The following is a 72,089-nucleotide window of genomic DNA, read 5'->3' on the forward strand; positions in this document are numbered from 1 at the left end:
GTAAATCTATAATTCTTTAAATGACAATATAATATTTTACCAATGTTTTCTAATTTTAATTATTTAATTTGTGGTGCTGACTTGACTGCCGGTTATTGGAGGGAAACGATTTCCTCAACATCAATGCCATAGTAAAACGCTGTTTTTGGATATAAATATGAACTTGATAGAACTAAAAATGCATGCATTGTCTAACATAATGTCCTAGGAGTGTCATCTGATGGAGATTGTAAAAGGTTAGTGCATCATTTTAGCTGGTTTTATGGTTTTGGTGACCCTGTCTTTGAATTGACAAAACATTACACACAGCTATTGTCAATGTACTCTCCTAACATAATCTAACTTTATGCTTTCGCCGTAAAACCTTTTTGAAATCGGACAACGTGGTTAGATTAAGGAGATGTTTATCTTTCAAAGGGTGTAAGATAGTTGTATGTTTGAAAAATTTGAATTTTGACATTTATTTGGTTTCAAATTTGCCGCTCTTGAAATGCACCTGCTGTTGATAGGGTGCACCACGGGTGGCACGCTAGCGTCCCACATAGCCCCAAGAAGTTAAGAAAGGCGTTGATGTTTATGGTTAGGTACACATTGGTGCAACGACAGTGCTTTTTTCACAAATGCGCTTTTGTTAAATCACCCGTTTGGCGAAGTAGGCTGTGATTCAATGATAAATTAACAGGCACCGCATCGATTATATGCGATGCAGGACAAGCTAGATAAACTAGTAATATCATCAACCATGTGTAGGTAACTAGTGATTATGTTAAGATTGATTGTTTTTTATAAGATACGTTTAATGCTAGCTAGCACCTTACCTTGGCTCCTTGCTGCGCTCGCGTAACAGGTAGTCAGCCTGCCACGCAGTCTCCTCATGGAGTGCAATGTAATCGGCCATGATCGGTGTCCAAAAATGCAGATTACCGGTTGTTGTGAAAACTTGAAATCGACCGTAATTAATCGGCCCTACCGATTAATCGGTCGACCTCTAGTAAGCATACGGTGATCAAAACATCTAGTTTTCGGAGTACAAACCTTATTAAAATAAGTCTGGAAGCAGTAAAACTATTTTTATCTGTTTTGCACATTATTTTAGCTACTGTTGTTATTTTGGATCAATGCCAATAAAGACATTTTCAATTAAAAAAATCATTGAGATCTATAATTCACATTTGTGATTCAAGTGTTCTATTTAATTCTGTAGTATATAAATAACATCTGTTCTTTCTCTCCTTCCCTCCAGACTCCCTGCAGTTCTCTCTTTCTCTCTCTGAAGAGGAGGTTCCCCCTGAGCAGCAGCACTGTGAGCAGGATTGGAGCCCCAGTCTGGGGCAGGAGGACCCAGAGCCCATACAGGTTAAAGAGGAACAGGAGGAAGTCAGGACCAGTCAGGAGGAAGAGCAGCTTGAAGGGCTCTTTGATACCAAAGACTCCATATTCACTCCTTCCTGTGTGAAAAGTGAATGTGATCAGGAGGACCCACTTTGGTCCTTGACTCTTCCCCAAACCCAGACTGTGGAGAACAGAGAGAGTGACTCTAAACCAGTGGATCTCAAACCTTTTGTCACTGTGACCCACATTAAGGGTCTCTACATTCCCTGTGACCCTCCAGATAATCAAAACAATGCCTCCAGCCACAGTTCAGCTGTAAGCAGCTGACACAGTAGGACTTGACAGCAGCCCACCATTGGATCCCAGTCCACTATTGGATCCCAGTCCACTATTGGATCCCAGTCCACTATTGGATCCCAGTCCAACATTGGATCCCAGTCCAACATTGGATCCCAGTCCACTGTTGGGGGAACACTGTTCCAAACCCAGCACCACAGCTAGAAGAACTCACCACTGCCGTGACTGTGGAGAAACATTTGCTCTGAAAGCTGACCTGCAGAGACATGTGACTCTCTTCAGTAAGATACCCAGTGAATGTAGTTCCTGCCAAAAACGCTACAACTCCACCTGTAAACTGAAGGCCCAAGTCCGACTCTGTCACGGTGGGAAACCCTGCACTGTTTGTGGAAAGACCTTCAAACACAAAGGAGCTCTGTCCAGGCACATGAGGATTCACACAGGAGAGAAACCATACCTCTGTGGTGACTGTGGGAAAAGCTATAATCACAAGAAGCACCTAACCAGGCATAAACTGACTCACACAGGAGAGAAGCCATTCATCTGTGGTGACTGTGGGAAAAGCTTCATTCGCAAGGAGACCTTAACTACACACAAACTGACTCACACAGGAGAGAAACCATTTAGCTGTGATGACTGTGGGAAAAGCTTCATTCGGAAGGAGCACTTAACCATGCATAAACTGACTCACACAAGAGAGAAACCATTTAGCTGTGGTGACTGTGGGAAAAGCTTCATTCGGAAGGTGAGCCTAACTGAACATAAACTGACTCACACAGGAGAGAAACCATTTACCTGTGGTGACTGTGGGAACAGCTTCATTCGGAAGGAGCACTTAACCATGCATAAACTGACTCACACAAGAGAGAAACCATTTAGCTGTGGTGACTGCGGGAAAAGCTTCAATCGGAAGGAGCCTTTAACCATGCATGAACTGACTCACACTGGAGAGAAACCATTCAGCTGTGGTGACTGTGGGAGGAGCTTTACTCTGAAAGGGGACCTGAGGAGACATATACTGATTCACACAGGAGAGAAACCATTTAGCTGTGGTGACTGCGGGAAAAGCTTCAATCGAAAGGGGCACCTAACCATGCATAATCTGACTCACACAGGAGAGAAACCATTCACCTGTGGAGACTGTGAGAAGAGCTTTATTCAGAAGAGGGACCTAAGTAGACATATACTGATTCACACAGGAGAGAAATAATTTAGCTGTGGTGACTGTGGGAAAAGCTTCAATCGGAAACAACATGGCTGCTCAGTCTGATCAAACTATTAATTCAGAAGACTAATCTGCTGACACGTGAAAAACATCCACAAAGAAAGTAAATGAGGACACAGAGAGGGGACTAAGAGAGTATTGAGATACACCTGTGGACCAACTCTAACTGGTCCTCCTGATCCTGCTCAGTCCAATGTCACAGTAATGATATAATGGGGCTGTTGTCTGAACCTGACAGGTAATGTTGCTACTCTTTGTGTATGAAATGGACAATCTGCAGTTCAGACAACCACCACTTTTTAGGTGAACAACTGAGGGATGGGGTTGGAGAGTTGTGAACATTCAATGTCGTAGTCAGATATGGATACCAGATGTCCAGATGTAATGTAGGATTCCCAATAGGTGGCCCGTTGGGTGATTTTATTTGGCCCCCAAGTTCTGATTAAAACAAGATTTAATAAAAAAAAAAATGTTTATTCATTGTTAGACATTTTTTAAATTAATTAAGGGAATCTGTTCTATGAAATAACACATAGAATCATGTAGTAGCCAAAAGTGTTAAATCAAAATATATTTCATATTTTAGATTTTTCAAAGTAGCCACCCAGATGTATCCGATTTCAAGAAATTGTAGAAAACATCTCCCTTATATAATCAATGTGAGCATTACATAACCAGGGGAGTAGTGATTGGATAAGGGGGATGTTTTGTAACCAGGGGGGTAGTGATTGGATAAGGGAGATGTTTTGTAACCAGGGGGGTAGTGATTGGATAAGGGGATGTAACCAGGGGAGTAGTGATTGGATAAGGGGATGTAACCAGGGGAGTAGTGATTGGATAAGGGGATGTAACCAGGGGAGTAGTGATTGGATAAGGGGATGTAACCAGGGGAGTAGTGATTGGATAAGGGGATGTAACCAGGGGAGTAGTGATTGGATAAGGGGATGTAACCAGGGGAGTAGTGATTGGATAAGGGGATGTAACCAGGGGAGTAGTGATTGGATAAGGGGATGTAACCAGGGGAGTAGTGATTGGATTAGGGGGATGTTTTGTAACTAGTGATTGGATAAGGGGGTATTCCTGTATTGTGTGAATCAGATTTAACTGGTTTAGGGAGGAGTTTACAAGTGAGGCTGGACTGTATATACAGTGCCTTGCGAAAGTATTCGGCCCCCTTGAACTTTGACCTTTTGCCACATTTCAGGCTTCAAACATAAAGATATAAAACTGTAATTTTTTGTGAAGAATCAACAACAAGTGGGACACAATTATGAAGTGGAACGAAATTTATTGGATGTTTCAAACTTCTTTAACAAATAAAAAACTGAAAAATTGGCCGTGCAAATTTATTCAGCCCCTTTACTTTCAGTGCAGCAAACTCTCTCCAGAAGTTCAGTGAGGATCTCTGAATGATCCAATGTTGACCTAAATGACTAATGATGATAAATAGAATCCACCTGTGTGTAATCAAGTCTCCGTATAAATGCACCTGCTCTGTGATAGTCTCAGAGGTCCGTTTAAAGCGCAGAGAGCATCATGAAGAACAAGGAACACACCAGGCAGGTCCGAGATACTGTTGTGGAGAAGTTTAAAGCCGGATTTGGATACAAAAACATTTCCCAAGCTTTAAACATCCCAAGGAGCACTGTGCAAGCGATAATATTGAAATGGAAGGAGTATCAGACCACTGCAAATCTACGAAGACCCGGCCGTCCCTCTAAACTTTCAGCTCATACAAGGAGAAGACTGATCAGAGATGCAGCCAAGAGGCCCATGATCACTCTGGATGAACTGCAGAGATCTACAGCTGAGGTGGGAGACTCTGTCCATAGGACAACAATCAGTCGTATACTCCACAAATCTGGCCTTTATGGAAGAGTGGCAAGAAGAAAGCCATTTCTTAAAGATATCCATAAAAACTGTCGTTTAAAGTTTGCCACTAGCCACCTGGGAGATACACCAAACATGTGGAAGAAGGTGCTCTGGTCAGATGAAACCAAAATCTAACTTTTTGGCAGCAATGCAAAACGTTATGTTTGGCGTAAAAGCAACACAGCTCATCACCCTGAACACCCTATCCCCACTGTCAAACATGGTGGTGGCAGCATCATGGTTTGGGCCTGCTTTTCTTCAGCAGGGGCAGGGAAGATGGTTAAAATTGATGGGAAGATGGATGGAGCCAAATACAGGACCATTCTGGAAGAAAACCTGATGGAGTCTGCAAAAGACCTGAGACTGGGACGGAGATTTGTCTTCCAACAAGACAATGATCCAAAACATAAAGCAAAATCTACAATGGAATGGTTCACAAATAAACATATCCAGGTGTTAGAATGGCCAAGTCAAAGTCCAGACCTGAATCCAATCGAGAATCTGTGGAAAGAATTGAAAACTGCTGTTCACAAACGCTCTCCATCCAACCTCACTGAGCTCGAGCTGTTTTGCAAGGAGGAATGGGCAAAAATTTCAGTCTCTCGATGTGCAAAACTGATAGAGACATACCCCAAGCGACTTACAGCTGTAATCGCAGCAAAAGGTGGCGCTACAAAGTATTAACTTAAGGGGGCTGAATAATTTTGCGCGCCCAATTTCAGTTTTTTTATTTGTTAAAAAAGTTTGAAATATCCAATAAATTTCGTTCCACTTCATGATTGTGTCCCACTTGTTGTTGATTCTTCACAAAAAATTACAGTTTTATATCTTTATGTTTGAAGCCTGAAATGTGGCAAAAGGTCGAAAAGTTCAAGGGGGCCGAATACTATCGCAAGGCACTGTAAGTCATTGTTGGCAAGTTATTTTTCTTTGTCTGCAGACGGCCTGTTTTTAGAACCTCTGTCTCTCTGGAGCCTTCTTGCTAAATATTCTACTGCTGTATTTTGTTGTTGGGGTCGGAGCCCGTTAGCTTTTTCTGTATTCTAAGACATCAGTTAGAGGTAAGCTTCCGCTTTTTGTCCACACGTGCAGGGTCACAAAAAGTCATAAAATAATTAGTATTTTTCATTAAATGGATTTTAATCCAAACTAAAGTTTTGTTGCTAAGGATTCCACAACGCGGTTAGCCTTTACGGCTGGGACTGAGAGTTTGTGGTCCCTTTTTTGTTGTTGCGTGGATTCCGGGAGTGCTAGCTGGCTGTACTAGACACCTGTCGTCGTCGTGGGAAAAACTCATTGTTATCTTTTCGTAAAACAACTGTTTGCAGTATAGAGCCAATCTGGATACCAAGCAGATCCTGAGGGAAATCGACGAGTACCAACAGCTTTACGCTATGGAGGAACAACATACTCCTTCATGGAAAGATCCGACCACCTCACAAAATAACTTTAACCCGACAAAAAAAAAGAATAACAGATTCATCTACAGACACGGACGATTTACTTACCATTGAGGTAGAGGCTAGTGCTCTGGCTGGAATTCATGCATCAATGGAAAAGTTGTGTGAGGAGGTAGCAGGGCTGAGGGGGAGTTTGGCGCTCCAAAGAGAAAACAAGACACTCACAGCCGAGGTAAAAATACACGATTCCAACATGGTTTGTCTACTCAGGGAAAACAAGGTGATGAAGGAGACGCTACTAGACATATAAAGTCGTAGCATGCGTGAAAATCATTTTTTTTCTACCAATAATCCAGAAAGCGAGACCAGTGAAAATCATTTTTTTTTCTCGTATTTTTGAGGAATTCCAATAATCCAGAGGGCGCGATCAGAGAATTCATGAAATCCGCATTGAAACTTCCTATAGAGACTGTAAACAAGGTGGCTTTCCATCGAGTACACAGACTTGGAGCGACAAGACCAAGGGTCCCCGACCGATCATCGTAAAATTTGAACACTACCAACAAAAGGAGCTGATCAAAAGGAAGGGAGCTGAACGGGACCAAATTCCAAAGGAGATAAAGGAACGTCGTAAGAGACTGTATCCGGTACAAAGACAACAAAGGATGGATGGTAGGCGTGCCTTTATCATTGTGGACAAACTCTTTATAGATGGACAGCTATTCCGAGACAGCTCCATAACACTGTGACTGTACTAAATTCTACAGGGACTTCAGGTTACGGGGGAAAAAAGTATGGGAACTGTTTAAAATATCAGAACATTATGAAGTGGATATGAACCCACACGTACTCAATTACATGCTCGCTTACACATACGGACTTATACACACACACACCTGATCTCGCTCTCTTCTCCCCCCTCTCTATTGTCAAACTGTTTTATAATTGAATGTGTTTATCTATCTTTTTTATGTATTTGTCTACAAGTTTATATATGTTTACAACAAACAAGGGGAAGATATCAGAATAGGGACATTGGGGAATAATAACATATTGTACGGAATACATTTGTACTGTAGTGAAGCCGTCTCTAGAGTAATGCAAGGTGTCTTTCATGATCAGGTGAAACGTCAATTGCTATGGAAATGCTGGGGTGTGTTTTTCAATGATGTTAAAGATAATTATGATGCAACTATGATGGTGATATGATATGGTTTACAATTATGAATATTAAGGCTATACGCACTACATGTTACACACATAGACACTCAAACTGTCACGTCCTGACCAGTAAAGGGGTTATTTGTTATTATAGTTAGGTCAGGACGTGGCAGGGGGTATTTGTTTTATATGGTTCGGGTTGTGTGTGTTTGTAGAGGGGTGTTTGATTTATGTATTCCGGGGTTTTTGTCATTGTTCTATGTTGTGTTTTCTATGATCTATCTATGTTGTGTATTTCTTTGTTGGCCTGGTATGGCTCTTAATCAGGAACAGCTGTAGATCGTTGTTGCTGATTGTGAGTCATACTTAGGTAGCCATGTTTTCACCTGTCCCTTTGTGGGAGGTTGTTCTTTGTACTGCTGTGTGAGCCTACAAGACTGTTCGTTCGTTTATTTTTTTGTTTATTCGTCGTGTTCACAATAAAAGTTAAGATGACTCAACCCGCTGCGCCTTGGTCCAATTACTACGACGATCATGACACAAACATGCAAATTGGCAGAGTTATTATTTATTTGGACATCACACATTATAGTCTTACTCTTATACAGACATCGTACACACTCATTATATCACATCCAATATCATACACATCAACCTACTCAGATTTGTTACACACATAATTTGTCTCAATTTTCTAACATCTGTGGCATTGGCTCACAGGCGAACAGGCAAGGGAATAAAACAAATACTGCTATAACCTATTTCTTGAATTCTAAATATCAGACATTTGAAAGCTCTAGTTTTGACCTTCATAATACCTCTGATGGCAGTAACTTTACAAGCACTAATTATGGTCAGTTTAGACTGAGAATAGTATCTAGTTATGGTAAGAGGTGAAATAAGTATAGCCAGTTATAATTGTAACGGTTTAGCAGATTATAAAAAAAAATATCAGTCTTTACATGGCTAACAGAAAAGGAATATAACAGACTGTTTACAGGAAACTCACTCTACATCCTTAGATGAAGTTGCATGGAAAAAGGAATGGGGTGGTGAAATCATTTTCTGTCATGGACAAAGGAAGTCAAAGGGTGTGATGATATTAATTAACAAAAATGTAGATCTGAATGTGCAAATAATCAGGAATGATTTGCAAGGAAGGTGGATCCTTTTGAATATGAAAGTGGACGAAAAAGAGATTTGGCTCATTAATCTATATGGTCTAAATCAGGATGATCCACACTTCTTCGAAAACATTTATACCAATTTATTGAACTTACAGGCAACAAATGATCTAATCATTATGGTAGGAGACTATAACACAGTGTTAAGTACCGCAATGGACCGTAAAGGTAATCACTCTACAAACTATCATCACCGTGCCCTTCAGGAAATCACAAATATTATGGACACATTAGAAATAGTGGATATTTGGAGAGTAAAAAACCCCAACCTAGTGAGATATACATGGAGGAGACTTAATCAAGCGAGTCGTCTTGACTACTTTCTTGTCTCTTTCTCTCTTACATCAAAGGTAAAAAAAGTTTTAATAGGTGACAGAATGTGATCAGATCATCATCTAATTGGCATTCACATAAACTCTTATAGATTTTCCACGTGGACGGGGATATTGGAAATTTTATCAGTTTACTGGAGGACAACTTATTTTTAACTAAGACAAAAGAATTTATAACTGAATTTTTCCACTATAATATCGGTTCAGCAAATCCCCTTATTGTTAGGGATACCTTTTAAATGTACCTTTAGGAGTCATTCAATTCAATATTCATCAATAATAGAAAAGCAGTTTCTGGCTAAAGAAACAAGACTAACGAGGGAAATCCATGAACTAACAGTACAGGTAGATAGCAATAAAAACAATACTACAGAGATACAAAATAAGTTAGAGGAAAAACAAAAAGAACTTGAGGAACTTATTCAAGAACGATCTAATGTAATCTATTACAAAAATAAAGCAAACTGGATGGAATATGGAGAAAAATGCACAAAATTCTTCCTAAATCTCCAATGCAGGAACGTTAACAAAAAGAATTAGCAGAATCTCGTTACTGAAGACGGAGTCATCTATGATTCTCTGATGTTTTAAAAGAGGAAGCTAATTATTTTAGGCAGATGTTCTCTTTTCCGTCTCATCCGCTCCCACTGAATGAAGATTACGGTAAGGAGTTCTTTCCAAATAATAAAACAAATGTACAAAAAGATCAGCGCAAAGACCAAATTACAGAGGAAGAACTTCAGTCTAAATCCTTTCAGTCTGGAAAAACCCCAGGGCTTGATGGCATACCGGTAGAGGTATATTAAGTATTTTTTGATATACTAAAAGCTCCATTGTTAGATTGTTTTAACTACTCCTATAGAAATGTTAGTCTGTCAGGTACTCAGTCGGAAGGTCTGATTTCTCTATTATTAAAACAAGACCCAGGTCTATCTAAAAAACTGGAGGCCCCTTACACGTCAATGTTGTGATGCAGAAATACTAGCAAAATGCATAGCACTCAGAATTCAAAGGGTTTTACCAGGTATTGTTCATCCTGATCAGACAGGTTTTTTACATGGACGATACATTGGAGATAATATACAACAACTACTAGAAATAATAGAACATCATGAAACATATAAGAAGCCAGGAATAGTATTTAAAGCGGATTTTGAAAAGGCATTTGATAAAGTAAGACTGGATTTTATTTATAAATGCCTGGATTTTTTCAATTTCGGTAAATCTCTTATAAAATGGGTAAAAATAATGTATAGCAACCCCAGGTGTAAAATAGTAAATAACGGCTACTTCTCATAGAGTTTTGATTTGTCAAGAGGAGTTAAACAAGGGTGTCCGCTGTCACCATATCTATTTGTTATGGCCATCGAAATGCTAGCTATTAAAATCAGATCCAATAACAACATTAGAGAATTAGAAATCCAAGGCTTAAAAACAAAGGTGTCCATGTATGCCGATGACTCAAGTTTTATGTTAAGTCCGCAAGCTAGATCCTTGCAATGTCTCATTAAAGATCTAGATAACTTATCTGTACTCTCTGGACGAAAACCTAATTATGATAAGTGTACAATATTATGTATTGGATCCTTAAAAAAAATCCAAATTTTACATTACCTTGCAGCTTACCTATAAAATGGGCTGATGGTGAAGTAGACATACTCGGTATTCATATCACAAAATATATAAATAAGCTCTCCACAATGAATTTCAATAGAAAACTTGTACAAATAGACAAGATTCTGCAACCATGGAGAGGTAAATACCTGTCTATTTATGGAAAAATTGCCCTGATTAACTCCTTAGTCATATCTCAGTTTACTCACTTACTTATGGCGCTGCCTACTCCTGATGATTCGTTTTTCAAATCATATGAATAAATAAAACGAGCCCATCTGTTACGAATCCCTTTGGCCCTGCAGTCTAGGGGGGATGGCAACGAGACCGTAACATAAATCATGCAAATTATAATAGTGATAAGAAACAGTGAGAACCAATAACCACAGACAACTACAATCTACCGTCAAACTCTAATGGTTTATTTATAAACACACGGTAATGGGGTGTGAGAAAAGGGGCTGAGCTGGACCCAAGCAAAGAAACAATAATCCAAAAACACCCCTAAGCTAGACTAGCCTACCTCAATAACAGCTAGCTAACTAACCAAAACTACAGTGGGTGGTCCGCCCAGTTCTAACTAGGGTACTTAGACAAAGTATTCCTACGGGTAATGTATGCCCATGGGCGACATGTCTTGGTACCCCCTTTTCTCACCAACAAACAAACAGTCAACACTTTAACAAAAACAATACTCACAGGTGGGATGGACAAAGTGACATGTAGTTGCAAACCAAAAGAGAGATCAATACAGAAAGAGAGCTGGGAACATAGAGCGAGATTGAGAGAGAACGAGCACAAAGATTGATCACAGAGCGAGAATGAGCTAGCGAGATAATGAGCTGGGGAGAAAACAACTGACTGGGTTTTTAAACCAAGGGAAAGGGGCTGTGATAGGTTGAGGGAAAAGGAACAGGTGTCTTCTGATTGGGGACTGATTGATGACTGATTGGGGAGTGATGATTGTCACCTGTGAGGGGAGAAGGAGAGAAAAGAAATACACAGGATACACACTTGTATCCGTAACACTCCCACCCTTAAAAGAGCAACCCCAGGGGGGATTGCGACCAAAAGTATGTACATAGTATATACAAAAGTATGTACAATGAATACTCACAAGATCAAAGTCAATCTTCCGAAACATACAAAAATTATTACACACGAGACAAAGCATCTGCTAACATATTTTCAGAACCCTTTTTGTGATGGATCTCCAAATTATAGTTCTGTACAATAAGAGCCCAACGCATAAGGCGCTGGTTCTGGTTGTACATACGGTGGAGAAACGCTAAGGGGTTATGGTCCGTATATACAATCACAGGTAGGGCACTAGAACCTATGTACACCTCAAAATATTGCAGAGCTAACAACAACGCTAGAGCTTCTTGCTCGATGGTGGCATAGTTTGTCTGACACTTGTTAAATTTACGTGAAAAATAACACACCGGATGATCCACTCCACTTGTCCTGCTGCAGTAGAACAGCACCAGCACCTCTGGCACTAGCATCTACCTCAAGTTTAAACGGTTGTTCAAAATTCGGAGCAGCAAGTACAGGGGTATTACATAAGAGTGCTTTAGCAGTTTCAAAAGCTACCTTACAATCAGGGGACCACACAAACGATCTTGCCATACTGAGCAAATCGGTCAATGGAGCAACTACCGCAGAGAAGTTTTTACAGAAGCTACGGTAGTAGCCAACCATCCCTAAAAAGCGGCGTAGCTCTCGTCTGGTGGTAGGTGCAGGGAATGCAGTGATAGCCAAGACCTTATCATCAACAGGGCGCACCTGTCCATGGCCTACCTCTTTGCCGAGATAGGTAACAGTGGCCTTCCCAAACTCGCACTTTGCTAAGTTCAGGGTTAGAGAAGCAGCTGCCAAACGTTCACATACTACCCTTAGAGAGCTAACATGATCTGACCACTCAGATGAATAAATCACTAGATCATCTAGGTAGGCACTACAATTGGGAACACCAGCTAATACGGTGTTAACCAGTCTTTGAAAAGTGGCTGGTGCATTCCGCATCCCAAAAGCCATGACAGAGTATTGTAGGAAGTTGTCTGGGGTTACAAAGGCAGAAATCTCAGAAGCACGTGAGGTTAACGGAACCTGCCAGTAACCTTTTAAGAGGTCCAACTTAGTTACATAAGTAGCAGCACCAACAGTGTCGATACAGTCGTCCAGTCTGGGCAACGGGAAAGAATCTGGCAATGTGACAGAATTTACCTTTCGATAATCCGTACATAACCTGGACGTACCATCAGGTTTAGGAACCATAATGCAAGGAGAACTCCAAGGGCTTGAACTTGGCGTAGCCAGGTAATTTTCCAACAAATATTTCACTTCATCCCTCATTATCTTCCTCTTAGAAGCATTGACACGATATGGGTGTTGCTTGATAGGGGCAGCATTTCCAACAATAATGTCATGTTCCAACACATTTGTGCGAGTAGGAACGTCATTAAAGATACATGGAAAACTGTGGAGTAGCCTCACAATATCGTCGGCCTGTCCTTCCGTTAAATGAACCAGACCTGACTGGAGAGACATCAGCATTTCTGAGTTGGGCAATCTAACGCACTGCTGCTGAGTATTGCGCAACTCTAATCCATCTCCATCAACATCATCAATATGACAGTCCACTATCATAGCAGTAGAAGCAGCAGAAACTTCCGCTGTGGTTGAACCATCTACCTGGGTGATGGGTCGGGTGTGGTATGCTTTCAACATGTTAATGTGGCACACACGAGATTGGCGTTTTCTATCAGGAGTTTGAAGCACATAATCAGTTTCAAGCTTCTTCTCAATCAAATAAGGACCAGAGAAACGAGCTGATAGTGAAGATCCTGGAACAGGCAATAGCACCAGTACTTGGTCACCTGGCTGTAGTGGACGATAAACAGCCTGTTTATCATAACGTCCTTTCATACTTGTCTGTGAGGAAGACAGAGCTTCCTTAGCGAGAGCACAGGCTTGGTGTAGGCGCTCACGAAAGCGACTAACGTAGTCCAACACATTCTCTTCTCCCGTACACAACTCTTGGGACAAAAACTGTTCTTTAAGGACTTGCATTGGTCCTCTCACTGTGTGACCAAACACTAGTTCAGCCGGGCTGAACCCTAGGGACTCCTGTACAGTTTCACGAGCAGCAAACAAAACTAGAGGAACTTCCTCATCCCAATCTTTCTCAGAATCCAAACAATATTTACGTAGCATAGACTTCAGTGTCTGATGCCATCGTTCAAGTGCACCCTGAGACTCTGGGTGATATGCGCTTGACACACGGTGCGTAACTGACAATGATTTTATCACCTGCTTGAAGAGCTTTGACAGGAAATGTGTACCTTGATCAGTTTGTACCACCTTAGGTAACCCGAATGTCGTGAAGAACTTAACCTCTATGGGCTAGGTGGGACGCTAGCGTGCCACCCGTGGTGCACTCCATCAACAGCAGGTGCATTTCAAGAGCGGCAAATTTGAATCCAAATAAATGTCAAAATTCAAATTTTTCAAACATACAACTATTTTACACCCTTTGAAAGATAAACATCTCCTTAATCTAACCACGTTTTACGATTTCAAAAAGGTTTTACGGCGAAAGCATAAATTTAGAGTATGTTAGGACAGTACATTTACAAGAGTTGTGTGTAATGTTTTGTCAAGTCAAAGACAGGGTCACCAAAACCATAAAACCAGCTAAAATGATGCACTAACCTTTTACAATCTCCATCAGATGACACTCCTAGGACATTATGTTAGACAATGCATGCATTTTTAGTTCTATCAAGTTCATATTTATATCCAAAAACAGCGTTTTACTATGGCATTGATGTTGAGGAAATCGTTTCCCTCCAATAACCGGCAGTCAAGTCAGCGTCACAAATTAAATAATTAAAATTAGAAAACATTGGTAAAATATTATATTGTCATTTAAAGAATTATAGATTTACATCTCTTGAACGCAATCAACTTGCCAGATTTAAAAATAACCTTACTGGGAAATCACACTTTGCAATAATCTGAGCACTGCGCCCAGAAAAATACGCGTTGCGATACAGACTAGACGTCATGTTGGGGAGATCTAAAATCGAAAATACTATGTAAATAATCCATTACCTTTGATTCTCTTCATCAGATGTCACTTCCAGGTATCACAGGTCCATAACGAATGTAGTTTTGTTCAAAAAAGCTCATCATTTATGTCCAAAAATCTCCGTCTTGTTAGCACATGATCTAAGCCAGCCGGACTTCTCGTCATGAACGAGGGGAAAAAATATATTTACGTTCGTTCAAACATGTCAAACGTTGTATAGCATAAATCATTAGGGCCTTTTTTAACCAGAACATGAATAATATTCAAGGTGGACGAATGCATACTCTTTTATAACGTATTGGAACGAGGGTACCCAACATGAACTCGCGCGCCAGGTGTCTAATGGGACATCATCGTTCCATGGCTCTTGTTCAGTCAGATCTCCCTCCAGAAGACTCAAAACACTTTGTAAAGGCTGGTGACATCTAGTGGAAGCAATAGGAAGTGCCAAAATATTCCTCAGCCCCTGTGTTTTTCAATGGGATAGGTTTAAAGGTAATACAACACATCAGGTATCCACTTCCTGTCAGAAAATGTCTCAGGGTTTTGCCTGCCAAATGAGTTCTGTTATACTCACAGACACCATTCAAACAGTTTTAGAAACTTTAGAGTGTTTTCTATCCATATATAATAAGTATATGCATATTCTAGTTACTGGGTAGGATTAGTAACCAGATTAAATCGGGTACATTTTTTTTATCCAGACGTGCAAATGCTGCCCCCTAGCCCTAACAGGTTAATTAAGGCTTTACTCACCACCGGAGCTGTAATCCTTCTCAGAGGAATGGCTTCGGGGTATCTTGTTGCCATACACATTATCGTTAACAGAAACTGGTTACCCGATTTTGTCTTCGGTAACGGTCCAACACAATCAACCACCACATGTTCAAATGGTTCACCTATGACAGGTATAGGACAAAGAGGAGCGGGAGGAATAACCTGATTTGGTTTTCCTGTCACCTGACATGTGTGACATGTCCGACAGAACTGAGCCACATCTTGTTTTAAACCTGGCCAAAAGAAATGTCGAAGGATCCGATCATAAGTCTTTGTGATTCCTAAATGACCAGACCACTGGTGATCATGAGCAAGGGATAACACATTGTCGAAAGGCTGTAGGAATCACTATTTGGTAAACAGCATTCCAATCTCTGTCTGCGTCAACATGGGATGTCAATTTACGCATAAGGAGATTACCATCAAGGAAGTAAGCCACGTTCTTCTTCTTTGCCTCTTCCAATGAGACAACGCTAGAAAAACATTTAGCAAGCTTGTTGTCAACCTTCTGGTTAGCAATCAGCTGCTCACGAGTGACTGGTAACTGTATTGCCTCAGCAATAAGTTCAACATACTCCGATTCTTCCCTTGTCTGTTTGTCAGAGGTGATCAGCTTCTCAGAGGTAGTACACAACCCATCATCTTGATCATCTTCTTTGAACAGAACAGTGCTCGACAAATCTATCACGTCACCCACTTGTCTTGCCTGAGCACGAGTGACAGCACAAGCGGGGAACACCTGGGGATAACTCTGTGCCAACTCATTGGAGAGAGAGTGGTCACTTTTATCCAACACTTCCAATACGGGTACTACCTTTCCTCCAGCAATATCGTTACCCATTATAAAGGTCACACCTTTTACTGGCAACATAGGACGTACCCCCACTCTGAATATTCCACTGATTAACTCAGAGTGTACATTCACAAAGTGCAACGGCACTGGGACAAAACCCATTTCAATACCCTGAACTAACACACTAGAACCACAGTATGTATTGTCGGATAAGGGCAACACATCAGACAATATAAACGACTGCGCCGCCCCAGTATCTCTAAGGATTTTAACAGGACGCTGAGATGCTTCGTCATTCGCTATGGACACAAACCCCTCAAAAATGAAAGGTTCGTAACTGCGGTCGGGTACTGAGACTTTCAAACTACATTTACCCTGAGGCACTGGTTTCGTTTCAGACCTCACAACAGTACGAATTAGCCCAACACCTGTTGGCGGCTTGGCACGAATAGGCATCCCTTGTTTGCGTTTTAGTAGGAAGCAATCATTAATCATATGTCCCACTTTATGACAATAGAAACAGGGACGCTCATTTTTCTGGCGTGCTTGATATACTGCTGGCCGACTAGGACTAAAAGTAGGCAACTCAGTAGCTCTACTCTCAGTATGAGCCGAAAACACACTCTTGTGCGTCAACACAAACTCGTCTGCCAACACAGACGCTTCTGACAGGGAGGATACTTTCTGTTCATTTAGGTATACTACAATGCGTTCGGGTAAACAATTTTTAAACTCTTCCAACAAAATTAACTCCCGGAGAGAGTTGAAATCAGTTACCTTACTAGCAGCATGCCATTTATCAAACAGATTTCCCTTGTCTCTAGCAAACTCCACATAAGTCTTACTAGGAGACTTTCTATGAGACCTAAATTTCTGTCGGTATGCCTCAGGAACAAGCTCATAAGCGCGAAGAACGGTAGCTTTGACCACTTCATAGTTCAAACTATCTTCCAGAGGTAGCGCTGACAAAACCTCTTGGGCTTTACCAGTTAATTTACATTGTAGTAATAAACACCATACTTCTTCAGGCCCTTTCAATGCTACTGCTATGCGTTCAAACACACAAAAATAGGAGTCAACCTCTGACTCTCTAAACAAAGGTACTAAGGCAATCTGCCTACTAATGTCAAACGTGTTGGAAGCTACAGCTGGTGAGGACGACTCACTAACAGGCACAGTAGGAACGAAGGCTAGCCTCGCTGTCTCTGCTTCCAGTTCCATTTGGCGCATTTTGAAATCCATCTGCCGCTGTTCTCTTTCTTTTTCAGCCTCTATTTTACAGATTTCCATCTGCCGCTGTTCTCTTTCAGCCTCTATTTTACAGATTTCCAACTGCCGCTGTTCTCTTTCAGCCTCTATTTTACAGATTTCCAACTGCCGCTGTTCTCTTTCAGCCTCTATTTTACACATTTCCAACTGCCGCTGTTCTCTTTCAGCCTCTATTTTACACATTTCCAACTGCCGCTGTTCTCTTTCAGCCTCTATTTTACAGATTTCCAACTGCCGCTGTTCTCTTTCAGCCTCTATTTTACACATTTCCAACTCTAACTGCCGCTGTTCTCTTTCTTTTTCTGCCTCAAGTTTACACATTTCTAACTGGAGATTTTCTCGCCTAACTCACTTACTTATGGCGCTGCCTACTCCTGATGATTCGTTTTTCAAATCATATGAATAAATAAAACGAGCCCATCTATATAATGAATATGCATTGGGTGGGTTGAGATTATTAAATATAAAAGCACTAAACCGCTCTCTAAAATCTTCACTCATTCAAAAGTTTTACTTGAACCCTAAATGGCTCTCAAGTAGATAATAAGAAAAGCTCATCCATTGTTTAAAAATTGCCTTTTTGCCTTTGTGCAGATTGCATGTCTCATTTTCGATTAATTGAAAATTATACTTTTTTCAAAGTATCTCTTTTTTTTCAAACAAGCATTGCAGAGCTGGCTACAATTTCAATTTCATCCCCCTGAAAAGATAGAACAAATATTATGGCTGAACTCAAATGTGCTGGTTGATAAAATACCTGTATTTATGGGAAAGATGTTTGAAAAGCGTATTTTGTTCTTAAATGATATTGTAATGGTAGAGTTATGTCCTTCATGGAGTTATCAGAATTGTATGGGAAGGTCTGCTCAATCCAAGAGTACAACCAATTGATTACAGCATTGCCCCAAAAATGGAGGAGGCGGGTGGCAGCGGGAGGAGGTAGGGAACTGGTCTGTCTGCCCAATATAAAGGATCAAAACTGGCGGAGGAATAAATATAGCATAAATAGGAAAGTATACCAGTTTCATTTGAGGACCAGGATGTTGACAACTGTACCATACAGATTGCAAAATATTTGGAAAGAGATTTTTGATGTACCGATTCCATGGTACAGGGTGTATGAGTTCATATACACTGCTCAAAAAAATAAAGGGAACACTAAAATAACACATCCTAGATATGAATGAATGAAATAATCTTATTAAATACTTTTTTCTTTACATAGTTGAATGTGCTGACAACAAAATCACACAAAAATAATCAATGGAAATCCAATTTATCAACCCATGGAGGTCTGGATTTGGAGTCACACTCAAAATTAAAGTGGAAAACCACACTACAGGCTGATCCAACTTTGATGTAATGTCCTTAAAACAAGTCAAAATGAGGCTCAGTAGTGTGTGTGGCCTCCACGTGCCTGTATGACCTCCCTACAACGCCTGGGCATGCTCCTGATGAGGTGGCGGATGGTCTCCTGAGGGATCTCCTCCCAGACCTGGTCTAAAGCATCCGCCAACTCCTGGACAGTCTGTGGTGCAACGTGGCGTTGGTGGATGGATGGAGACATGATGTCCCAGATGTGCTCAATTGGATTCAGGTCTGGGGAATGGGCGGGCCAGTCCATAGCATCAATGCCTTCCTCTTGCAGGAACTGCTGACACACTCCAGCCACATGAGGTCTAGCATTGTCTTGCATTAGGAGGAACCCAGGGCCAACCGCACCAGCATATGGTCTCACAAGGGGTCTGAGGATCTCATCTCGGTACCTAATGGCAGTCAGGCTACCTCTGGCGAGCACATGGAGGGCTGTACGGCCCCCCAAAGAAATGCCACCCCACACCATGACTGACCCACCGCCAAACCGGTCATGCTGGAGGATGTTTCAGGCAGCAGAACGTTCTCTACGGCGTCTCCAGACTCTGTCACGTCTGTCACATGTGCTCAGTGTGAACCTGCTTTAATCTGTGAAGAGCACAGGGTGCCAGTGGCGAATTTGCCAATCTTGGTATTCTCTGGCAAATGCCAAACGTCCTGCACGGTGTTGGGCTGTAAGCACAACCCCCACATGTGGACGTCGGGCCCTCATACCACCCTCATGGAGTCTGTTTCTGACCGTTTGAGCAGACACATGCACATTTGTGGCCTGCTGGAGGTCATTTTGCAGGGCTCTGGCAGTGCTCCTCCTGCTCCTCCTTGCACAAAGGCGGAGGTAGCGGTCCTGCTGCTGGGTTGTTGCCCTCCTACGGCCTCCTCCACGTCTCCTGATGTACTGGCCTGTCTCCTGGTAGCGCCTCCATGCTCTGGACACTACGCTGACAGACACAGCAAACCTTCTTGCCACAGCTCGCATTGATGTGCCATCCTGGATGAGCTGCACTACCTGAGCCACTTGTGTGGGTTGTAGACTCCGTCTCATGCTACCACTGGAGTGAAAGCACCGCCAGCATTCAAAAGTGACCAAAACATCAGCCAGGAAGCATACAAACTGAGAAGTGGTCTGTGGTCACCACCTGCAGAACCACTCCTTTATTGGGGGTGTCTTGCTAATTGCCTATAATTTCCACCTGTTGTCTATTCCATTTGCACAACAGCATGTGAAATTTATTGTCAATCAGTGTTGCTTCCTAAGTGGACAGTTTGATTTCACAGAAGTGTGATTGACTTGGAGTTACATTGTGTTGTTTAAGTGTTCCCTTTATTTTTTTGAGCAGTGTATAAAACAATGCAAGATTCAAGACTTCATGCTTTTCAGCTAAAATTATTATATAGAATTCTTGCCACCAACAAATTGTTGAATATTTGGGGCATAAAATCATCAAAGCTCTGCAGATTTTGTTGTGAGGATACAGAATCAATAGACCATTTATTTTGGTATTGCCCTCAGGTAGCCTGTTTCTGGTCTCAGGTTCAGGAATGGCTGAAAATGCAGAACATTGATCTAAAATTGAAAATCGATTGGAGTTGCTGTGTGAGAGATAGAATGATGGTCAAAAGATAAAGGAGAAAAAAAAGTTTCAAAAAAAGTCAAAATAAAACATTAAAAGTACACTTGAATGACACAAAGAGGCAGTGTTTTTACAACTAATGCCAGTTTGCCTGAGGCTGATGCCGTGCAGGTGTTTGTACACATGCATATACACACACTCTCATTCAAATAAACACATACAAGAACACACATATACATGTAATAGTGCCAGACATGGACACAAACATATAGTTGGCATTGCTGTTATAATTTCAGTCTTCCTTGATGTCCTTTGTTTTAAATGTATTTTTTTTTTTTTTTAAGTGCATTGCTGTTTGCTGTTTTCTTCTGTCTTTTCCTTTTTTCTCTTTAGTTCATTCTCTTGGGTGTTGGTGCAGTGGGGGTTTCTTGGGGAATGGAATTAATTCAATTTTTTTTTTAAATAATCTTCGGGGGGGTAGGACTGTGGGAGGGGTCTCGAATGGGTGAGGGACAGCTATTGGGGAACTGTGGGAGGGGATCTTGGAGGGTTCGGGTTTCACAAGATTGTGATCATGAAAAAGTTAACTATGACATATGTTTTATATCACTATCATGCACACGCACCCTCACACATAAGGATGGCTCTGTTGCAGAAAGACTGATAGTGTCTTGATGCTGTAGTGTTTGTCCTTCATGTTCTCATACTTTAATGTTACCCCTTCCTTGTGTTTTTTGTAATAAAAAAATAAAATAAAATAAGCTGTCACATCAGTCATTTACATTCAAGTCATTTAGCAGACACTCTTATTCAGAGCAACTACAGTTACTGCATTCATCTTAAGATTCATCTTCAGTTAGCTAGATGGGATAACCACATATCACAGGCATAGAAAGTATATTTTTCCTCAATAACAAGCACCTAAAGTAGATGGCCCTAGCTAGCAAAAAGACAGTACTACACCACAACAGTAAAGACAACAAAAAATGATACGTATGACTCCTGGAGATATGAGGAGTCCTCTAGCTATAGAAGGAAGTCCCAAGCCGTTGCAGCTTTCAGGAGTCACCTGTGTTACAATTAGAGGTCGACCGATTAATCTGAATGGCCGATTAATTAGGGCCGATTTCAAGTTTTCATAACAATCGGTAATCGGTATTTCTTATTTTTTTTACACCTTTATTTAACTAGACAAGTCAGATTAAGAACACATTCTCATTTACAATGACGGCCTAAAAACGGGGGTTAACTGCCTTGTTCAGGGGGGATTCGTTTTTCCAACCTTCGGTTACCAGTCCAACGCTCTAACCACCTGCCTTACATTGCACTCCACAAGGATTAACAGGCTGACGACCTGTTACGCGAGGGCAGCAAGAAGCAAAGGTAAGTTGCTAGCTAGCATTAGACTTATAAAAAACTATCAATCTTAACATAATCACTAGTTAACTACACATGCGTGGCAGGCTGACTACCTGTTATGCGAGCGCAGCAAGGAGCCAAGGTAAGGTGCTAGCTAGCATTAAACGTATCTTATAAAAAAACAATCTTAACATAATCACTAGTTAACTACACATGGTTGATTATATTACTAGTGTATCTAACGTGTCCTGCGTTGCATATAATCGATCCGGTGCCTGTTCATTTTCATTGAATCACAGCCTACTTCGACAAACGGGTGTTGATTTAACAAACGCATTTGCGAAAAAAAGTACTGTCGTTGCACCAATGTACCTAACCATAAACATCAATGCCTAACAGGAATATTTAGACTTAGCCACCCGTTAGATAAAATACGGAACGGTTCCGTAGGTCACTGAAAGAAAAAAACTTTGGTTTTCGAGATAATAGTTTCCGGATTCGACCATATTAATGACCTAAGGCTCGTATTTCTGTGTGTTTATTATATTATAATTAAGTCTATGATTTGATAGAGCAGTCTGACTGAGCGGTGGTAGGCAGCAGCAGGCTCGTAAGCATTCATTCAAACAGCCCTTCGCTGTGCTTCAAGCATTGCGCTGTTTATGACTTCAACCTGGGTGGGTATAATTTGTGGAACGTTCCAACAGGAATCTATTCCAAAAACTTCGTAAATAACAAGGTTTCCAAAAAACAACGCATACAAAGTTGTATAGCGGCAGAATAAGATACAGGGTAGGGAGTGGTCTATTTCATTGCGTTTTTCACTCATCACGTTTATTCCGAAAAATGTCTGTCCTCACATGTCTGTTTGCCTATGGACAAACATTAAGAATAAGCTACGTGGTGAGTTGATACCTATTCAGCAGCTAGTTAGCTAGGTTTGTATGCGTTGCTACTTTGTATGCGTTGTTGGTTGGCAACCTTCTACTTTACGTTTTTTGGAACAGATTCCTGTTGGAACATTCCACCCCTTCAAGCCTATCAACTCCCAAGATTAGGCTGGTGTAACCGATGTGAAATGGCTAGCTAGTTAGCCGGGTGCACGCTAATAGCGTTTCAAACGTCACTCGCTCTGAGACTTGGAGTAGTTGTTTCCCTTGCTCTGCATGGGTAACGCTGCTTCGAGGGTGGCTGTTGTCGATGTGTTCCTGGTTTGAGCCCAGGTAGGAGCGAGGAGAGGGACGGAAGCTATACTGTTACACTGGCAATACTAAAGTGCTTATAAGAACATCCAATATTCAAAGGTATATGAAATACAAATCGTATAGAGAGAAATAGTCCTATAATTCCTATAATAACTACAACCTAAAACTTCTTACCTGGGAATATTGAAGACTCATGTTAAAAGGAACCACTAGCTTTCATATGTTCCCATGTTCTGAGCAAGGAACTTAAACGTTAGCTTTCTTACATGGCACATTTTGCACTTTTACTTTCTTCTCCAACACTTTGTTTTGCATTATTTAAACCAAATTGAACATGTTTCATTATTTATTTGAGGCTAAATTGATTTTATTGATGTATTATATTAAGTTAAAACAAGTGTTCATTCAGTATTGTTGTAATTTTCATTATTACAAAAAAAATAATCGGCCGATTAATCGGTATCGGCTTTTTTGGTCATCCAATAATCGGTATCGGCGTTGAAAAATCATAATCGGTCGACCTCTAGTTAAAATGAGTTGTCTTTCATTTCAGTTCATACAATAAGTTATATAATATAATATAAAGTTTTCCCCACATGTAGTTATCTATTTCTATTATCACTACTAGTCTTGGGTGGCAGGTAGCCTTGTGGTTAGAGCATTGGGCCAGTAACCGCAAGGTTGCTGGATCGAATCCCTGAGCTGACAAGGTTATAATCTGTCGTTCTACCCCTGAACAAGGCAGTTAACCCACTGTTCCCCAGGATGCCGTCATTGTACATAAGAATTTGTTCTTAATGTAACTGCACTGTTATCAGACAACCAATAGTTTAATAATCCCAAATGGGGCAGGCAAATAGACAGGTCAAGACCCAGATGCAGACCACGTCGGACAACCAATAGTTTAATAATCCCAAATGGGGCAGGCAAATAGACAGGTCAAGGCAGGCAGGGGTCAATAGTCCAGAGAAGTGGGGCAAAGGTACAGGACGGCAGGCAATGGTCGGTAGGGCAAAGGTACAGGACGGCAGGCAAAGGTCGGTAGGACAAAGGTACACGATGGCAGGCAGACAGGACAGGCAAGGGTCAAAACCAGGAGGGTGAGAAAACAAGAAACTGGGGAAAAGCAGGAGCTGAGACAAAATGCTGGTTGGCTTGAACAAACAAGACCAACTGGCACAGACAGAAAAGACAGGCATAAATACACAGGGGATAATGGGGAAGATGGGTGACACCTGGAGGGTGATGTAGACAATCACAAAGGCAGGTGAAACAGATCAGGGTGTGACAACTGTCCAATTTACAGTAGCTATTACAGTGAAAGAATTATTGTTTGAGGAGAGTGCCCAGTTATGAACTTGAAAATGTATTCATAAACCGATTAGGATGTCTTGATACAGAAGTTTGAACACAAACGCAATGGTTCATTGGATCAGTCTAAACCTTTGCACATACACTGCTGTCATCTAGTGGCCAAAATCTAAATTGCGCCTGGGCTGGAATAATACATTGTGGCCTTGCTTTAACAAAGTTAAACATTTCCACTGTAATGTCCAAAACGTCTTTCAAGCTGTCAGGCATTCCCTTGGCAGCAAGAGCCTCTCGGTGGATGCTGCAGTGAACCCAAGTGGCGTCGGGAGCAACTGCTTGCACGCACGTTACCTCTCCACTATGTCTCCCTGTCATGGCTTTTGCACCATCAGTACAGATACCAACACATCTTGACCACCAAAGTCCATTTGATGTCACAAAGCTGTCCAGTACTTTAAAAATATCCTCTCCTGTTGTCCTGGTTTCCAGTGATTTGCAGAATAGGATGTCTTCCTTAACTGACCCCCCCATAAACATAACAGACATATACCAGGAGCTATGCCAGGCCCGCCACGTCTGTTGACCCATCATCCAGCTGTAACGCATATAATTCACTGGCTTGTATGCGAAGCAGCAATTGTTTCAAAACATCTCCTGCCATGTCACTGATGCGTCGTGAAACAGTGTTGTTTGATGAAGACATTGTCTGTATAGTTTTGTGGGCCTTTTCCCCCAGCATTGTCCCAGCCATATCCGCGGCAGCAGGAAGAATTAAGTCCTCCACAATAGCATGGGGCTTGTCTGTCCTAGCCACTCACCATACAAGACGCTTCTAGCCCCTTCTTATTACATTTACATTTTAGTCATTTAGCAGACGCTCTTATCCAGAGCGACTCACAGTAGTGAATGCACACATTTCATACATTTTTTTTTTCTCCGTACTGGTCCCCCGTGGGAATCGAACCCACAACCCTGGCATTGCAAACACCATGCTCTACCAACTGAGCCAAACGGGACCTTATTAATGGTATCTGTTGCTTTTATACATGTCTTACTACTCGAAAGTCATCTTTATTCTCGCTCAAAAAACTCCTGCAGCTTATTTTTCAAATTGTCATGTTTCATTTCTAAATATCTGCACAAGAGTGAAGGTTTCCGAGTAACGGTTAATGTGATTGGATGTTCATTATTTCACTAGGCTACCTGTAGTTGACATTGTGTTGTTCTTTCACTGAACACTAGATGGTTTAATTTTATTTTTGGCAGTGAAACGACTCTACTCAGGTGAGAAAAAAAACTCGCCCAAATGTATAGCCCCATTGAAAATATAAATTGTACTGTTTGAAAATGTGAAGGGAATAAGGGAATACCCCCTAATCCAATCACTACTCCCCTAGTTACAAAACATCCCCTTATCCAATCACTACTCCCCTAGTTACAAAACATCCCACTAATGCAATCACTACTCCACTAGTTACAAAACATCTCCCTTATCCAATCACTACTCCCCTGGTTACAAAACATCCCCTTATCCAATCACTACTCCCCTAGTTACAAAACATCCCCTTCTACAATCACTACTCCCCTGGTTACAAAATATCCCCCTTATCCAATCACTACTCCCCTAGTTACAAAACATCCCCCTTATCCAATCACTACTCCCCTGGTTACAAAACATTCCCCTTATCCAATCACTACTCCCCTAATTATGTAATGCTCACATTGATTATATAAGGGGGATGTTTTGTACAATTTCTTGAGATCGGATACATCTGGGTGGCTACTTTGAAGAAACTAAAATATTACATATTTTGATTTGTTTAACACTTTTGGTTACTACATGACTCCATATGTGTTATTTCATAGTTTGTTTTCACTATTATTCTATAATGTAGAAAATAGTTAAAATAAAGAAAAACCCTTGAATGAGCAGGTGTATCCAAACTTTTGACTGATACTGTAAATCTATTTACATGTGCGAATACTTGGGAACATATTCCCTAAATACATTTTTAAAATGTCCAACAATGAATAAGAAATAAATACTAATATTCTATATATTATCTTGTTTTAATCAGAAAACTTGGGGCCAAATAAAATCAACCAACAGGCCACCTATTGGGAATCCTACATTACATCTGGACATCTTGTATCCATATCTGACTACGACATTGAATGTTCACAACTCTCCAACCCCATCCCTCAGTTGTTCACCTAAAAAGTGGTGGTTGTCTGAACTGCAGATTGTCCATTTCATACACAAAGAGTAGCAACATTACCTGTCAGGTTCAGACAACAGCCCCATTATATCATTACTGTGACATTGGACTGAGCAGGATCAGGAGGACCAGTTAGAGTTGGTCCACAGGTGTATCTCAATACTCTCTTAGTCCCCTCTCTGTGTCCTCATTTACTTTCTTTGTGGATGTTTTTCACGTGTCAGCAGATTAGTCTTCTGAATTAATATTTTATCACAGACTGAGCAGCCATGTTGTTTCCGATTGAAGCTTTTCCCACAATCACCACAGCTACATGATTTCTCTCTGGTGTGAGTCAGTTTGTGCGTAGTTAAGGTCTGCTTGCGATTGAAGCTTTTCCCGCAGTCACCACAGGTAAATGGTTTCTCTCCTGTGTGAATCAGCATATGTCTCCTTAGGTCCCCCTTCAGAATAAAGCTCTTCCCGCAGTCACCGCAGCTAAATGGTTTCTCTCCTGTGTGTGTCAGTATATGCCTCATTAGAACCCCCTTCTGAATGAATCTTTTTCCACAGTCACCACAGCTAAATGGTGTCTCTCTGGTGTGAGTCAGTTTGTGCGTAGTTAAGGTCTGCTTGCGATTGAAACTTCTCCCACAGTCACCACAGCTAAATGGTTTCTCTCGTGTGTGAGTCAGTATATGTCTCCTTAGGTCCCACTTCTGACTAAAGCTCTTCCCGCAGTCACCACAGCTAAATGATTTCTCTCCTGTGTGAGTCAGTATATGTCTATTTAGTGCCCTGTTCTGAATAAAGCTCTTCCCACAATCACCACAGCTAAATGGTTTCTCTCCTGTGTGAGTCAGTTGATGTTCAGTTAGGTGCCCCTTCCGATTGAAGCTTTTCCCACAGTCACCACAGACAAATGGTTTCTCTCCTGTGTGAGTCAATTTATGTTCAGTTAGGCTCACCTTCCGAATGAAGCTTTTCCCACAGTCACCACAGATAAATGGTTTCTCTCCTGTGCGAGTCAGTTTATGTTCAGTTAGGCTCACCTTCCGATTGAAACTTTTCCCACAGTCATCACAGCTATATGGTTTCTCTCTGCTGTGAGTCAGTTTGTGCGTAGTTAAGGTCTCCTTGCGATTGAAGCTTTTCCCACAGTCACCACAGGTGAATGGCTTCTCTCCTGTGTGAGTCAGTTTATGCCTGGTTAGGAAATCCGTGCGATTGAAGCTTTTCCCACAGTCACCACAGATAAATGGTTTCTCTCCTGTGTGAATCCTCATGTGATTGGACAGATCTCCTTTGAGTTTGAAGGTCTTGCCACAAACAGGGCAGGTGCAGGGTTTCCCACCGTGACAGAGTCGGACATGGGCCTTCAGTTTACAGGTGGAGTTGTAGCGTTGTTTGCAGAAGCAGCATTCACTGGGTCTCTTCTTGGTGAGAGTCACATGTCTCTGCAGGTCAGCTTTCAGAGCAAACGTTTCACCACAGTCACGGCAGTGGTGAGTTCTTCTAGCTGTGGTGCTGGGTTTGGAACAGTGTTTCTCCAATAGTGGACTGGGATCCAATGGTGGGCTGGGATCCAATGGTGGGCTGCTGTCAAGTCCTACTGGGTTGCTGCTTATGGCTGAGGCATTGTTCTGATTATCTGGAGGGTCACAGGGAATGTCCAGACCCCTTATGTGGGTCACAGTGCCAAAAGGTTTAGGATCCACTGGTTCAGATTCACGCTCTCTGTTCTCCACAGTCTGGTTTTGGGGAAGAGTCAAGGACTGAAGTGGGTCCTCCTGATCACATTCACTTTTCACACAGGAAGTAGTGAATATGGAGTCTTTGGTATCAAAGAGCCCTTGAAGCTGCTCTTCCTCCTGACTGGTCCTGACTTCCTCCTGTTCCACTTTAATCTGTGTGGTTTCTGGGTCCTCCTGCCCCAGACTGGGGCTCCACTCCCGCTCACAGTGCTGCTGCTCAGGGGGAACCTCCTCTTCAGAGACAGAGAACTTCAGGGAGTCTGGAGGGAAGGAGAGGAATAGCAGATGTTATTTATATACCACAGAATTAAATACAACACTTGAATCACAAATGTGAATTATAGATCTCAATGATTTTTTAATTGAAAATGTCTTTATTGGCATTGATCCAAAATAGCAACAGTAGCTAAAATAATGTGCAATACAGACAAAAATAGTTTTACTGCTTCCAAACTTGATATTTTAATAAAGCTTGTACACGTCCTAATAATTTGAGAGATTTCTCAGAAAACTAGATGTTTTGATCACCGTATGCTTACTTCTATTATGACCTCACGGCGTTTAAGATGAGCAGAGTCAGGGGTCTACAGGACTGAAGCCGTACTCTGCCTACTGCCATCATCAATATAATATTGAATTACTAGTGTGAACGTAAACGTACTCACAGTCTCTAATGAAATGCATTGGAGTCAGAAAGGCTGTGCTATATAAGCTATTTCAATCATCTTTTCCTGACAGATAACTTTTTAATTATGCCCGGTGAATCTTAGCTATATTATAAACTGTTCTTTAATAATGGATGCATTGGAGATCCCTGTTACCGGAAACAGTTTATTAACTAAGTAGAACCGTAGCTAGCTAGGTATTAGATCTACGTACAAACCTATTCTACATAGTTTTATCTCTGGTGTCCTCCCCAGCAGTCTCCGTAGCAGATCATTCTCTTCCTGGTACTCTACTACAGTTTCCTCAACCGCACCAAGAATCTCCACAGCAGCAGATGCCGTTAAACATCCATTTAACAACACACGAAACGACTGTAGTTTAGACGTTTTCAGTGGACTGAGAGTTGGGTTTTCAGCTAGTATGGCTTCTTGATGTTGGTCCATCTGATCACATTCACTTTTCACACAGGAAGGAGTGAATATGGAGTCTTTGGTATCAACGAGCCCTTGAAGCTGCTCTTCCTGCTGACTGGTCCTGACTTCCTCCTCTTCCTCTTTAATCTGTGTGGTCTCTGGGTCCTCCTGTCCCAGACTGGGACTCCACTCCTGCTGCTCAGGGGGAACCTCCTCTTCAGAGACAGAGAGCTGCAGGGAGTCTGGAGGGAAGGAGAGGAATAGCAGAGGTTTACACTCCCCTATGTATTTATTTAGACAGTGAAACTAACATTTACAAATGTGTCTCTATATTCCAGAATTTGGGATTTGAGATCAAATGTTTATATGAGGTGACAGTACAGAATGTCACCTTTTATTTGAGGGAATTTTCATTATATCTGTTTTACCATTTAGAAATGAAAGAACTTTATGTATCTAGTCCCCCAATGTGAAGAAGTCATAAGCGTTTGGATAAATTAACTTAGTGTATTACAGTAGTCAGAAGTGTAGTATTTGATCCCATATTCCTTGCACACATGAAGCTCATTATTCATGATTTATTCGTGATTATCCATAATCATAGTATCATCCACATGAATGTATAAGTGTTCAGAAACATATTATATTCTTATTTACATTTTTTTTAAATGACTCCAAAAGTACAATATGTTACACTTGAAATGTGTGTAATTTAGCAGACGCTCTTATCTGCAGCAATTACAGGATACATCAGGGTTAAGTGCTTTGCTCAAGTGCACATGGACAGACTTTTAACCTCATGTGGAAATAGTGAAGGGGTCTGAATACTTTCCGAATGCACTGTACATACGTACCTGTTCTACATAGTTGAACCTCTGATGTGATCTCCAGCAGTCTCCGTAGCCGATCATTCTCCTCCTGGTATTTCACTACCGTTTTCTCAACTTCCCCGAAAATCTCCACAGCAGCCGAAGTTAAGCGCTCATTTAAAAACACATGAAACGACTGTTGTTTCGACATTTTAAGTTGACTGGTAGCTAGTTAGCTATTCAGCTGCTAGCTTCTTCCACGAGGAAAGAACGATGTTCACAAGAAAGAAAAGTCCACTCGCAAGCTCACTTCCGCCTGTATCAGCGGGTGGCAAGACAATACCACAGCGCCTCTATGTGGATGGAGAGTTAACTACAAGGTACAGACTATTTTTATTTCATTTAATCAGGCAAGTCAGTTAAGAACTAATTCTTATTTACAGTGACGGCATCCTGGGGAACAGTGGATTAATTGGCTTGTTCAGAATGACAGATTTTTATCTTGTCAGCTCTGGGATTTGATCCAGCAACCTTTTGATTACTGGCCCAACATTCTAACCACGAGGCTACTTGCCACCCAAGACTAGCAGTGATAATAGAAATAGATAACTACATGTGGGGAAAACGTTATAATATATTATATAACTTATTGTATGAACTGAATTGAAAGACAACTCATTGTAACACAGGCAACTCCTGAAAGCTGCAACGGCTTGGGACTTCATTCTATAGCTGGAGGACTCCTGATATCTCCAGGAGTGAGAAGTATCATTTTTTTGTTGTCTTTACTGTTGTGGTATAGTACTGTCTTTTTGCTAACTAGGGCCTGTCTTCCCAGCAGCCTACTTGGTGTGTGAGAGCTGCTGACTGCTCATTATTTGCAGATAGTTGCTGACACATCATCCAGGATCAAGGGGCAGGGAAATGTGTGACTAGTTTTGGTAATCAGTGCCTGTATTGGAGAGGAAGTGGTTTCACCTCTCCAAGGCAATCAGTAATTAGTACAGGAAGGTGTGCTCTCCACCTCTGTGAGGCAATTATCAATTAGTGTTAGTACTTCAGTCTCCCCTGGTTTCTCAGCAGCAGCTGTAAGCAGCAGCGGTCGTGTCAGTGGTGGTTTTGCGGCCTTGTGAATGTTGACCTTTTTAAACGTCTTACTCACATTGGCTGCGGAGAGCGTTATCACACAGTCATCCGGAACAGCTGATGCTCTCATGCATGTTTCAGTGTTACTTGCCTCGAAGAGAGCATAGAAGTCATTTAGCTCGTCAAAGAGGCTCGTGTCAGTGGGCAGCTCTCGGCTGTGCTTCCCTTTGTACTCTGTAATAGTTTGTATGCCGGTGTAGTACGATTCGATCTTAGTCCTGTATTGACGCTTTGCCTGTGATGGTTCCTATGTTGATTTGCTCTCCCTAAATATTTGTCATCTGATGTATTCGATTCAGTCTCTGAATTGTTTAATCTTTTTTTTTTTTTTTTCTGAATTAGCCTAGTGTGCATGTGCGCCCAGCTATATCCTGTCAAGGTTGTTTTCCCCGGTTTTTCCCTGGCTAAACTAGCTGGCTAGCTGAACTATGCTTATTTTCATCCTCATTGCCAAACTGCATAAATACTGCACCCTCAACTTCAAAAATAATTTGCTAGTTATACAATAAGACATTCGCTGTAAAGAAACTTGAAAATTATTTGTTTTGTTGAATAGTCATGACTGGTGCGAGCAATGTCATAAAAGACAACGGTGGCAAAGGATATCATTGCCACTTAGTGTGGGTCCAAGTTCAGTTTTGAGATCCAGGTGTCATTGGTGTAGGGTTACATGGACGTTTCTGACAGGTCTTGGAACTGTTACAACGGGCAGCCTCTCCCTGCTTGGCTCGTTGGGATATGTATTGATTTTGCCGACACAGCCAGATATGTACACAGTCTTATACCCTTAACCTTTTTAAACTGACTCTCATATTTGTTTTTTGAATCAGACTTTATTAATATAATGACTAATCCAGGAATGTCACGAGTTCATTAAAACGATAAAATAGCAACTCTACAGAGCACCAATGGCTACAATGAATGGCTAAATAACTTCCGGACAGGAAAGGTCAGCTGAGAGCTCACCACCACCACCACTCTATTGTTGACAATCACAGATAGAACAATGAGCCAGATGTTTCACCAGATGTATAAACCTGCAGCATCCGGTTGGCGTTTCCACACACCACCAAATATTAGGATGAGATGAAGGCCAGTGAGAGAAGATGGAGCGAGATGGGGTTTTTTGCTGACTTTCTGCTAATTTTCTTGTTGATGAAACATTTGATCTTCCCACTATGATTTTATATATATATATATATATATGAAATGACTGTGGTGACAGATAGTTGAGACAGATATTTCACTGGATGTATAAATGTGAGACATCCGGTTGGCGTTTCCTCTCACTACCATATATGGTAGTGAGAGGAAGCCCAGTGGACGGCAGTGGGAGAAGATTCAGCTAGATGGATTTTGGCCGACATTCTGCTAATTTTCTCATAAAGGAAACATTTGATCTCCATACAGTTTTCTGTTTCCCAAAACTAGAATTTTATAATAAAGACTTCACTACGTTTGGTAGACTTTGACTTACCCAATTGTTTGTAGAGATTACTTTGTTTAGGACGAGTGCAATAGATAGTGGCCGTTTTCCTAATTAACGTTTTGCTTATTCAGTAAGGCACAAATGGTCTTCATCCTCTTCTTGGCGGTAGCTAGCTTGTCCCAAGTAGATATCTAGCTGGCTAGCTAATTCACACAACAACAAAAAACGACTTAGCTTAAATAGCTAGACATCGATTTCTTTGCAAGTTTTCCCACTACTAGTACTCCTTCTGTGAATCACATTTTTTTCCCCTCACGATAAGAAACATGTCATCAATAAAATGCCTTGTTTATTGTAAAAAAAAAAAAAAAAAAGGAGAGGAAAATCCTTGTTCCTGTTTCCAACAGACGTTGAACATTATTGTAATAAATAATGATAATATGCATTTGGAGTAATTATTGCATGGTGAGGCACACGTTTTTGGCTGTGTAATCAGTAGTGTGCTGTATCCATGACTACCCATCGAATCAATCACCAAAGCAATGATCACTGATAGATAAAACATGGTAGCTACCAGTAATTTACATTTACGTCATTTAGCAGACGCTCTTATCCAGAGCGACTTAGAAATTGGTGCCATTCACCTTATGATATCCAGTGGAACAACCACTTTACAATAGTACATCTATATCTTTTTTTGGGGGGGGGTAATGAAACCATCTGTGATGTTAGTTTACCAATGTGCCCATCTGTGGTGTTAGTTTACCAATGTGCCCACTATAGCTGGGTTTAACACAGTGTAACCCCAAATATGGTAGTGAGAGGAAACGGCAAGCGGATGTTTCACATTTATACATCCAGTGAAATATCTCTCTCATCTATCTGTGATGTTAGTTTACCAATGGGCCCATCTGTGATGTTAGTTTACCAATGGGCCCATCTGTGATGTTAGTTTACCAATGGGCCCATCTGTGATGTTAAGTTTACCAATGGGCCCATCTGTGATGTTAGTTTACCAATGGGCCCATCTGTGATGTTAGTTTACCAATGTGCCCATCTGTGATGTTAAGTTTACCAATGGGCCCATCTGTGATGTTAGTTTACCAATGGGCCCATCTGTGATGTTAGTTTACCAATGGGCCCATCTGTGATGTTAGTTTACCAATGGCCCCATCTGTGATGTTAGTTTACCAATGGGCCCATCTGTGATGTTAGTTTACCAATGGGCCCATCTGTGATGTTAGTTTACCAATGGGCCCATCTGTGATGTTAGTTTACCAATGTGCCCATCTGTGATGTTAGTTTACCAATGTGCCCATCTGTGATGTTAGTTTACCAATGGGCCCATCTGTGATGTTAAGTTTACCAATGGGCCCATCTGTGATGTTAGTTTACCAATGTGCCCATCTGTGATGTTAGTTTACCAATGGGCCCATCTGTGATGTTAGTTTACCAATGTGCCCATCTGTGATGTTAAGTTTACCAATGGGCCCATCTGTGATGTTAGTTTACCAATGTGCCCATCTGTGATGTTAGTTTACCAATGTGCCCATCTGTGATGTTAGTTTACCAATGTGCCCATCTGTGATGTTAGTTTACCAATGTGCCCATCTGTGATGTTAAGTTTACCAATGGGCCCATCTGTGATGTTAGTTTACCAATGGGCCCATCTGTGATGTTAGTTTACCAATGGGCCCATCTGTGATGTTAGTTTACCAATGTGCCCATCTGTGATGTTAAGTTTACCAATGGGCCCATCTGTGATGTTAGTTTACCAATGTGCCCATCTGTGATGTTAGTTTACCAATGGGCCCATCTGTGATGTTAGTTTACCAATGGGCCCATCTGTGATGTTAGTTTACCAATGGGCCCATCTGTGATGTTAGTTTACCAATGTGCCCATCTGTGATGTTAGTTTACCAATGTGCCCATCTGTGATGTTAGTTTACCAATGGGCCCATCTGTGATGTTAAGTTTACCAATGGGCCCATCTGTGATGTTAGTTTACCAATGTGCCCATCTGTGATGTTAGTTTACCAATGGGCCCATCTGTGATGTTAGTTTACCAATGTGCCCATCTGTGATGTTAAGTTTACCAATGGGCCCATCTGTGATGTTAGTTTACCAATGTGCCCATCTGTGATGTTAGTTTACCAATGGGCCCATCTGTGATGTTAGTTTACCAATGGGCCCATCTGTGATGTTAGTTTACCAATGGGCCCATCTGTGATGTTAGTTTACCAATGTGCCCATCTGTGATATTAGTTTACCAATGTGACCCGTAACATATCTCATGCAAATCATAACAGTGAAAATGAACAGTGAGAACTAAAAGAAATCCACAGACAACCTAAACCTAACGTCAAACACTTTAGGTTTATTTCAAACACACGGTAATGGGGTGTGGGAAAAAGGGTCTGAGCTGGACCCAAGGAAAGAAATAATAAATATCCAAAAACCCCTAAGCTAGTCTAGCCTGCTTTAAGAACAGCTAGCTAACTAACCAATAAAATACAGTGGGTGGTCTGCCCAGTTCTAACTAGGGTACTTAGACAACGTTTTCCTACGAGTAATGTATGCGCAAGGGCGACTTGGCTTGGTATCCCCTTTTCCCACCAACAAACAGTCATACACCACAGCAATACATACACACAAGATAACGGACAAAGTGAAATGTAGGCGCAAAAACAAAAGAGAGATAGCTCCAGAGACAACTGATTGGGTTTCTTTTAAACCAAGGGAAAAGGGATGTGATTGGGTAAGAGAAAAGGAGCAGGTGTGTCTTCAGATTGGCGACTGATGACTGCCACCTGTGACTCGGGCAGAAGGAGAGAAAACAAATACACACAGGATACCTGTATCCGTAACACATCTCCTCAACAGGAAAATGGAACAAAAAAGAAAGACACACACCATGTGTAGCACTAGAGCGGAGCTTCAAAAGACCAATCAGGTTTAAGAGGGCAGCAACTGAAAATGTTTCATAGGACAAAGTGTGGGTCTTTATCTAATGTTTCAAAGGACAGGATAACGTGTGGGTCTTTATTGTAATGTTTCATAGGACAGGATAAAGTGTGGGTCTTTATTCTGATGTTTCATAGGACAGGATAGAGTGTGGGTCTTTATTGTAATGTTTCATAGGACAGGATAAAGTGTGGGTCTTTATTCTGATGTTTCATAGGACAGGATAAAGTGTGGGTCTTTATTGCAATGTTTCATAGGACAGGATAAAGTGTGGGTCTTTATTCTGATGTTTCATAGGACAGGACAAAGTGTGGGTCTTTATTGCAATGTTTCATAGGACAGGATAAAGTGTGGATCTTTATTGTGATGTTTCATAGGATAAAGTGTGGGTCTTTATTCTGATGTTTCATAGGACAGGATAAAGTGTGGGTCTCTATTGTGATGTTTCATAGGATAAAGTGTGGGTCTATATTGTGATGTTTCATAGGACAGGATAAAGTGTGGGTCTTTATTGTGATGTTTCATAGGACAGGATTGAGTGTGGGTCTTTATTGTAATGTTTCATAGGACAGGATAAAGTGTGGGTCTTTATTGTAATGTTTCATAGGACAGGATAGAGTGTGGGTCTTTATTGTAATGTTTCATAGGACAGGATAAAGTGTGGGTCTTTATTGTGATGTTTCATAGGACAGGATAAAGTGTGGGTCTTTATTGTAATGTTTCATAGGACAGGATAAAGTGTGGGTCTTTATTGTAATGTTTCATAGGACAGGATAGAGTGTGGGTCTTTATTGTAATGTTTCATAGGACAGGATAAAGTGTGGGTCTTTATTCTGATGTTTCATAGGACAGGATAAAGTGTGGGTCTATATTGTGATGTTTCATAGGATAAAGTGTGGGTCTATATTGTGATGTTTCATAGGACAGGATAAAGTCTGGGTCTTTATTGTAATGTTTCATAGGACAGGATAAAGTCTGAGTCTTTATTGTAATGTTTCATAGGACAGGATAAAGTGTGGGTCTTTATTCTGATGTTTCATAGGACAGGATAAAGTGTGGGTCTTTATTGTAATGTCTCATAGGACAGGATAAAGTGTGGGTCTTTATTCTATGTTCTCCGTTATTTGGGGTGTTGCTAACCAGGCAATGGTTGTTAAGGTGGTGTCTCACAGAGAGGAGTGTCAGTTTTGATTGAAGAGAAGGAGAGTGACGTAGACCCCAGAAGTCTGCAGACTACAGGGATGAGTCCATATACACTACTAACTATAGCAGGACACGATCAATAAGAATGTAAGGTCCTCATTTGGGTACTGGTCACAGGAGTAGCAAGAAAGGCTGCTTTTCTTATGACTTCTGTGGAGTCTACGTCACACTCCTCTTACACATACAGAGATAAAAAACAACATGGCTGCTGTTTAAATTAACTGTAGAGTACTATTAAAAAACAATCAGGGTGAATAACAGGGATAGAGGACAATCGTTTATGGTTATCTACAAACTACAATATACTACCACAGATGTTATAGCAACCACTATACTACTAAATTAACTATAAAACAGGAGACATAGCCCAACATCCAGCTGAATTCAATAAAATGTGAGATTAATCCTTACACACTAATTACTCAGGAGGAAGATGTGGCTGAGAAACATCAAGCGTAGGGACATCAGTCTGCAGAAGGGGTTACGCTGTGTGCGAGGAGCATTTTATTCTGATCATTGACCATCTTTGTCAATGAAAATACATTTCAGTCATGATACTTTTCTGGTAAAAATGTCTTTCAACAGGGTTCACGGAAGACATTGTCCTCCGAGGGAGTAACTACCAGAATAAATTGCATGAATCCACCCCCTCAAATCTGCAACAGATGCACGGCGTGGTAGAAAAAGACAACCACAAAGTTCGTAGCGATTAAAGATGCATCGTTATTGTTTTATATCAACAGGTTTAAAGTCTTGAATTGGCTATTTTTTGAAGGAGAAGCCAGGGAAGCAGATGTAGGAGTTTTAGGTGAGAAAGACAGAACAAGAGAGTGAAGGAGAGGAGTACTTTAAAGAGTGCTCCTCTCCTTCCTTCTAGACCCAGCTCCAGCAGAGGAAGCAGCAGATGCTGAATTTAGTTCAAGGGGTCTGCAGGAGGTGGTCTGTCAGGTGACAGAGGTGGCAGGAGGCTTCGTCATGAGCATACAGGAGGAGGCTCAGGTGACAGGAGGCTTCCTCACAAGCATACAGGAGGAGGCTCAGGTGACAGGAGGCTTCCTCACAAGCATACAGGAGGAGGCTCAGGTGACAAAGGAAGCAGCATGTAGCACAGGTGTCATGCAGGAGGAGGCCAGCATCCAATTGAAAGAGGTATAATAATAATAATAATAATAATAATAATCCACCCACAGTGATTAATTGCACACACATTGAAACAAATATATCACAAAATTAATCTCATAAAGATGTTACTTTAATAAGAGAATACAGCTCCTGGAAAAGATGCTGTCAAAATCACAAAAAACAACAGGCAAATGCAAAGTAGGCATGACGCAAGACTAAAAGCCACCAAAACCAAGTACGTTGTCATCTTATAGATTGGAATATCAAAAATGGAGGACATAATTGACAAAAAACCTTAGCAGTCTTTGGGCAAAAACTGGCATTGTGTAAGGACTAAAAGTTCTTACTTAGATCTAGTGCCTTTGATTGCATCCTGAAAGGCCATGTCGAGCATGCCTAGCCCCTCATAGAAAAAAATAAATGGTGAAGATAAAGAACCAAAAACCATAGCACAGTGAAAACTGAAGTATTTCACCGGCTAGTCCTTTTCTTTTGGTGCCTAGACACCCTGTCTCACTATCCTGGTGAAGAGAACAAAAACAATCCAGGTGAATGGAGTGTGGCCCGGAATGGATGACGGCGCCCGTCTTCCATTCCCTTTATCCCAGGGATCAACTAATTGTTTTTCTTGAGAGGATGGTTGGGGGGGGGGGCCGGAACATAATTACAAATAATTTGTAGACTGTAAATTGACTTGGAAGAAGCCCAAACAAATATAATTTTTAAATAAAATAATCATTCAAACCTTGCTTACATTTGTTGTATACGATCAGGTGTCTCTATTATTCATGAGAATACATGAATAGATTCTTAAATAAAAGTCACTTGAAGCTGATTTCCTGGTGTTTTTTCAGTCTTTTATGTACAACAATAAAAAATATATTTTAAATTGCCTCAAAACTTTGGAGCCCAAATAAAACCACCCATGTGCCAAATTCCGCCCGGTAGTTGGAGGAACGGCCTTGTCCTCACTGTCACTTAGAAAGGAATTCCGATGTCCGCCTGGTCATGGTTCTGTTCAAAACAAAACTCTAATTTTGGATACAACACTTGGTTGTAGTAGCTCTTTTGAGGTGTAACGATGCAGTACTGTAGAGTACATTAACGCTGTTCGTCCATGTTAATCCATGTTCTAGCTGTTTCTAGCTTTACGAGTAAACAAAAACGTGCTGTTCTCTCAGATGTGCGGTCCTGAATGATTAGTTAGCTAAACTAGCTAGTTACTCTGCTATTTTTCTGACAGGTGCAGAATCCGATTAATTGCGCTACAGTAACGTTAGCTAGCCGATAAATATATATATCTATATATCAACCTAGCCAACGTTACTATTTCTCTTCTTGCCCGTGTGAAATTTTAACATGTAATAAGAGAAGAGTAACGGGTTGGTCATTAATAACCTCACAGCTAGTTTATTGCATATAGCCCAGCTAAGTTAACGTTTTGATTTAGCTAACTTTAACTGTTAGCTAACTTTACCGTTACTGTTCCTCAGCATGTTTTAACGGAAAACAGTTAACGCCCACTACAACACGTTTAAATATCTAATTTATATAACGTGTATAAACATTTAAAATATATATTTGTAACTTACTTTTCGATCTTGGTGGCGTTATAAAAGTGTCAACAACGAATAGTTTATTTAACGTTAGTGAAGTGTTTTCTCCACATCTCCAGTCCAACGTCTGCGTCTCATTTTGAACTGAATTTGAATATGATGACGATGTATTTTATTGACGTCACTAAGCCATCTAGATGACTGACATCTGATAGACCAATAAACGCGACCCATCTCGACACTTGATCCCACCTACTCGGCTCACTTGCCTTCCCATTGGAAACGACAGGATGTGATCTATCTTAGTAGAACATCTTTGCTGTGGTATAGCTTTACAACAGTGGACCGTTACTAGTTACCACAGCCATAACGATGTCTATTTCTACAATTTCTAACCACACAGTTAAACTTATGCCTAACATTTAAATTAGGACCAAAAAGCACATTGGAGGGAGTTTTCTTAGGTTTTTACGATATAGCCAATTTTGACTTTGTGGCTGTGGTAACTAGTGACAACCATTGTCTCCAATCTTACTTCTGTGTTCTAGTCAAGGAATCTTTGAAAAATCCTTTATTCTAGTGGGTTGCGTGCCCTGAACCGCACAACAGCGCCACCAGCTGGATGGAGGTTTTCTGTGCAAGGCAGCCTACAGACCAGTAGCAAAGGGAAACGAAAACTACATAGACAAACAGTGAAGGATGATCTTGGAGAATCAATTCATCCTCAGGAGTCAACTGTTTATCATTATTCCATACAATATTAAACCAATATGATGAATGAGCAACATTAGGTTAAAATGAAATGTAAAAAAAACTATTGGCAAATTCAAGATGTTTTCTGGAAAGTATATCTATTTTTATTATGTATCAATATATTTATATAAATCAGGGGTTTTACTACACGGTCCAGACCATTAATAATGGAATAGATAACTACACGAGGGGAAACAGTTACAGCAAGTAATAGGGGGATCTAGGAGAATAATTTCTGGCGTGAACTGAATTCATTTTTTGTCATTTTTAATTTATTTAACCTTTATTTAACTTGGCAAGTCAGTTAAGAACAAATTCTTATTTACAATGACGGCCAAAACCAGATGACGCTGGGCCAATTGTGCGCAACCCTATGGGACTCCCAATCACGGCCGGTTGTGATACAGCCTGGATTCAAATCAGGGTGTCTGTAGTGACACCTCAAGCACCGAGATGCAGTGCCTTAGACCGCTGCGCCACTCGGGAGCCCAATAAAGGAAAATACATTGTAACACAGGTGACTCCTGATAACGCGACGGCTTGGGACTGATGTGACAGCGTGCACTAAGCTAGAAAATGCGGTTATCAGGAGATTTTACTTTTTTTTTATTGAATTGGGACTAGAAAACACTGTAGTTCACTTAAAAGAGAGTTTGCACTTATCAGAAGTTGACTGTAAATCATTACTTCCCAAAATATTAAACACTATCATGAATGAGCAGCATTAGATGAAAATGGATGAGAAATAGTCTTGGACAGATGGACGGAGCTATTTTCTGGAAAGTATACGTTTAATGTATAAATAACACCATTCTCTCATCACCCTGAGATAAATTCCAAAACAGATGACCAGATAATCCTGTTTCTAATGATGTGAAAACATCAAGAGACTTTGAACAGGGAACCTGTGAGTTTCCTACAATACTTTCCTCCAACAGGTGGTAGGTAGTCTGGTGGTTAAGAGAGGCAAGACCGTAGTCTAGTGGTTAAGAGAGGCAAGATCGTAGTCTAGTGGTTAAGAGAGGCAAGATCGTAGTCTGGTGGTTAAGAGAGGCAAGACCGTAGTCTGGTGGTTAAGAGAGGCAAGACCGTAGTCTAGTGGTTATCTTCTATGGGCTACGTGGGTTACCTGTGGGCTACCTGTGGGACACATAATTCACCTTTTTCAAACATACACTTCTCCTTGATGTAACCACATTGTCCGATTTCAAAAAGGCTTTACAGCGAAAGCAAAACATTAGATTATGTTAGGAGAGTACATAGACAAAAATAATCACAGCCATTTTCCAAGCAAGGACATGTGTCAATAAAACCCAAAACACAGCTAAATGAAGCACTAACCTTTGACGATCTTCATCAGATGACACTCCTAGGTTATTATGTTACACAATATATGTATGTTTTGTTCGATAAAGTTCATATTTATATCCAAAAACAGCATTTTACATTGGCGCGTGATGTTCAGAAAATGTATTCCCACCAAAACTTCCCGTGAATGTGCACATCAATTTACAAAAATACTCATCATAAACGTTGACAAAATATATAACAATTATTTAAAGAATTATAGATAGACTACTCCTGGATGTAACCGCTTTGTCAGATTTTAAAATAGCTTTATGGAGAAAGCACATTTTTCAATATTCTGAGTACATAGCTCAGCCATCACAGAGAGCTATACAGACACCCGCCAAGTTCGGGGCAACCTAAACTCAGATTTAGTATTAGAAATATTCTCTTACCTTCGCTGATCTTCGTCAGAATGCACTCCCAGGACTGCTACTTCCACAAGAAATTTTGTTTTTATTGAAATAATACATATTTATGTCCAAATACCTCCGTTTTGTTTGTGCGTTCAGAGCACTATCCAAAAGGCATAACGCGCGAGCGCAGTACCAGAGACGAAAAGTCAAAATGTTCCATTACCGTACTTAGAAGCATGTCAAACGCTGTTTAAAATGAATCTTTATGGTATTTTTTACATAAAATTGCAATAATATTCCAACCAGACAATAGCGTATTCATTCAAGGAGAAAAAGAAGGAACGGCGCCCTCGCGTGACCGCGCATATCCAATCCCTTTGTCCACAGGCAGTCCACTCAGTAACTGAGCTCCTATTATCTGCCCAGTAACAGGAAAAGGCTGAAACAACTTTCTGAATGCTTTTGACAGCCAATGGAAGCCTCAGGAAGTGCAACGTAACCCCACAGATACTGTAGTTTCGAAAGGGAGTAGAAAGAAGAACTACAATTCTCAGATCCTCCACTTCCTGGTTGACTTTTTCTCAGGTTTTTGCCTGCCATATGAGTTCTGTTATACTCACAGACACCATTCAAACAGTTTTAGAAACTTTAGAGTGTTTTCTATCCAAATCTACTAATAATATGCATATTCTAGTTTCTGGGCCAGAGTAGTAACCTGTTTAATTTGGGTATGTTTTTCATCCGGCCGTGAAAATACTGCCCCCTAGCCCAGACAGGTTAAGAGAGGCAAGACCACAAGCGGAGGGTTGCCAGTTCCAATCCCGCGTCCAACAGGTGGTAGGTAGTCTAGTGGTTAAGAGAGGCAAGACCGCAAGCAGAGGGTTGCCAGTTCCAGTCCTGGATCTGATTGGAAAAATCTGTCAGGAAGTAAGCAGTTGCTGGTATCAAATCCTAGATGCCAAACCTGCCATTGGGCCCTTGAGCAAGGCACTTAACCCCTACTGGTGTTGTAGTATGGCAGCCCCCTGCTCCATCCTCTATGTATGTGTCTCTTTCAGGGGGGTTGGGATAAAAGCCAAAGTCGAATTTCCTTTGGACCTTGTTTACAATTACTTGGTGTCAAATTTGATTTACAAGTAAATCGATCACACGTCTATTCCTGTAACCCACAGCATGAATGATCCAGAGACTAAGATAGCTTTAAGATAAGCAGATATGTCACAGTTGTCGTACTGGAGAGAAGACCAAGGCGCAGCGGGTTGCGTGTTCATCATGATCATTTATTCAATACACGTGAACACAAAAAAACAATAAACAAAAGAGAACGACAGACCGACAGTTTTACAGGCTAGGTACTCACATATAGCAGTGCAAAATCAACTACCTACAAAATAACCAAACCAAACACACACCTCTATATAGGACTCTCAATCAGAGGCAATTAGAAACACCTGCCTCCAATTGAGAGTCCAACACCCAATCCTAAACATAAAAAAACTAAACTAGACAGAACATAGAAATGCATACACAACACAAACCCTCTGCCACGCCCTGACCAAAACGAATACAATTACTCCCTCTGCTGGTCAGGACGTGACAGTACCCCCCCCCCCCCTAAAAGGTGCAGACCCTGAATGCACCTCAAAAGAAAAACACAGAAAACCCCAAAACAAACAGAAAAATCCCCCTAAACTACAGGGAGGGAAGGGAGGGTGGCTGCCGGCACTGTGCTACACCCCCCCTACCCAACCCACCTATATTGGAGGCGGCTCAGGTGCGGGACGTGGACCCCGCTCCACCCTCGGCATCGCCCACTTAGGTGGCGCCCCTGACCTCGCCCGACTGGCGGGCGATTCTTGCCGCGACCGGCTGGCGGGTGTCTCTGGTTGCGCCCGGCTGGCTGACGACCCTTGCTGCGCCCGGCTGGCGGGCGGCGATGGCTACGCCCGGCTGGCGGCTCTGGCAGATCCGGCACGGCGGGCCACTCTGGCAGCTCCGGCACGGCGGGCTGCTCTGGCAGCTCCGGGCCACTCTGGCAGCTCCGGGCAGACGTGCCGCTCTGGCAGCTCCGGGCAGACGTGCCGCTCTGGCCGCTCCGGGCAGACGTGCCGCTCTGGCAGCTCCGGGCAGACGTGCCGCTCTGGCAGCTCCGGGCAGACGTGCCGCTCTGGCAGCTCCGGGCAGACGCGCCGCTCTGGCAGCTCCGGGCAGACTGGCCGCTCTGGCAGCTCCTGACTAGCGGGCGGCTCTGGGAGCGCCTGACTGGCGGGCGGCTCTGGCAGCTCCTGACTGGCGGGCGCCTCTGGCAGCTGCTGACTGGCGGGCGGCTCTGGCAGCTCCTGACTGGCGGGCGGCTCTGGCAGCTCCTGACTGGCGGGCGGCTCTGGCAGCTCCTGACTGGCGGGCGGCTCTGGCAGCTCCTGACTGGCGGGCGGCTCTGGCGACTCCAGAGGGTACGGGGAGCTGGCCTGGGGCTCCATCCTCGCCCCGCCAAACTGCCCTTGTGCCCCCCCAAAAAAATGATTGGGGCTGCCTCTTGGGTTCCCTTATCAGCCGTGTTCCCCGGTCCTCGCTAGATATCCTCCGCTGCTTGGTCCTGGTATGGTGGGTAGTTCTGTCACAGTTGTCGTACTGGAGAGAAGACCAAGGCGCAGCGGGTTGCGTGTTCATCATGATCATTTATTCAATACACGTGAACACGAAAAAACAAACAAAAGAGAACGACAGACCGACAGTTTTACAGGCTAGGTACTCACATATAGCACTGCAAAAAATGTGATATTGACGGTCAGAGTTACAATAAAAGGATAAAAAAAACAGGGATAAAACATACACATCAAACACATTAAACATTTACATGTCAGAATGAAACACATTAAATATTTACATGTCAGAATGAAACAAATTAAATATTTACATGTCAGAATGAGATGTCAGAAGGAAACAAATTAAACATTTACATGTCAGAATGAAATGTCAGAAGGAAACAAACATTTACATGTCAGAATGAAACACATTCAATATTTACATGTCAGAATGAAACAAATTAAACATTTGTCAGAATAAAATGTCAGAAGGAAACACAAACATTTACATGTCAGAATGAAATGTCAGAATGAAACAAACATTTGTGTCAGAATGAAACACATGACACATTTACATGTCAGAATGAAACACATTAAATAAACATTTACATGTCAGAATGAAACACATTAAACATTTACACGTGTGAGAGAACAATTATATATTTACCTGATTTGTTTGATCTTAGTAACAATTATATACTTAACAAATATACTTAACAAGTAGTAAGACATTTATATTCTACTAATGCTGTGTTTTGTAAAGGGATGGTCTCCACTCTATCTCCCTGCAGCTAATCTGGCTGTATGGTCAAGGACATGGGTTTTACTAGAGATAGTTTAGGAGTAGAACAATCCCTCTTTGTTTCTAATCATCCTGGCATCTGGGAGACTAAGCCGGGTTGGGGGGGGGGGGGGGGGTAAAACACCACCAGGTGCAGATAACCACAAGATGAACCCAAGGTGGCTTATGATGCCCCCTGATCTGTATGGGAGGGTTGGAACCAGCCATGACAAAGCATTCTTAGATCTATTATATAAAGAGTTCTGCACTTTCTGTGAGGTTAAGCTCTCGGCAACACACTTCAGAGTGTGGGGTCGACCAGCTTCATTATTGCAATAATTAATCGATATTAAATAAAGACGATTGTTTGAAGAAATTACAAAGTCTCTCTCACTTGATTAGAATATTCCACGACACATCAGAATGAAGGACATTAAACATTTACACGTCAGAATGAAATGTCAGAAGGAAACACATTAAACATTTACACGTCAGAATGAAATGTCAGAAGGAAACACATTAAACATTTACACGTCAGAATGAAATGTCACAAGGAAACACATTAAAACATTTACATGTCTGAATGAAATGTCAGAATGAAACATGTATTTGTCAGAGTGACATATCAGAATGAAACACATTAAACAGTTACATGTCAGACTGAAATGTCAGAATGAAACATGTATTTGTCAGAGTGACATATCAGAATGAAACACATTAAAACAGTTACATGTCAGACTGAAATGTCAGAATGAAACAAAAAATTAAGCATCACTGAGAGGTACCAGAATTGTAATTGAGAACACTCAATCAGGGATTTGTATACCACGATCAGTGTGAGTTTGCTTGCATTAAAACGTCATAGTTTCTTACGTAGGTAAAGAAATTACCTTGCCTTTTTGTAGATGAGGTCAGTGTTTTACCGGAAGCTATGTTTGTGGTCTAAAATTGTCCCCAAGTATTTCAAATGTGTGACTTGCTCCACGTCCTTCCATAGTGACAAGCTTGAGAGAAGGGCTTCCATTTCCCCAAATGTATTTCCTCCAAGGCACAGTTTTTTAGTCTTGGTGACGTTAAGGTCAAGGAAGCTATTGTCAAACCACGTCAAGAGGCAGTCAATGAACTGGCAGTAGCTGGAGATGGACTTGACCTCCAGGCAAGCAACCAGAGCCATGTCGTCTGCATATTTGATGAGGGCCATATCGCGGTTACTTCCTAAAAGATTTGTCCACATCCTGCCTTTTTATTCACTTACCTGACAAACAATCTCTTTGTCCTAATGCTCTTTCCTCTTTCAGTTTCTGTCCTGTATTCTTCCTTTGTGGATTTTATCCACATGCCTCAGCAGATGAGACTTCTGAGTGAACCTTTTACCACAGACTGAGCAGCCATGTGATTTCTCTCCTGTGTGAATCCGTATATTCCTCTTTAGGTCCACCTTCTGATTGAAGCTTTCCCCACAGTCACCACAGCTATAAGGGTTCTCTCCTGTGTGAGTCTGTATATGTTCATTTAGGTGCCCCTTCTCATTGAAGCTTTCGCCACAGTCACCACACCTATATGGTTTCTCTCCTGTGTGAGACAATATATGTATTTTAAGGCATCCCTTATGCTTAAAGCTTTTCCCACAGTTACCACAGATAAATCGTTTCTCTCCTGTGTGAGTTCGTATATGTTCATTTAGGTGCCCCTTCTCATTGAAGCTTTCCCCACAGTCACCACAGCGAAAGGAATTATCTCTGGTGTGAGTCCGTATATGCCTGGTTAAGTTCCCCCTCGTATTGAAGCTTTTCCCACAGTCTCCACAGCTAAAAGATTTCTCTCCAGTGTGAGTACGTATATGCACTTTTAGGTTCCCCCTCTTATTGAAGCTTTTCCCACAGTCACCACAGCTAAATCGTTTCTCTGCTGTGTGAGTCAGTACATGTATCTTAAGGCACCCCTTATGGCGGAAGCTTTTCCCACAGTCGCCACAGATAAATGGTTTCTCTCCTGTGTGAGTCCGTATATGCATAGTTAAGACCGCCTTGCGATTAAAGCTTTTCCCGCAGTCTCCACAGCTAAATGGTTTCTCTCCTGTGTGAGTCAGTTTATGCATGGTTAGGTACCGCTTGAGCCCAAAGCTTTTCCCACAGTCACCACAGCTAAATGGTTTCTCTCCTGTGTGAATCAATACATGTTCAGTTAGGTTCCCCTTCTGATTGAAGCTTTTCCCACAGTCACCACAGATAAAAGGTTTCTCTCCTTTGTGAATCCTCATGTGCCTGGGGAGACCTCCTTTGTATTTGAAGGTCTTGCCACAAACAGGGCAGATATAGGGTTTCCCACCGTGACAGAGTCGGACATGGGCCTTCAGTTTACAGGTGGAGTTGTAGTGTTTACTGCAGAAGCAGCATTCACTGGGTCTCTTCTTGGTGAGAGTCATATGCCTTTGCAGGTCATCTTTCAGAGCAAATGTTTCACCACAGTCATGGCAGTGGTGAGTTCTTCTAGATGTGGTGCTGGGTTTGGAACAGTGTTTCTCCAATAGTGGACTGGGATCCAATGGTGGGCTGCTATTAAGTCCTACTGTGTCACTGCTTACAGCTGAGCTGTGGCTGGAGGCATTGTTTTGATTATCTGGAGGGTCACAGGGAATGTTGAGACCCTTAATGTGGGTCACAGTGACAAAAGGTGTGAGATTCACTGGTTTAGAGCCATTCTGTCTGTTCTCCACAGTCTGGGTTTGGGGAAGAGTCAAGGACTGAAGTGGGTCCTCCTGATCACATTCACTTTTCACACAGGAAAGAGTGAATATGGAGTCTTTGGTAACAAAGAGCCCTTGAAGCTGCTCTTCCTGCTGACTGGTCCTGACTTCCTCCTGTTCCTCTTTAATCTGTATGGTCTCTGGGTCCTCCTGTCCCAGACTGGGGCTCCACTCCTGCTCACAGTGCTGCTGCTCAGGGGGAACCTCCTCTTCAGAGACAGAGAGCTGCAGGGAGTCTGGAGGGAAGGAGAGGAATAGCAGACGTTATTTATAACAGAATTTGGAATCACTCACGAATTATAGATCTCTATGACATTCTATTTCAATGTTCTTCCCTAGCATGGATCTCTATGCTCTATACAGCCTGAGTGCAGATAGCTAGCTAGGTATTTGCTTCCTTAGCATGGATCTCTATTATCTATACAGCCTGAGTGCAGATAGCTAGCTAGATATTTGCTTTCCTTCACACAAGCCATATAGGTGGTGGGTTAACATGCCAAGAGTGAGCAAAGCTGTCATCAAGGCAAAGGGTGGCTACATTGAAGAATCTCAAATATATTTTGATTTGTTTAACACTTTTTTGGTTACTACATGATTCCATATCTGTTATTTCATAGTTTTGATGTCGTCACTATTATTCTACAATGTAGAAAATAGTAAAAATAAAGAAAAACCCTTGAATGAGTAGGTGTGTCCAAACTTTTGACTGGTACTGTATATGTGATCATATCAACTAGGTCTCTCACGTCAGAATGTTTCTTAAACGTAAAATGTGGAAGTTCTTGTGTACGTAAAATATGGAAGTGTATATGGATATAATTGTATTTATTTTTTAAAGTTTTTTGTTGTTGTTGGTGTTTCTCTGTAATACTACTAGACACCTAGCAATTTCTGAAGTTGGTTTTAGCTAGTTTCCCAATCTCCCAACCTCATAACTGGCTACCCAGAAGCCATTTCAGGCTATCAATCAAGTTAGAGTAGCTGGCTTGTCTAACTATCTTAGCTGGCATGGCTGTTGGCAAGGTTAGTAGACTTTAGAAAAGCAAGAAATTACAAAATATACAAAATAAGACACAGATTCTTTTCAATCTTTTACACAGAATTTTAGCAGAGATATATATTTTTTATATATTTTGTTTCTTAAAATGAAGAAAAAAAAAAACACCAGTCAGGAGGATACAAGACAGCTCAAGAGATATGCAGAAAAATAAACATCATTTTACATAGAATTAAGCATAATAATTATGACTCTAGATTGCAGGAAAAATGGGTTTCAGGTGTTTGAAAAGTGCAAAATTCTCCAACTTCCGGACAGGGTGCCTAGTCCGTCTCCAGACCACGCCCAACAGGCATCCTCACATCGTTTGTGCCCCCTCAGTTTTTTTGTGACGCTGCTGACCTTGACCTATAAGAACTAAATGAAAGTGGGGGGTCCTCTGAATGGGAAACTAAGCTGCCTGACTAGAACTAACCAGAAGGAATGGATAAAATCAGCTGACTGGAACTGGCCATTTTTGACAACAACGGTTTTTGGAAACCTTCAAAACTTTCCTTTCATATCACCGCAAAATAATTGTAAAAATATAAGAGGTGTTTTGCGTTTCCCTGAACTACAGTGCATTCGGAAAGTATTCAGACCACTTGCCTTTATCCACATTTTATTAAGTTACAGCATTATTGTAATTATTATTTTTCCCTCATCAATCTACACACAATACCCCATAATGACAAAGAGAAAATAGGTTTTAGATATTTTAGCAAATGTATTACATTTTTTTTAAATAAATACCTTATTTACATAAGAATTCAGACCCTTTGCTATGAGACTCGAAATTGAGCTCAGGTGCATCCAGTTTCCATTTATCATAATTTAGATTTTTCTACAACTTGAATGGAGTCCACCTGTAGTAAATTCAATTGATTGGACATGATTTGGAAAGGCACACCTATATTTGGAAAGGCACACCTTTTCCACACCTGGAAAGACCTCTATATAAGGTCCTACAGTTGACAGAGCATGTCAGAGCAAAAACCAAGCCATGAGGTCAAAGGAATTGTCCGTAGAGCACCGAGACACAGATCTGGGAAAGAGTACGAAAAAAATGTCTGCTGGTCCCCAAGAACACAGTGACCTCAATCATTCTTAAATGGAAGTTTGGAACCACCAAGACTCTTCCTAGAGCTGACCGCCCAGACAAACTGAGCAATCTGGGGAGAAGGGCCTTGGTCAGGGAGGTGACCAAGAACCCAATGATCGCTCTAACAAGCTCCAGAGTTCCTCTGTGGAGAAGGGAGAACCTTCCAGAAGGACAACCATTTTTTTTTTAACTAGGCAAGTCAGTTAAGAACAAACTCTTATTTACAATGACGGCCTACCCCGGCCAAACCCGGACGACGCTGGGCCAATTGTGAGCCACCCATCACGGCCAGATGTGATGCAGCCTGGATTTGAACTAGGTACTGCAGTGATGCCTCTTGCACTACGATGCAGTGTCTTAGACCACTACGCCACTCGGCAGCCCATCTCTGCAGCACTCCACCAATCAGGCCTTTATGGTAGAGTTGCCAGAAGGAAGCCAATCCTCAGTAAAAGGCACATGACAGCCCGCTAGGAGTTTTCCAAAAGGCACCTAAAGGACTCTCAGACCATGAGAAACAAGATTCTCTGGTCTGATGAAACCAAGATTGAACTCTTTGGCCTGAATGCCAAGCGTCACGCCTGGAGGAAACCTGGCACCATCCCTACGGTGAAGCATGGTAGATCTTAGATCGATAGATCTTCCAAGATGGCGTAGCAGTTCAGACGTCCTCTACCCTCCTCTTGTCGTGTCCCGTGTATATATATATATATTTACATAAAAAAAATTCTTCACTTATCTTTTTATATATATATCTTTTTTTTTAATTCTAAAAACTCAACCTCAAAGCACTCTCCTGCAACCCGCCTCACCAATTTAAAAAAAAACGTATTATTTACCTCATCTGAATTCCACAACAGAAGCTAGCAAGTGTTTAGCCATTTTCACTGGCTAACGTTGAAGTTCAGCTAGCCACGGTTAGCTGTCCTCAGCTATCCATTAGCTCGAAAAGCTATCGCCAGTTTTTGTACAGCGCGACTCAGACCAGAGCATACCGGACCTATTCTCTCTCCTTTCCCCGATTTCTACCGCAGGCTCTGGACATTTACACCTGGATCTTGCAGCTAACTAGCTGCTACCTGAGTGACTATTGGCAACGTCGGTCACGGAATTAACACACATTATTACGGAGCTAGCCAGCTAGCCAGCTGAAGAGTTCCGTCAGCCACTCCTGGGCTATTCCTGAGCTAGCCAGCTGAAGTGTCTCCTGGGCTACAACTCACCTATCCTGACCCGTTTTACTGCCGATGCGGAGCCCCATCGGGTCTTCCCGACTGGACCACCGACGTTATCTGCCCGAGGGAGTTATCCAACTGGCCCCTCCGTCGCGACGTAACCTGATCGCCCATCTGCGGCCCGCTAATCGTTAGCTGTCTTTTCGGCTGCGATCTGAATAGGTCTATCGGACACTTTTCTTGGGCCACTATAACTAACTATTTTGCCAACTTGGACTGGTCCCCCCTTCCACACGGAACACCACTAACCCACAGACGGAAACGCACGAGGTGGCTAAAAACAGACCTCCCTCCCATCTTCCACCAGCTTGCTACCTATGGCCCGGCTAGCTGTCTGAATCTCACTGGACCCTTTGATCACTCGGCTAAGCATGCCTCTCCTTAATGTCAATATGCCTTCTCCATTGCTGTTCTGGTTAGTGTTTATTGGCTTATTTCACTGTAGAGCCTCTAGCCCTGCTCATTATACCTTATCCAACCTCTCAGTTCCTCCACCCACACATGCTATGACATCTTCTGGTTTCAATGATGTTTCTAGAGACAATATCTCTCTCATAATCACTAAATGCCTAGGTTTACCTCCTCTGTACTCACATCCCACCATACCTTTGTCTGTACATTATACCTTGAAGCTATTTTATCGCCCCCAGAAACCTGCTCCTTTTTCTCTCTATTCTGGACGTCACAGACGACCAATTCTTATAGCTTTTAGCCGTACCCTCATACTTATTCTTCTCTGCTCCTCTGGGGATGTAGAGGTGAATCCAGGCCCTGCAGCGCCTGGCTCCACTCCTACTCCCCAGGCGCTCTCTTTTGATGACTTCTGTAACCGTAATAACCTTGGTTTCATGCATGTTAACATTAGAAGCCTCCTCCCTAAGTTTGTTTTATTCACTGCTTTAGCACACTCTGCCAACCCGGATGTCCTAGCTGTGTCTGAATCTTGGCTTAGGAAGTCCACCAAAAACTCTGAAATCTTCATCCCTAACTACAACGTTTTCAGACAAGATAGAACGACCAAAGGGGGCGGTGTTGCAATCTACTGCAGAGATAGCCTGCAGAGTTCTGTCCTGCTATCCAGGTCTGTACCCAAACAATTTGAACTTCTACTTTTAAAAATCCACCTCTCCAAAAACAAGTCTCTCACCGTTGCAGCCTGCTATAGACCCCCCTCGGCCCCTAGTTGTGCTCTGGACACCATATGTGAACTGATTGCCCCCCATCTATCTTCAGAGCTCGTGCTACTAGGTGACCTAAACTGGGACATGCTTAACACCCCAGCCATCCTACAATCCAAGCTTGATGCCCTCAATCTCACACAAATTATTAATGAACCCACCAGGTACAACCCCAAAGCCGCAAACACTGGCACCCTCATAGATATCATCCTAACCAATGTGCCCTCTAAATACACCTCTGCTGTTTTCAACCAAGATCTCAGCGATCACTGCCTCATTGCCTGCACCCGTAATGGGTCAGCGGTCAAACGACCTCCACTCATCACTGTCAAACGCTCCCTGAAACATTTCAACGAGCAAGCCTTTCTAATCGACCTGGCCCTGGTATCCTGGAAGGATATTGACCTCATCCCGTCAGTAGAGGATGCCTGGTTATTTTTTTTAAATGCCTTCCTCTCCATCTTAAATAAGCATGCCCCTTTCAAGAAATTTTGAACCAGGAACAGATATAGCCCTTGGTTCTCCCCAGACCTGACTGCCCTTAACCAACACAAAAATATCCTGTGGCGTTCTGCATTAGCATCGAACTGCCCCCGCGATATGCAACTTTTTAGGGAAGTTAGAAACCAATACACACAGGCAGTTAGAAACGCCAAGGCTAGCTTTTTCAAACAGAAATTCGCTTCGTGCAACTCCAACACTAAAAAGTTCTGGGACATTGTAAAGTCCATGGAGAATAAGAACACCTCCTCCCAACTGCCCACTGCACTGAGGGTAGGAAACTCTGTCACCACCGATAAGCCCACTATAATTGAGAATTTCAATAAGCATTTTTCTACGGCTGGCCATGCTTTCCACCTAACTACCCCTACTGCATTCAACAGCACTGCACCCCCCACAGCTACTCGCCCAAGCCTCCCCCATTTCTCCTTCTCCCAAATCCATTCAGCTGATGTTCTGAAAGAGCTGCAAAATCTGGACCCCTACAAATCAGCTGGGCTTGACAATCTGGACCCTTTCTTTCTAAAATTATCTGCCGAAATTATTACAACCCCTATTACTAGCCTGTTCAACCTCTCTTTCGTGTCGTCTGAGATTCCCATAGATTGGAAAGCAGCTGCTGTCATCCCCCTCTTCAAAGGAGGTGACACACTTGACCCAAATTGCTACAGACCTATATCCATCCTACCCTGCCTTTCTAAGGTCTTCGAAAGCCAAGTCAACAAACAGATTACCGACCATTTCGAATCCCACCGCACCCTCTCCGCTATGCAATCTGGTTTCAGAGCTGGTCATGGGTGCACCTCAGCCACGCTCAAGGTCCTAAACGACATCGTAACCGCCATCGATAAGAAACAATACTGTGCTGCCGTATTCATTGACCTGGCCAAAGCTTTTGACTCTGTTAATCACCACATCGTCATCGGCAGACTCAGTAGCCTTGGTTTCTCAAACGATTGCGTCGCCTGGTTCACCAACTACTTCTCTGACAGAGTTCAGTGTGTCAAATCGGAGGGCCTACTGTCTGGACCTCTGGCAGTCTCTATGGGGGTACCACAGGGTTCAATTCTTGGGCCAACTCTTTTCTCTGTATACATAAATGATGTCGCTCTTGCTGCTGGTGAATCTCTGATCCACCTCTACACAGACGACACCATTCTGTACACTTCTGGCCCTTCTTTGGACACTGTGTTAACAACCCTCCAGACGAGCTTCAATGCCATTCAACTCTCCTTCCGTGGTCTCCAACTGCTCCTAAACACAAGTAAAACTAAATGCATGCTCTTCAACCGATCGCTGCCTGCACCTGCACGCCTGTCCAGCATCACTTCTCTGGACGGTTCTAACTTAGAATTTGTGGACAACTACAAATACCTAGGTGTCTGGTTAGACTGTAAACTCTCCTTCCAGACTCACATCAATCATCTCCAATCCAAAGTGAAATCTCGAATTGGCTTCCTATTTCGCAACAAAGCATCCTTCACTCATGCTGCCAAACATACCCTCGTAAAACTGACCATCCTACCAATCCTCGACTTCGGCGATGTCATTTACAAAATAGCTTCCAATACCCTACTCAACAAGCTGGATGCAGTCTATCACAGTGCCATCCGTTTTGTCACCAAAGCCCCATATACTACCCACCACTGCGACCTGTACGCTCTCGTTGGCTGGCCTTCGCTTCATAATCGTCGCCAAACACATTGGCTCCAGGTCATCTACAAGACCCTGCTAGGTAAAGTCCCCCCTTATCTCCGCTCACTGGTCACCATAGCAGCACCCACCTGTAGCACGCGCTCCAGCAGGTATATCTCTCTGGTCACCCCTAAAGCCAACTCCTCCTTTGGTCGTCTCTCCTTCCAGTTCTCTGCTGCCAATGACTGGAACGAACTACAAAAATCTCTGAAACTGGAAACACTTATCTCCCTCACTAGCTTTAAGCACCAGCTGTCAGAGCAGCTCACAGATCACTGCACCTGTACATAGCCCATCTATAATTTAGCCCAAACTACTACCTCTTCCCCTACTGTATTTATTTATTTTATTTATTTTGCTCCTTTGCACCATATTATTTATATTCTATCTCTGAACTTTCTTCAAACTACAAATCTACCATTCCAGTGTTTTTCTTGCTATACTTTATTTACTTTGCCACCATGGCATTTGTTTGCCTTTACCTCCCTTATCTCACATCATTTGCTCACATTGTATATAGTCTTATTTTTTTTATTTTTTTCTACTGCATCATTGATTGTATGTTGTTTTACTCCATGTGTAACTCTGTGTTTTTGTATGTTGTCGAACTGCTTTGCTTTATCTTGGCCAGGTCGCAATTGTAAATGAGAACTTGTTCTCAACTTGCCTACCTGGTTAAATAAAGGTGAAATAAATAAAAAATAAATAAAAATGGTGGTGGCAGCATCATGCTGTGGGGATGTTTTTAGCGGCAGGGACTAGGAGACTTGATCGAGGGAAAGATGAATGGAGCAAAGTACAGAGATCCTTGATGAAAACCTGCTGCAGAGCGTTCAGGACCTCACACTGGGGCGAAGGTTCACCTCCAACAGGACAACGACCCTAAGCACACAGCAAAGACAGGAGTGGCTTCGGGACAAGTCTCTGAATGTCCTTGAGTGGCCCAGCTAGATCCTGGACTTGAACCCGATTGAACATCTCTGGAGAGACCTGAAAATAGCTATGCAGCGACACTCCCCTTCCAACCTGACAGAGCTTGAGAGGATCTGCAGAGAAGAATGGGGGAAACTCCCAAAATACAGGTGTGTCAAGCTTGTAGCGTCATACCCAAAAAGACTCGAAGCTGTAATCGCTGCCAAAGGTGCTTCAACAAAGTACTGAGTAAAGGGTCTGAATACGTATGTAAGTGTATGTAAATGTGATATAATTGTTTTCTTTTTTTATAAATAAACCAAAATTCCTAAAAAACTGTTTTTTTTGCTTTGTCATTATGGAGTATTGTGATGTCATTATGGAGTATTGTGATGTCATTATGGGGTATTGTGATGTCATTATGGGGTATTGTGTGTAGATTGATGAGTAAAAACAACTATTTAATCAGTTTTAGAATACGTCTAATGTAACTAAATGTGTAAAAAGTCAAAGGCTCTGAATACTTCCTGAATGCACTGTAAGACACTTCTCGTGCTAATGGAAACTCGGAAGGGAAACACAACATTTTGGCTCAAAGTTACACAAAAACCTCTGTGGAAATCTGTGGTAGAACAGCAAGTGTATCTTTTGTATTTATAAAGTTATTTTGGATGATAATTAAGGTTAGTGTTCAAGGTTTCCAAAACTGTACAGCAATCAAGGATCAATTGTTTCTAAACTTTGTTTCTAAACCTAGTGTTGGTCCCATGTTTCATGAGCTGAAATAAAAAATCCCAGAAATGTTCCATATGCACAAAATGCTTATTTCTCTCAATGTTTTTATAAATTTGTTTACATCCCTGTTAGTGAGCATTTCTCCTTTGCCAAGATCATCCATCCATCTGACAGGTGTGGCATATCAAGAAGCTGATTAAACAGCATGATCATTACACAGGTGCACCTTGTGCTGGGGACAATAAAAGGCCACTATAAAATGTGCAGTTTTGTCACAACACAATGCCACAGACGTCTCAAGTTTTGAGGGAGCATGCAAATGGCATGCTGACTGCAGGAATGTCCACCAGAGCTGTTACCAGAGAATTAAATGCTTATTTCTCTACCATAAGCCACCTCCAACATAATTTTAGAGAATTTGGCAGTACGTCCAACCGGCCTCAAAACAGCAGACCACGTGTATGGCGTCGTTGCGCGAGCGATTTGCTGATGTCAACGTTGTGAACAGAGTGCCCCATGGTGGCGGTGGGGTTATGGTATGGACAGGCATAAGCTACGGACAATGACCACAATTGCATTTTATCGATGGCAATTTCAATGAACAGAGATACCATGACGAGATCCTGAGGCCCATGTCTCAAGGATCACCTCAATGCGAAGGAGATGTGTCGCTCTGCATGAGGTAAATGGTCACACCAGATACTGACTTGTTTGTTAAACCACGCCTCTATTTCTTTTTAAAGGATATCTGTGACCAACAGATGCATATGTATATTCCCAGTCATGTGAAATCCATAGATTAGGGTCAAATGTATTTATTTCAATTGACTGATTTCCGTATATACATTTTAACTCAGTAAAATCTTTGAAATTGTTGCATGTTGCGTTGATATTTTTGTTCAGTATAGACAGAGCGTATCACACTTGACCAAATCATCATCCTCAGCTAATCAAAAGGAACGGTTTAGCATCAATGTAGCACTGGAGTCAGAATGGCAACATAAATGTGTGGAGCTGCTGTCCAAGCAAAGAGAAAGCACAGCCACGTCGGGGCTAAAACCACTTCTACAAAATGTTGAAATGGTGATCACAAAGCCTAAACAGTTTATTAATTTACTAGAACTATAGCTAGCTATCAGTAGATACACATACTAACCTATTCTACGTAGTTTTATCTCTGGTGTCCTCCCCAGCAGTCTCCATAGCAGATCATTCTCTTCCTGGTACTCTGCTACAGTTTCCTCAACCGCACCAAGAATCTCCACAGCAGCAGATGCTGTTAAACATTCATTTAACAACACACGAAACGACTGTAGTTTAGACGTTTTCAGTGGACTGAGAGTTGGGTGTTCAGCTAGTATGGCTTCTTGATGTGGGTCCATCTGATCACATTCACTTTTCACACAGGAAGGAGTGAATATGGAGTCTTTGGTATCAACGAGCCCTTGAAGCTGCTCTTCCTGCTGACTGGTCCTGACTTCCTCCTGTTCCTCTTTAATCTGTGTGGGCTCTGGGTCCTCCTGCCCCAGACTGGGACTCCACTCCTGCTGCTCAGGGGGAACCCCCTCTTCAGAGACAGAGAGCTGCAGGGAGTCTGGAGGGAAGGAGAGGAGGAGCAGAGGTTACCTATACAGACTTTAGACATGCCTGGGTGCACAATGCCATTTCTAAATGCTTTTGTTGACTCTTTTGTTATCTGTTTATGATGTTCAAATACGAAAAAACAGATATACAAACATTGACATTCACTGCAGTGTTGAATGGAAACTCAAATGTAGATGACAAAACAAAACTTAACACACATATTCACATATTCAGAAAAAACACCCTGTCTATACAGCTATACTGGTACCCCGTGTATACAGCTATACTGGTACCCCGTGAATACAGCTATACTGGTACCCCGTGTATACAGCTATACTGGTACCCCGTGTATACAGCTATACTGGTACCCCGTGTATACAGCTATACTGGTACCCTGTGTATACAGCTATACTGGTACCCCGTGTATATAGCCATACTGGTACCCCGTGTATACAGCTATACTGGTACCCCGTGTATACAGCTATACTGGTACCCCAGTATACAGCTATACTGGTACCCCGTGTATACAGCTATACTGGTACCCCGTGTATACAGCTATACTGGTACCCCGTGTATACAGCCATACTGGTACCCCGTGTATACAGCTATACTGGTACCCCGTGTATACAGCTATACTGGTACCCCGTGTATACAGCTATACTGGTACCCCGTGTATACAGCTATACTGGTACCCCAGTATACAGCTATACTGGTACCCCAGTATACAGCTATACTGGTACCCCGTGTATACAGCTATACTGGTACCCCGTGTATACAGCTATACTGGTACCCCGTGTATACAGCTATACTGGTACCCCGTGTATACAGCTAACTGGTACCCCGTGTATACAGCTATACTGGTACCCCAGTATACAGCTACACTGGTATCCTGTGCATACAGCTACACTGGTATCCTGTGCATACAGCTACACTGGTACCCTGTGTATATATCCATACTGGTACCCCGTGTATACAGCTATACTGGTACCCTGTGCATACAGCTATACTGGTACCCTGTGTATATATCCATACTGGTACCCCGTGTATACAGCTATACTGGTACCCTGTGAAAACAGCTATACTGGTACCCTGTGTATATATCAATTCTGGTACACTGTGTTATTATCCATTCTGGTACCCCGTGTATATATATCCATACTGGTACCCCGTGTATACAGCTATACTGGTACCCCGTGTATACAGCTATACTGGTACCCTGTGTATACAGCTATACTGGTACCCTGTGTATACAGCTATACTGGTACCCTGTGAAAACAGCTATACTGGTACCCTGTGTATATATCAATTCTGGTACACTGTGTATATATCCATTCTGGTACCCCGTGTATATATATCCATACTGGTACCCTATGTATACAGCTATACTGGTACCCTGTGTATACAACAGTATTGTTACTCATTGTCAGAGTTCTCCACAGGATTTTTTAACAAGGTGGTGCTACTGAGTATGAGGGCAGTGCCTCACTCTGGACTCAGACATTTTTGCGTTTTCTTACACCTGTAACTGCCATGTCCTGCAATCTAAAGCAAAGAATGTCCTAATATAACACATTTTTTACATAGTGGAGCATTCAGTCCACAAGATGGTGCAGCCCATCTCACATTCTTTGGGGAGAACCCTGATTGCATATTTATTCTTAGTGATATCTTCATTATTTTGTCTCTCTGCATTGTTGGAGGGACATAAGTAAGCATTTCACTGTTAGTTTATGAAGCATGTGACAAATACAATCAAATGTGAAGGCTTTAGATAAGTAATAAAATATGCAGACAACTATTTCATAATTTGCCTACATTATAATTGGCATGTAAGACCAATATATACAGTAGTTAGGTTGGTAGAAAATCAAAATACAATTATCTCTATTTACCTAAGCATTTTACTAATTGAGTATAACTATAGCTACCTATCAGTATATCTACATACGTACCTGTTCTACATAGTTGAACCTCTGATGTGATCTCCAGCAGTCTCCGTAGCCGATCATTCTCCTCCTGGTATTTCACTACCGTTTTCTCAACTTCCCCGAAAATCTCCACAGCAGCCGCCGTTAAACGCTCATTTAAAAACACACGAAACGACTGTAGTTTAGACATATTTCAGACGACTGGGAGTTGGGTAGCCTATTTAGTCTTTCTTTACTCCACAAAAATAACGTTCAAAATCAAAACAAAGGCACCTCAGAGAGGAATAGGCGAAGCGAGAGGTTACACTCTCGCCAAAATCTGTCCAAAATTACATCGATGCGTTTCAATGGGTTTATTTCGGACCTAATCTTGTCGCCTGCATTCCTACTTTTGGGACAACGACTTCTATTGTCTGGACTGAGTGACATGAGCATCTCATCATTAAATACAGATCTCTGTTCACCTCCAGTCCTACTTCCGTGTTCCAGTCGAGGAATGATTTTAAACTCCTTGGTTCTTCTGGAACCCGGAAACAGACAACAGCGTCGCCAGATGGATGGGGGTTTATTATTGTGCAAGACAGCCAGCCTACAGACCAGAAGTGTATACTACAAAGCATGTCCCTGAGTTAGCCAGCTAACTAGCCTAAATATTCTTAACTTACAAAAATATATTTAAGCTTGAAATGGGCATGGTCAGTTTGACCCAACCAAAAACACATATCAAATTTTAGCTTTCTCAATTAACCTGATTATCAGTCATTATTTTTGGTTGTTTATCAAAGTTATTGAAAGTTATTGGACCTACTTTGCATTATAAACTGGGTGGTTCGAGCCCTGAATGATGATTGGGTAACAGCTGTGGTATATCAGACCGTATACCACGGGTATGACAAAACATTTATTTTTACTGCTCTAATTACATTTACATTACATTTAAGTCATTTAGCAGACGCTCTTATCCAGAGCGACTTACAAATTGGTGCATTCACCTTATGATATCCAGTGGAACAACCACTTTACAATAGTGCATCTAAATCTTTTAAGGGGGGGGGGGGTTAGAAGGATTACTTTATCCTATCCTAGGTATTCCTTAAAGAGGTGGGGTTTCAGGTGTCTCCGGAAGGTGGTGATTGACTCCGCTGTCCTGGCGTCGTGAGGGAGCTTGTTCCACCATTGGGGTGCCAGAGCAGCGAACAGCTTTGACTGGGCTGAGCGGGAACTGTGCTTCCTCAGAGGTAAGGGGGCCAGCAGGCCAGAGGTGGATGAACGCAGTGCCCTTGTTTGGGTGTAGGGCCTGATCAGAGCCTGAAGGTATGGAGGTGCCGTTCCCTTCACAGCTCCGTAGGCAATCACCATGGTCTTGTAGCGGAATTACATTGGTAACCAGTTTATAATAGCAATAAGTCACCTCTGGGATTTGTGGTATATGGCCAATATAACACGCGATGCGTTGTGCCTAAGAACATCCCTTAGCCGTGGTTATTTTGGCCATATACTACACCTCCTTGTGCCTTATTGCTTAATGATACCCCTCAGTCAGTGGAGGCTGGTGGGAGGAGCTATAGGAGGACGGGCTCATTGTAATGGCTGGAATGGAATTAATGGTTTCCACATGTGATATGTTTTTCACCATTCCATTGATTCCATTCCAGCCATTACAATGAGGCTGTCCTCCTATAGCTCTTCCCACCAGCCTCCACTGCCCTCAGTAGTAAAGTAGTAAAGGGAAACAATAACTACATGTAGACCAACAGTGGTTTTCATCAGTATAGGATGATGTGGGAGAATCAATTGATCATCAGGAGTCAACTGTATATCATTTCTCCATATACGAGATTAAATCAATATCATCACAATGAGCAACATTAGGACAAAATTGATGAGAAATACATTTTCTGGAAAGTATCACTACCATTTTTAATGAATCAATAACATCAGTCAAAAACATTATCTCAATACCCTGAGAGACATTCCAAAACAAATGACCAGATATTCCAGTTTCTAACAACGTGAGAAACTCAGACGTTGAACAGCATATCTGTGAGATTCTCATAATACAGTGAACTACTTTTTGACCATTACCTCATCATTCAAATCAAATCAAACTTTATTTATATAGAACGTTTTACAAAAACTAAATCCATCACACATTTACTTATCTCGACCCAACAGCATGAATGTTCCAGAGTTGCTTTGCTTTCCTAAGACTGTTGTCTACACCTTGCCTTAGTTTCAAGGTTCTTGACGTTCACGTCACTGAGAACCTGACATGGAACCACAACACCACCAAATGGTCAAAGAGCAATTGAGAACATCCTGATCGGCTGCATCACAGTTTACTGTTATTCTACTGTTCTATTGTTAATCTATTGTTATTCTACTGTTCTATTGTTAATCTATTGTTATTCTACTGTTTCTATTGTTATTCTACTGTTATTCTACTGTTCTATTGTTATTATATTGTTATTCTACTGTTTTTATTGTTATTCTACTGTTATTCTACGGTTCTATTGTTATTCTACTGTTATTCTACTGTTCTATTGTTATTCTACTGTTATTCTACTGTTATTCTACTGTTCTATTGTTATTCTACTGTTATTCTACTGTTCTATTGTTATTCTACTGTTATTCTACTGTTATTCTACTGTTCTATTGTTATTCTACTGTTATTCTACTGTTATTCTACTGTTCTATTGTTATTCTACTGTTATTCTACTGTTCTATTGTTATTCTACTGTTATTCTACTGTTCTATTGTTATTCTACTGTTATTCTACTGTTATTCTACTGTTCTATTGTTATTCTACTGTTAATCTATTGTTATTCTACTGTTCTATTGTTATTCTATTGTTATTCTACTGTTATTCTACTGTTTTTATTGTTATTCTACTGTTATTCTATTGTTATTCTACAGTTATTCTACGGTTCTATTGTTATTCTACTGTTATTCTACTGTTCTATTGTTATTCTACTGTTATAATATTGTTATTGTACTGTTATTCTATTGTTATTCTACAGTTATTCTACTGTTCTATTGTTATTCTATTGTTATTCTACTGTTATTCTACTGTTCTATTGTTATTCTACTGTTATTCTACTGTTTTATTGTTATTCTACTGTTATTCTACTGTTCTATTGTTATTCTACTGTTATAATATTGTTATTGTACTGTTCTATTGTTATTCTATTGTTATTCTACTGTTCGATTGTTATTTTACTGTTATTCTACTGTTATTCTATTGTTATTCTACTGTTATTCTACTGTTATTCTATTGTTATTCTACTGTTATTCTACTGTTCTATTGTTATTCTACTGTTATTCTACTGTTCTATTGTTATTCTACTGTTATTCTACTGTTTTATTGTTATTCTACTGTTATTCTATTGTTATTCTACTGTTATTCTACTGTTCTATTGTTATTCTACTGTTATTCTACTGTTCTATTGTTATTCTACTGTTATTCTATTGTTATTCTACTGTTATTCTACTGTTTTATTGTTATTCTACTGTTCTATTGTTATTCTATTGTTATTCTACTGTTCGATTGTTATTTTACTGTTATTCTACTGTTATTCTATTGTTATTCTACTGTTATTCTACTGTTATTCTATTGTTATTCTACTGTTATTCTACTGTTATTCTACTGTTATTCTATTGTTATTCTACTGTTATTCTATTGTTTTATTGTTATTCTACTGTTATTCTATTGTTATTCTACTGTTATTCTACTGTTCTATTGTTATTCTACTGTTATTCTACTGTTTTATTGTTATTCTACTGTTATTCTATTGTTATTCTACTGTTATTCTACTGTTTTATTGTTATTCTACTGTTCTATTGTTATTCTATTGTTATTCTACTGTTCGATTGTTATTCTACTGTTATTCTACTGTTATTCTATTGTTATTCTACTGTTATTCTACTGTTATTCTATTGTTATTCTACTGTTATTCTACTGTTATTCTACTGTTATTCTATTGTTATTCTACTGTTATTCTATTGTTATTCTACTGTTATTCTACTGTTATTCTATTATTATTCTACTGTTATTCTACTGTTATTCTATTATTATTCTACTGTTATTCTACTGTTATTCTATTGTTAATTGACTGTTATTCTACTGTTATTCGATTGTTACTGTATTGAGCATATATTTTTGTACTTACTTTTTTATTTTATATTGTTGTTGTCAAGAGGTGAACCATGAGGTAAGCATGTCATTGTACTGTGTATTGTACACCAGGGCTGTTCAATGGGCAGGATTCAGTTATGCTGAGCCACGGGGCACAGGCCATTACGTCATCAGGTCGAAAGCGGGGAGGGTGGAGATCCCTTCTCAAATGGAACAGTAATCTGTGCTGCTCAGTCATGTTGTGAACAAGGCAGGATGGTCCAGAAATAGAAACATCTCTTCTCCATCAAATAAATGTTAGAATAATCAACCTTAATTCATTGGCAGATAAAAGCTTAAAATAAATGACTTTTGCATATGAAAACACAGAATCCTACTCATTATTCCAATGCGCTTCTACATCACTTTGCTTTGAGCCGACTTCGCCGTGGGCTTCGATCGGGGCACCTGGTCACAAAGGGGAGGCAACCTGGTTACAAAACCAATACAGTCAACTTTCACTCTGTGTAAAACACCTACACGGGCGCCCGGGCCAGATGAATAGAACCACCTGTGTCCATCCTGGAGGGACAAAACACTTCTGGTTTCTAATCAAGGACTAATTCAAACAAGGGACACCCATCTTCTGACAAAATATATTTTTGTCCTGATTTCGTTCTTTGTGGATGTAATTTACATTCTTTAGCAGATGAGCCTTACAATTGAATATTTTACCACAGACTGAGCAACCATGTTGTTTATCTCCTATGTGAGTCGGTTTATGCTTCCCTAGGTGTCCCTTCTTATTGAAGCTTTTCCCACAGTCACCACAGCTAAATGGTTTCTCTCCTGTGTGAGTCCGTATATGATCCGTTAGTGTCTTCTTGAGACTGAAGCTTTTTCCACAGTCACCACAGCTAAATGGTTTCTCTCCTGTGTGAGTCAGTACATGTTCGGTTAGGTTCCCCTTCTGAGTGAAGCTTTTCCCACAGTCACCACAGCTAAATGGTTTCTCTCCTGTGTGAATCCTCATATGCCTGGAAAGATATCCTTTGTATTTGGAAGGTCTTGCCACGAACAGGGCAGGGGATCCCCACCCTGACAGATACAGACATAGACATTCAGTTTACAGGTGGAGTTGTAGCGTTTCTTGCAGAAGCTGCATTCACTGGGTCTCTTCTTGGGGAGAGTCACATGCCTCTGCAGGTCAGCTTTCAGAGCAAACATTTTAAAAAAGCACAGATGCTGTTGTGCCCTTGAGCAAGGCACTTAACCCCCCCACAACAACTGCTCCAAGGGTGGTGAAGTACGGCAGCCCCCCCGCTCCAACCTCATATATAGGTTGGAGCGGGGGAAGTCAAATTTCCTTTGGACTTTGTGTAGAATTACTTAGCTTCAAATTTGATTTACATACAATGTTTTGCAAAAGTCAATTGATCGCACATCTGTATTTCTGTAACCCAAAGCATGAATGATCCAGAGTTAAGATAGCTTTAAAATAAGCAGATAAGACCAACTTTACTGTCCATTCAGTTTAAACTGAATGCAAATGTGTCGTTGGCACTCTGAGTTATAATAAAAGGATGAAAACAGACAGAAAACATACACAAACACATTAAACAGTTACATGTCAGACTGAAATGTCAGAATGAAACAAAAAAATAAACATCACTGAGGGGTACCAGAATTGTAATTGAGAACACTCAATCAGGGATTTGTATACCACGATCAGTGTGAGTTTGCTTGCATTAAAACGTCATACTATCTTAAGTAGGGAAAGAAAAGGCCTTGCCTTTTTGTAGATGAGGTCAGTGTTTTACTGGAAGTTTGTGGTCGAAAATTGTCCCCAAGTATTTAACATGTGTGACTTGCTCCACGTCCTTCCATGGTGACATGCTCGAGAGAAGGGCCTCTGTTTTCCTCAGCGTTCTTTCCTCCAAGGCACAGTTCAGTCTTGGTGACGTTGAGGTCAAGGAAGCTATTGTCAAACCACGTCAAGAGGCAGTCAATGAACTGGGAGTAGCTGGAGATGGACTTGACCTCCAGGCAAGTAACCAGAGCCATGTCGTCTGCATATTTGATGAGGGCCATATCACTGTTGCTTCCTAAGAGATTTGTCCACATCCTGCTTTTTGATTCACTTAAATGACAGACAATCTCTTTGTCCTAATGTTCTTCCCTCTTTCAATTTCTGTCCTGTTTTCTTCCTTTGTGGATTTTATCCACATGCCTCAGCAGATGAGATTTATGAGTGAATCCTTTACCACAGACGGAGCAGCCATGTGGTTTCTCTCCTGTGTGAGTCAGTATATGCCTCCTTAGGTCCGCCTTCTGATAAAAGCTTTTCCCACAGTCACCACACCTGTATGGTTTCTCTCCTGTGTGAGTCCGTATATGTTCAGTTAGGTGCCCCTTCTCATCGAAGTTTTCCCCACAGTCACCACAGCGAAAGGAATTATCTCTGCTGTGAGTCCGTATATGCGTGGTTAGGTTGCCCCTCTGATTGAAGCTTTTCCCGCAGTCTCCACAGCTAAATGGTTTCTCACCTGTGTGAGTCCGTAAATGCATGTTTAGGTTCCCCCTCTTATTGAAGCTTTTCCCACAGTCACCACAGCTAAAAAGTTTCTCTCCTGTGTGAGAAAATATATGTATCTTAAGAGACCCTTTATGCCTGAAGCTTTTCCCACAGTCACCACAGCTAAATGGTTTCTCTCCTGTGTGAGTCCGTATATGCATGGTTAAGACCTCCTTGCGATTAAAGCTTTTCCCGCAGTCTCCACAGCTAAATGGTTTCTCTCCTGTGTGAGTCAGTTTATGCATGGTTAGGTGCCGCTTGAGCCCAAAGCTTTTCCCGCAGTCTCCACAGCTAAATGGTTTCTCTCCTGTGTGTGTCAGTTTATGAATGCTTAGGTTCCCCTTCTGACTAAAACTTTTCCCACAGTCGCCACAGCTAAAAGGTTTCTCACCTGTGTGAGTCAGTTTATGAACAGTAAGGTGTCCCTTCTGACTGAAGCTTTTCCCACAGTCATCACAGCTAAATGGTTTCTCTCCTGTGTGAATCAGTAAATGTTCAGTTAGGTTCCCCTTCTGATTGAAGCTTTTCCCACAGTCACCACAGCTAAATGGTTTCTCTCCTGTGTGAATCAGTAAATGTTCAGTTAGGTTCCCCTTCTGATTGAAGCTTTTCCCACAGTCACCACAGATAAAAGGTTTCTCTCCTTTGTGAATCCTCATGTGCCTGGACAGATCTCCTTTGTATTTGAAGGTCTTGCTACAAACAAGGCAGATATAGGGTTTCCCACCATGACAGAGCCTGACATGGGCCTTCAGTTTACAGGTGGAATTGTTCTGTTTATTGCAGAAGCAGCATTCACTGGGTCTCTTCTTGGTGAGAGTCATATGCCTCTGCAGGTCAGCTTTCAGAGGAATCGTTTTACCACAGTCACGGCAGTGGTGAATTTTTCTTGACGTGGTGCTGGGTTTGGAACTGTGTTTCTCCAATGTTGGGCTGGGATCCAATGCTGGGCTGTTGTCAAGTCCTACTGTGTCACTGCTTACAGCTGAGCTGTGGCTGGAGGCATTGTTTTGATTATCTGGAGGGTCACAGGGAATGTAGAGACCCTTAATGTGGGTCACAGTGACAAAAGGTTTGAGATCCACTGGTTTAGAGTCACTCTCTCTGTTCTCCACAGTCTGGGTTTGGGGAAGAGTCAAGGACTGAAGTGGGTCCTCCTGATCACATTCACTTTTCACACAGGAAGTAGTCAATATGGAGTCTTTGGTAACAAAGAGCCCTTGAAGCTGCTCTTCCTCCTGACTGGTCCTGACTTCCTCTTGTTCCTCTTTAATCTGTATGGTCTCTGGGTCCTCCTGCCCCAGACTGGGGCTCCACTCCTGCTCACAGTGCTGCTGCTCAGGGGGAAACTCCTCTTCAGAGACAGAGAGTTGCAGGGATTCTGGAGGGAAGGAGAGGAATAGCAGATGTTATTTATAACAGAATTTGGAATCACTCACAAATTATAGATCTCTATGACATTCAATTTCATTGTTCTTCCTTAGCATGGATCTCTATGATCTATACAGCCTGAGTGCAGATAGCTAGCTAGGTATTTGCTTCCTTAGCATGGATCTCTATGATCTATACAGCCAGAGTGCAGATAGCTAGCTAGGTATTTGCTTTCCTTGACACAAGCCATATAGGTGGTGGGTTAACATGCCTACTATTGAACACACTGTAGCTAATGTGTATAAAAGTTCCACCGACACCGTCTAACCCTTAACATTCCTTGCACAACTGAAAAATAGTGTATGTTTTAGAGGATCGAAGGACCATGATTGGCATAAGGAACCTTAGGTTAAGCTTAGCAACCACTACAGCATGTCTGATCAGAACAGGGATGAGGCGGATGTCCAGGTTAAGAAGCGTTTAATGGGAAGAGATGTTCAGGTTAAGGGGGGTTTAATGGAAGGAGATGTCCAGGTTAAGGAGGGTTTAATGGGAAGAGATGTCCAGGTTAAGGAGGGTTTAATGGGAAGAGATGTCCAGGTTAAGGAGGGTTTAATGGGAAGAGATGTCCAGGTTAAGGAGGGTTTAATGGGAAGAGATGTCCAGGTTAAGAGGGATTTAATGGGAAGAGATGTCCAGGTTAAGAGGGATTTAATAGGAAGAGATGTCCAGGTTAAGGAGGGTTCAATGGGAAGAGATGTCCAGGTTAAGGAGGGTTTAATGGAAGGAGATGTCCAGGTTAAGAGGGATTTAATAGGAATAGATGTCCAGGTTAAGGAGGGTTTAATGGGAAGAGATGTCCAGGTTAAGGGGGGTTTAATGGGAAGAGATGTCCAGGTTAAGGAGGGTTCAAAAGGAAGAGATGTCCAGGTTAAGGAGGGTTTAATGGGAAGAGATGTCCAGGTTAAGGAGGGTTTAATGGGAAGAGATGTCCAGGTTAAGGAGGGTTTAATGGGAAGAGATGTCCAGGTTAAGAGGGATTTAATGGGAAGAGATGTCCAGGTTAAGGAGGGTTTAATGGGAAGAGATGTCCAGGTTAAGGAGGGTTTAATAGGAATAGATGTCCAGGTTAAGGAGGGTTTAATAGGAATAGATGTCCAGGTTAAGGAGGGTTTAATGGGAAGAGATGTCCAGGTTAAGAGGGATTTAATAGGAATAGATGTCCAGGTTAAGGAGGGTTTAATGGGAAGAGATGTCCAGGTTAAGAGGGATTTAATGGGAAGAGATGTCCAGGTTAAGAGGGATTTAATGGGAAGAGATGTCCAGGTTAAGAGGGATTTAATGGGAAGAGATGTCCAGGTTAAGGAGGGTTTAATGGGAAGAGATGTCCAGGTTAAGGAGGGTTTAATGGAAGGAGATGTCCAGGTTAAGGAGGGTTTAATGGGAAGAGATGTCCAGGTTAAGGGGGGTTTAATGGGAAGAGATGTCCAGGTTAAGGAGGGTTCAATAGGAAGAGATGTCCAGGTTAAGGAGGGTTTAATGGGAAGAGATGTCCAGGTTAAGGAGGGTTTAATGGGAAGAGATGTCCAGGTTAAGGAGGGTTTAATGGGAAGAGATGTCCAGGTTAAGAGGGATTTAATGGGAAGAGATGTCCAGGTTAAGAGGGATTTAATAGGAAGAGATGTCCAGGTTAAGGAGGGTTCAATGGGAAGAGATGTCCAGGTTAAGGAGGGTTTAATGGAAGGAGATGTCCAGGTTAAGAGGGATTTAATAGGAATAGATGTCCAGGTTAAGGAGGGTTTAATGGGAAGAGATGTCCAGGTTAAGGGGGGTTTAATGGGAAGAGATGTCCAGGTTAAGGAGGGTTCAATAGGAAGAGATGTCCAGGTTAAGGAGGGTTTAATGGGAAGAGATGTCCAGGTTAAGGAGGGTTTAATGGGAAGAGATGTCCAGGTTAAGGAGGGTTTAATGGGAAGAGATGTCCAGGTTAAGAGGGATTTAATGGGAAGAGATGTCCAGGTTAAGAGGGATTTAATAGGAAGAGATGTCCAGGTTAAGGAGGGTTCAATGGGAAGAGATGTCCAGGTTAAGGAGGGTTTAATGGAAGGAGATGTCCAGGTTAAGGAGGGTTTAATGGGAAGAGATGTCCAGGTTAAGGAGGGTTTAATGGGAAGAGATGTCCAGGTTAAGGAGGGTTTAATGGGAAGAGATGTCCAGGTTAAGGAGGGTTTAATGGGAAGAGATGTCCAGGTTAAGGAGGGTTTAATGGGAAGAGATGTCCAGGTTAAGGAGGGTTTAATGGGAAGGAGATGTCCAGGTTAAGGGGGGTTTAATGGGAAGAGATGTCCAGGTTAAGGAGGGTTTAATGGGAAGAGATGTCCAGGTTAAGGAGGGTTTAATGGGAAGAGATGTCCAGGTTAAGGAGGGTTTAATGGGAAGAGATGTCCAGGTTAAGGAGGGTTTAATGGGAAGAGATGTCCAGGTTAAGGGGGGTTTAATGGAAGGAGATGTCCAGGTTAAGAGGGATTTAATGGGAAGAGATGTCCAGGTTAAGGAGGGTTTAATGGATGGGAACAGGGATGAGGCTGTCCCCGCCCTCAGTCCACCTGATTGTGCTGCTGATTCAATTTCTGTTGTTTTGTCTGTGGCTATAAACCCTGACGTGTTCACCAGACGTGCTACCTTGCCCCAGACCTGCGGTTTTCGTCCCTCTCTCTTCCGCGCCTGCTGTCTCGACCTTTGAATGATCGGCTATGAAAAGCCAAGTGACATTTACTCCTGAGGTGCTGACCTGTTGCACCCTCTACAACCACTGTGCTTATTATTTGACCCTGCTGGTCATCTATGAATGTTAACATATTGAAGAACAGCCAGATGGACTGGCCACCTCTCAGAGCCTGGTTCCTCTCTAGGTTTCTTCCTAGGTTCTGGCCTTTCTAGGGAGTTTTTCCTAACCACCGTGCTTCTACATTTGCATTGCTTACTGTTTGGGGTTTTAGGCTGGGTTTCTGTATTAGCATTTTGTGACATCAGCTGATGTAAGAAGGGCTTTATAAATACATTTGATTGATTGATTTAATGGAAAGAGATGTCCACATTCAAACACACACGTGAACACTGTTGGTTCAGATAACTGAGAATCCTATCCAGTGAGAAGTAATACTAAAATGTAGATTATAGTATTGCTATATTTTATGCCCCCATTGAAAACACTGTGAGGTACCTGCTATACAGGTGAGGTACCTGCTATACAATACAACAGGCATTGGTCCAGTCACAATCCAATGAACCAAACAGGCTAATTGGTTCGTAGACATGCTAAACGTGGGTAAATGTACTAAATTAACAGTACAAGAGTGTAGGTACATCTACATTACATAAACAGAATATACAAGAGCGATTTACACCCATTGAAACCACAAAATGACTAATGCTAACAAGGCTAACATCGCTAGCTAGCATGCTAAATGCCCATTCATTCTTAATGCAAATGCTAACGCTAACACTAGCGGAAGTGTATGAGCTAGCTAACAAGCTCAACACAATTATTTACAACAGACGCTACTTGACAAATTCACAAGACAAAGATCTCTTGGAACTATAGTTTAGCTGCACGCTCAATAAACCATCAGAACAGCAAGGTACACTACATGACCAAATGTATGTGGACACCTGCTGAGTACACTACATGACCAAACGTATGTGGACACCTGCTGAGTACACTACATGACCAAAAGTATGTGGACACCTGCTGGGTACACTACATGACCAAAAGTATGTGGACACCTGCTGAGTACACTACATGACCAAAAGTATGTGGACACCTGCTGAGTACACTACATGACCAAAAGTATGTGGACACCTGCTGAGTACACTACATGACCAAAAGTATGTGGACACCTGCTGAGTACACTACATGACCAAAAGTATGTGGACACCTGCTGAGTACACTACATAACCAAACGTATGTGGACACCTGCTGAGTACACTACATGACCAAAAGTATGTGGACACCTGCTGAGTACACTACATGACCAAAAGTATGTGGACACCTGCTGAGTACACTACATGACCAAACGTATGTGGACACCTGCTGAGTACACTACATGACCAAAAGTATGTG

At 41.7% G+C, this 72,089-nt stretch overlaps 4 protein-coding genes across 4 annotated transcripts in view; 1 reads left to right on the plus strand and 3 right to left on the minus strand.

The window, feature by feature from the left end:
• LOC145861799 (uncharacterized) overlaps positions 1–2,056 on the plus strand; it is a 5,843-nt gene extending 3,787 nt beyond the window's left edge. The window contains exon 3 of the mRNA XM_082965327.1: positions 1,244–2,056. Coding sequence (XP_082821453.1) covers positions 1,244–1,659 — 416 coding nt within the window. The 3' untranslated portion in view covers positions 1,660–2,056. The remainder of the gene's footprint in view (positions 1–1,243) is intronic.
• Positions 2,057–23,738: 21,682 nt separating this feature from the next.
• LOC145850195 (uncharacterized) lies at positions 23,739–30,439 on the minus strand. Its single transcript, XM_014156727.3, has 3 exons — positions 30,058–30,439; positions 29,008–29,445; positions 23,739–28,384 (listed from the first exon to the last, which is right to left on the minus strand). Exons 1-3 carry the CDS (start codon positions 30,221–30,223, stop codon positions 26,583–26,585), a joined length of 2,406 nt encoding a protein of 801 aa, XP_014012202.3. The 5' UTR covers positions 30,224–30,439; the 3' UTR covers positions 23,739–26,582.
• A 12,708-nt stretch (positions 30,440–43,147) lies between these two features.
• LOC145850196 (uncharacterized) lies at positions 43,148–60,387 on the minus strand. The gene is made up of 3 exons (XM_014156718.3): positions 59,931–60,387; positions 57,551–57,988; positions 43,148–48,236 (listed from the first exon to the last, which is right to left on the minus strand). The coding sequence occupies exons 1-3, from the start codon at positions 60,094–60,096 to the stop codon at positions 46,549–46,551; spliced, it is 2,292 nt and encodes a 763-aa protein (XP_014012193.3). The 5' UTR covers positions 60,097–60,387; the 3' UTR covers positions 43,148–46,548.
• A 4,663-nt stretch (positions 60,388–65,050) lies between these two features.
• LOC106578116 (uncharacterized) overlaps positions 65,051–72,089 on the minus strand; it is a 14,090-nt gene continuing 7,051 nt past the window's right edge. Inside the window, exon 3 of the mRNA XM_014156721.3 lies at positions 65,051–67,976. Within this exon, the coding sequence (XP_014012196.3) occupies positions 66,205–67,976 (1,772 nt within the window). The 3' untranslated portion in view covers positions 65,051–66,204. The remainder of the gene's footprint in view (positions 67,977–72,089) is intronic.

The sequence above is a fragment of the Salmo salar genome, chromosome 18, assembly GCF_965601325.2.
Source record: "Salmo salar chromosome 18, fSalSal1, whole genome shotgun sequence".
Classification (NCBI taxonomy): domain Eukaryota; kingdom Metazoa; phylum Chordata; class Actinopteri; order Salmoniformes; family Salmonidae; genus Salmo; species Salmo salar.

What these genes read in the sequence shown, in the direction of transcription:
- LOC145850196 (XM_014156718.3), bottom strand. Translation starts at nt 60,096, where the DNA reads ATGTCTAAACTACAGTCGTTTCGTGTGTTTTTAAATGAGCGTTTAACG. An exon ending in GGTTCAACTATGTAGAACAG is followed by an intron (nt 57,989 to 59,930) that starts GTACGTATGTAG and finishes CCTTCCCTCCAG; the next exon opens with ACTCCCTGCAGCTCTCTGTC. An exon ending in GATAAAACTACGTAGAATAG is followed by an intron (nt 48,237 to 57,550) that starts GTTAGTATGTGT and finishes CCTTCCCTCCAG; the next exon opens with ACTCCCTGCAGCTCTCTGTC.
- LOC145850195 (XM_014156727.3), bottom strand. Translation starts at nt 30,223, where the DNA reads ATGTCGAAACAACAGTCGTTTCATGTGTTTTTAAATGAGCGCTTAACT. An exon ending in GGTTCAACTATGTAGAACAG is followed by an intron (nt 29,446 to 30,057) that starts GTACGTATGTAC and finishes CCTTCCCTCCAG; the next exon opens with ACTCCCTGCAGCTCTCTGTC. An exon ending in GATAAAACTATGTAGAATAG is followed by an intron (nt 28,385 to 29,007) that starts GTTTGTACGTAG and finishes CCTTCCCTCCAG; the next exon opens with ACTCCCTGAAGTTCTCTGTC.